General features: G+C 38.5%; 2 protein-coding genes across 3 annotated transcripts; one reads left to right on the top strand and one right to left on the bottom strand.

Moving 5' to 3' along the window:
- Positions 1-571: 571 nt before the first annotated feature.
- Positions 572-32,929, bottom strand: MOV10L1 (Mov10 like RNA helicase 1). Its single transcript, XM_062634188.1, has 27 exons — positions 32,842-32,929; positions 31,195-31,379; positions 27,900-28,050; positions 27,384-27,496; positions 25,754-25,944; positions 23,136-23,276; positions 22,051-22,289; positions 21,726-21,921; positions 19,669-19,863; positions 18,876-18,990; positions 17,260-17,437; positions 16,580-16,650; positions 16,122-16,213; positions 15,293-15,351; positions 14,664-14,779; positions 13,679-13,775; positions 12,403-12,581; positions 11,760-11,906; positions 10,978-11,099; positions 10,026-10,125; positions 9,437-9,601; positions 7,449-7,622; positions 6,514-6,663; positions 4,820-4,927; positions 2,376-2,513; positions 1,968-2,059; positions 572-1,470 (listed from the first exon to the last, which is right to left on the bottom strand). The coding sequence occupies exons 1-27, from the start codon at positions 32,927-32,929 to the stop codon at positions 1,461-1,463; spliced, it is 3,612 nt and encodes a 1,203-aa protein (XP_062490172.1). The 3' UTR covers positions 572-1,460.
- A 4,563-nt stretch (positions 32,930-37,492) lies between these two features.
- MLC1 (modulator of VRAC current 1) lies at positions 37,493-56,274 on the top strand. Of its 2 annotated transcripts, none has more exons than XM_062634219.1 (12): positions 37,493-37,631; positions 38,323-38,506; positions 40,622-40,711; positions 42,967-43,020; positions 43,109-43,210; positions 48,740-48,841; positions 49,772-49,843; positions 50,303-50,419; positions 51,336-51,392; positions 52,476-52,598; positions 54,036-54,203; positions 55,707-56,274. In XM_062634219.1, exons 2-12 carry the CDS (start codon positions 38,327-38,329, stop codon positions 55,779-55,781), a joined length of 1,140 nt encoding a protein of 379 aa, XP_062490203.1. In that variant the 5' UTR covers positions 37,493-37,631; positions 38,323-38,326; the 3' UTR covers positions 55,782-56,274. The 2 variants fall into 2 exon arrangements, with proteins under 2 accessions (XP_062490203.1, XP_062490204.1); XM_062634220.1 differs by lacking the exon at positions 37,493-37,631 and adding an exon at positions 37,726-37,806.
- The last annotated feature ends 4,674 nt before the right edge of the window (positions 56,275-60,948 follow it).

Raw genomic sequence — 60,948 nt, 5'->3', positions numbered from 1 at the left:
GTCTTTCTTCAAACAAGGTTTCCAGCTGGGTAGAGGCAGAAAGAGTTGAGAAACATTGCAAGAAAAGGAGGAAGACAAAGTTGTTGTATATCACACACTGCAGCTCCTCAGTCATTAATAAGCAGGGTGAGGCAAATGGGTTAGGAAAAAAAAACAACAGTAGTTTTAAATATGCAACAATAAAAGCAGAAACAGAAATCCCCCTTCTTCCATCCTTCAACATAAAGAGAATGCAAGCTCGGCTTGCTTTGTGCAGCCCTCTCAATGAGGCATAAGCACTGCTCTGGAAGCACTTTTAAAGACTGTCAGAGGCTAGCCTTAGTAACTCCGGGAAAAGGTTTCCACATTTTAGTTGTGGACAATATGAATTACAGTAAGAACAGTTAAATGCTCTTTTCACTGATAAATTTCTCCACTGGCAAAAGGTAGTTGCTGGATGAAAGATTTTTTTTTTCTTCCCTCAAAAATGTGCACTTGCCCTTTAAACTAAGAACTCTTCTAGAAAAATAAGCCCAATGTATGATAAAAGGCATTTATGATGTGACATCTGCTGAATAATGAAAGCACAACCTTCAAAAATAAGCAGGTTTTAATCTTTGTAGAAACTGGTATCAGCATACAAACTATAACAATTCAAAGATTATTAACTTGTAACTACACATATTAAGTATCACAATATAATCACTCCTCTGCTACTTGCTGTGGAAATGATAATCAGAAGTTCTGTGTATGTCTTGCAATAAAGTAAGCATCATCAGTCTCCATTATGATCTCTTCACTGTTCTCTCAGGAGAGAGAAGCATTGTTCTGACACACCACAGCGGATAGCCGGAATGCAGAGAAAACCAAGAAAATCCTGTGTGATCTCAGCTGTATGTATAAGGGCCTTAAAAACTGGAAGCACGTTTTTTTTTTTTAAAGCATACTTGGCTTAAGACACTCAATATTAGTCAAATGGAGATATTTATGTATTATTCCAGCTCATGTTGTGCATTTATTACTGTAACACTCCCATAACGAAATTACAAGACACAAGTACATTCTTGGGATTGTCCAGTTTTAGGAGGCACGACAGAATTCTGAGAAAATCAAGAAGCTGAGAAGATTACAGAACAGGAAAAAGCTAACTTAAGTGTTTTATCAACATTTTTGTCCTGAAGCTTGGAGGATTCAGGCATACTGTTATAGGTTCAGGCATACTCTTCTACGCAGAGGCATAAAGTCACATACATTCTAAACAGAAAAGCAAGTAAGCTGCCACTACTATTTTATATTGCTAAATCTCAACTTTTTCACTTCTTAAAGTACTAAGATCTTGTTTGGAAAAACATCCAACTGTTTCAGAACACGTGCCCTTCCCTGAGGGCAAAGGATGCTGGTTTTCCTCAGGATCAAACTGCTGTTAAATATTCTTAGTTTCAAAACACATGAGGGCTGAATGCATCTTGAACACTGGAAAACTAATCACACCTGTCAAAAGGAAGAAGATATACAATTTTTGCTATCTTTCCATGAACAACATTGGAACAAAAATAAACAGGCCTTTCAGCTAGTAGATCACACCCATTTAACAATATATCACGTATTACTAGAAGAGACATGTTTAAAATCAGTCTTCGAGTGGATTTCTTTAATTACAGTAAAGTCACCTTAAACATTCCCCCCCACCTCCCTCTAACCCAAATCCTTATGGTCATCAAATACGTAATGTGTCATTAGGGGAATATGTAAAATGCCAAAGTCGTCAACAGCTCTTACGCAATATTTAATGCGCAGACTCCTATGGGGCAGGGGAAAATATGGTTACATTACATGTTATTATGTTTAAAGTACTTAAGAATGCAAAATCAAATCCCACTCTTGATACCACAGGCTGCTGTATTCATCAATCTTTCAGATGATATTAGCTTTACAAATAGTAAACTGATCTGTGCCTAGCAAGGTTGAAGTGAAGAACAGACACTCACTTCTGCAGGCATTCCAGCTCTGGAGGCAGGTCACAACCAACATAAACTCCATTCATTAAACTGTATTCTAACAGTGCACAAAAACAGGGATCCTAGAAGAGAAAAGGACGTTTAATTTAAATCACACTGCTCTGTGAAGTGAGTTTTCAAACAAATTAGCACATGAATGCAGGAGATTTAACAGGACCTTTTTCAGCAACAGGACTGCTGCAAGCATGGCCTAACACTGGAGGAAGGCTTACAGCTGCTGTAAGTATTTGTTGCACATAGGTGTGGGGAGACAGAGCCTACTATTCCAACCTGCTTTCCTTTTTATCTGGAAAGTCAGACATAACATCAAGAAAAATCTAACCCCCCAAATCATTCATTTACTGCAGCAAATACCAAAGGTATAAAAACTAAACTTACTTTTGCAAGAAGATGAGGATTTCCAATGACGATGAGCAAAGCTTTTGCTCTAGTAACTGCTACATTAAATCTCTTTGGGTTAAAGAGAAAGCCCAAACAGTATTTATCATCACCAAACAAGCCTTCACAAGATCGCACCTGAAATTAATTATGGATAATTTTAGTAATAGAATAATGAGAAAGCAACTTAACCTCGCAATAGCCATAGCATAACTTTAACATAGTTTTTGCTTCCTGGAGCAATCCACATCTGCAGCTCAACATCAGCAATGCACAAGTTAGCTTCTAAAGTGCAGCTACCTAACTATTTCCCACCACTGGCTTTCCCACAGGAAGTCTATTTCCCAACAGGTTGCTAAGGCAACTTCAGCAATTACAAGAGAACGGTGCACTGGTTTTATTTTAGCGTCAGGACTATCCCACTGTAATTTGAAACACAAGATACCAAAACTGCTTCAAAAACCCCAGTGATTTTTATCTTGTCAGTGGAAGAAATGCTAGAACTGCTGGTATTCTAAGTCCTACAGCTGAATGACAACTCGCAGTGCATCTTTTCTGCAAGACTTCTTCAGCAGTCTCAGTGTGCTTTGACTTAGCTTAGAAAAAACAGCCAAAGCAACTAGTGTGCTGTAGTGTGCTCATTAAATTTACACCTCTATTTTATCTCTATTTGAACCCATCTTTGATAAAAGATGGTTTTCATGACCAAAATAATGAGTTCTTATAAATAGGAGCATGGTGCATGCCTAGAAGTAGTTTAAGAGAAAAATAGTGCTGTATTGAAAAGCTATGGTATGATGCAGAACAAAGAAAGCAGTTGTAGTACCACTGCCCTCAGGAAAAAAACCCAAACATCCCACAAACTCTTCCTCCAAGCCACAGAACAATCCCAAAAACCAACTGTTCCTCCACCTCAGCATCGACCCTGCTTCCCAGTGCTTTGGTTGTCTACACGGCCATTTTATCCTGCTCTCTCCTGGAAATCTTATGTACTCCTGTTACAAGTAGGCCAGTACTGGTCAGATCTTCAGCTACCCATTCCTGGTCTATGCTTCCTCCTTTGACCAGTTTGCCATGTATACCATTACTCAGACATACAGGCTCTGCCTGTTCTGTATGTTCTTGAACACCCCTGAGGGACCTAGGTCGCAAAAACCTCAAGAGCTCCATGTTCCAAACACTTCCATCTTCTAAGTTTAGATACTTACTGCACCAAAATCATGTCACCATTTGGAAAAAAAGCAAGTATATGCAGACTTCTTTTGTATTCTGAACTGAATTCCACACTGTAGAAACACAGCTATGTAGGGCCCACAATGCCCACTAAAGAAAATGAATCCTCAAGCATCACCCTACACTGACCTCATATCACTTGCTGATGTTCACAATATTAAGTTAAGCTTTCTCTAAGATTTCCCAACTGTCTTTTTCCACTGATCCAGCAGAGATTTTTACTTCTGTCCAGGAGTTCAGCATGCCTACAGCAGCACATATTTGATAGCTGTTGACTCAGATTGGTACCATGTATTCTGGTAGCAAGAAGCTGTCTGCAAAAAGCCTCAGCAGCTATCAGCTGACTTGTCAGCTGCTGCTTATGCTTCTTAACCCCCCACTGATTTCTCCTTAGAAGCACAAAGAAAAGCCTCCTGACAAGAGCCTCAGGCAACAATCTTACATGCCTGAGAAGACAAAGAACATATAAGTAGGATATAAAGAAGCTGCTGTAGCTTTTCCCTTTATGGGGTTTTCACATGAGTTCAAATACCAGGGATAGGTACGTTTGCTGGAATAGTATCTAGGATTTAGAGAGGGAATGGGCATATGCTTACATTTAACTTCAGCTCAACTTTGGGAGTCTTCTGAAGCCTGATGTCTCAGCTGCTACAAACAGTATGTCCATACTCTAGCCAACTGCCTGAAAACTACGACCTCATCTTTGCCACCAGCAAACAACATGCACTGAGATCTTTCAGAACACACAAACATCTGCTGGAGCATATTGGTCATCAGCTTCGCAAAAGAAGATGAGAGACAAAGGCTGCCAGCTTCCAAATAACAGCAAGCCCTCCCAGTACTCTGACACAATCCTCTCTCCCCCGTTGTCAAATGCAAGGAATGGCCTCAACACAATTCTACATGCATCATCTTCCCAAACGTGTATCTTTCCATTCTCCCCAAGTGAAAGGTACATTATCTGCATGAAACTCCAAAATAAATTCAGCATGAGTATCTACAAAGGTTTAAAGTTTACCTCAAAAATCACAGATGCTCTACTGTTCCCATGCACCTAAAAATAAGCTGTTTTCAAATCCTGTGACAGACTGACAAAAATGCATCTTTTAATTTTTTATTCTTTTACCCTGTAAAGCCCTATATCAAAAAGGAAACACAGAGAATCAGACACATACAAAAACTCTCTAGATGACCACAATGAATATACATACTGTTGATAAGATGACAGCCGGGTACTCCTGCCCTTGAAACTCTTCTACTGAGCCAACTTTAATGCCTTCCAAATCGATACTTCTCAGAAGTAATCTAATTTTTTCCACCTACCAAGAAAAAACAAAACCAACAACAAACCAGTGTTTGAAGGAATTTATTTTTACATTTGAGAGGTTTATGTTTGATTACTTCTGAACTGAAACATGCTCTGTATACAACTATGTGATTTAACACAGAGAAGTCTCAGGAAATGCCTATACCTTGCTCAGCCATCATTCACCAGTAAGGTTTTAAAATCAAACAGTAACTTTTCCTGATGAGTATCACACTTCCTACACAACTGAGAAGGTGCAGCACTCGCTACCATCATTGAAACAGAAATCAATCTGGATTTTAATGAGAACAACTTGGATCCATAAACCCTCTTCTTACAATTTTCATTATATCCAAAACCATGCTTACCACAGATGTGGCAGGGCAAGTAGCTTTCCCTAGCTCCTCAAGATGACTGTGCAGATTCCACCTTTGTCAGCTGCATCAGGCAGTTAAAGACAGAGGTGAGATGTGACCTTAAGTACACCCCAAAAAGAGAAAAAGGAGTCCTGTGGACCAAAATGCTGCTATGTGTGGGATCAGCATATTACCATCTGCTAAAAGCTGCTTAGAGATCATACACTAAGAGCTCCAAGAAATTTACCAAGAAACCTTGCCTGGCTAAGATGGGGAATAGTCAATGACTATTTAATCAGCGTTCCTGCAATACAAGGTGACTTTCTTGAAGCAGACATTCTTCTATGTCTTGTATCACACGCAGAGGAAGGACGTAATCACATTAAATGATGTGAAACGTTTTAGGGAGTATAAGAGGTTGTGCCACACCAATATATAAATATTTGAAAAACAAACAGTAACTGCAAACACAGGTAGGCACATACACCTGACCAGGAGGATCAGTGCATTTGCAAGTGTGATTTACTCAGAGGCTGGTCTTTTCCACACAGGCCATGTTGTGTGGGTTTTTTCCCCCCAACCCACACATGCAATGCCATGAAATCCGAGATGTGAATAGCAAGGAAAATGAGATGCACTGTCCAGAGCATCCTCTGGAAATGAAAGGAGATGTAGCCTTAAGTACATGCTGTCTGCTTTCATTTTAAACAGATGTGAATATAAATAGCTTTAAAAATAAAGCACAGCATTTGAAGTTGACATTCAACATTCTCTACAGGTTTAAATAGCAGCACAAACTTCAAGTCTGACTACAGGACAACTAAGTCATCCCAACTCCTCTAGTTTCCTCAAAGCCATAGCAAGGTGACATGCCACCTACTTCACTACATTTCCTTTTTGTTCCAGTCCTCAGTGCAGAAAGTAAGTGACAAAATCAGCTGTTGGATAATAAATTCCTGACTCGCACCCTTTACTCCCAACAACTGAAAACTCTGCTTCCAAAATAGCTTGCCTTAATCGCTTTCCAATTTTTAAAAGTAAAAAGTAGAATGCCATTACTGCTGTCTTCCTCTATGTTTAGATTTCAATGGAAACATCACTAATTATTGATAATACACTGTGTAGGATGATGCACAACAGCAAAGTTTTGAGATATGCCTCTCTGCTTTAACAAACCACAGCCACAGTGTAAATCCACAAGATAAAATACAGCGACTCTGAAGTTGTTAGACATCAGTTCTACCTGTTTACGATACAGTGTAATCACTCCAATGTCAGTCACTGGCACTGCAGTGTTCTCACTTCTAGCAAGGTCAGAACAGTACTGCATTACTTGAACTGCTTCAGCCGGATTAAACCATGAAGGACTGCGACTTTCACGTGTTTCACTGCCCTGTAGTAAGGGAAAGGAAACAAGATGAAGACAAGGTGCGGAAGTGAAAGTGATTATTTATTAATTAATTATTCTTATACATACTAAATGCAAAAAAAAGGTATGTAATGTTATATACAATTTGTCTTCTTCCCTACACACCCCTTCCAATGAACAGTATCAACTAACTCTTTGTTAAGAATTTTGTGGAGAATTTATATGACAACAGTACTTTAGGTGTGCAACAAAGGAGTTAAATCTCAACTCTCTAACAAACACATCAGCACATTGGTATCTTGCACTTGTGCAAGGTAGAAGAGCTCAAAACCAATCCTCTTACCAGTTTTTACTAACTTCTAGGAAGACTAACTTCTTTTTAATAACTTCTAGGAAGAAAAAAATCTTGTTCTAAATCACTATTTTTTCCCCTGCCTACTTAAGCCTTAATACTCATCTAGTTTTAGAGCCTTGTATTCATTTGCATGTAGCAAACTCTCAACAAAAGCAATCTAAAGGCATCTGACTGTAGCTGCATCTTGGTTAATCTGCTATGAATTTAAATTTGTGTCAAAATGTCTCCACAATACACTGCAATGGGCAGCCGCTCAAGTTCTTAGCAAACATTTGACTTCAGCAGCTGTTTCTAAAACCAGATGCACAGAAAGTTGTATTACTGGGAAAAGAAAAATTTCTTCATTTTTCACATTCTTTCTAGAATTTATTCTAATGAAAATTCACCTACAACATCAGTAAACTTGTATCAGGCGTCCTCATTTGTATTTTCACTACAGAAACATTTTACATACCCTTATTCCATGAAAAATTAGCGGAAATCCCTTCTTGGGCAGTTTCCTCCAATGCAACAAAGAATTTACTACTGAAGTGTCTGCACAAACTTCTAGCTCCTTATGATAAAACAATTTAGATGGCAAGGCAAGCAATGCAGGATGTGACCTGTAGTTCTTTGTAAGTTTTGTGATCTGCAAAACCAAAACCCCAAATCCATAACTGAAACAGATAATTATTCATCAGACTTCACACTACACAGCTCCCAAGCAGATACATATGAAGACAGGCTGAGAAAGTTGGGGCTGTTCAGCCTGGAGAAGAGAAGGCTGTGTGGAGACCTCATAGCAGCCTTCCAGTATCTGAAGGGGGCCTACAAGGATGCTGGGGATGGACTCTTCATTAGGGACTGTAGTGATAAGACAAGGGGTAATGGGTTAAAACTTAAACAGGGGAAGTTCAGGTTTAGCTATAAGGAAAAAATTCTTTACTGTGAGGGTGGTGAGGCAGTGGAATGGGTTGCCCAAAGAAGTGGTAAATACTCCATCCCTGACAGTGCTCAAGGCCAGACTGGACAGAGTCTTGGGCATAGTCTAGTGTGAGGCGTCCCTGCCAACAGCAGGAGGTTGGAACTGGATGATCTTAAATTCCTTTCCAACCCTAACTATTCTATGGTTCTGTGATTACCTCACCATCCTCTAGCATTCGGCTTTTCTAAAGCTGCTGAAGACCTGTATTGAATGCAGAAACTGCAGGTGTGATCTATTCTAAATAAATAAAAAAGCAGTTTTTGAAAGACCATCTCTTCCCCTCCAAGGGGGAAAAGAAGAAGAAAGGTAAATCCAGCTGAATGTACTTGATAGATGAATTGGTTTGAATGGGGTTTCCATGGATGTAGCCCGATTTTTTTTTTCAGGAAGTCCTGACAGGCAGAAAGGGAGCATTAAAACAGCTGATAAATACATTTCTGGCTTCTGTCTTTAAATAAAAGAATGGCCTTAAGGAATAATTCCAGTCCATAATAAACAGCTCAAAACCCAGTATGTCCCATAGAAAAGAATAACATATGATACTCGAAGTCAAATAGTATCTTTAAAAGCCCTGATACTTCCTGCTCTCTCATTATGCCAATTCTGCTTAAGCACCGTATAAGGCACACAGCAATGAAAGTTTGCTGCAACAAGTTTTAGGAGGTAGTATGACAGGTTTTTCAGCAGGCTGAACCCAATCTAAAGCCCAGGGCCAAACCACTCACTTTTCCCAACAGGTCTGCCATCAGAATTTGTCCCTCCTCTGTTTACATGGTCATCTAGTTATCTGTGCTCTCAGTTTAATTCTTCAAAGCATATTACCATGAGAAGAGGAAGGCATCTTAGTAAGTTTAACTTCAGCCCTGTACTTCAGATTCAGACAGTAAGTTAAAGCAGCTGAAAGATCTGTGCTTGTTTATGTACTATGCTACCTCTGCCACTTAACACAGACTTTAGGTACGTCACCATACCAGGTTTCAGGAAGCTGTACTTCAGGAAGAGGTGATTAAAGAAATCCCTCAAACGAATAACCAGAAACTGCTTTCTTTTCCTTTCTGAAACACAGTGTTTAAAAAGTAATCTTTATGTTTAAACAAGAGTGTTTTTTTTTTAAAATCTTTCTATGTTAAAAGTAGAATCTGCACTCATGTAAGTCATGAAGTTACAGTAAACATGGACCATGGAAATGGAAGGGAATTTTAAGTCATTATTTAGAATACTGCTTTGTATACAATATTTGACCTATTCTGCTTAAGAATAGAGAATCCCTTCAAAGGAGGGTTCTAACATGCTGGAGGACTCAGCATCCTTGCTATTCGGAGTATATATTCAAAATAATCAAGGTTTCCTAGATAACTAACGCTCAAGCTAACCTAATCATTAAGCATCAGGGAGCAAAAAGGTGGTTAAGAAAACAGCAGGAACCACAGTTTCTCCCTTTTTGATATAGGTAGAATGAAAATTGTAGTTTTACTCACCAACAATGGATTATATGCTCCACAGGCAGCAAAAGCATCCTTATCCCTCAGGTATATCTCTCTTGATGTCAGCCTTTCCAGAAAGGACACGTTTAATCCAAATGTCAGTGCAATTTTAGATTTTATTACTGGCCCTAACTGCTTTGGATCTCCAACAAGAACTATCTGTATATGGAATTAAAAATAAAAATACATCCATCTTGTATTAAGAAAGTTATTAAAATGTAATTTCAGTAACAACATACGCAGTTCAGAATTAAAAGGACAACTGATATGAAGTATTCTGCTTTCCTGCAAACATCTGATCTGTCTGCACAGGCCCAGGACAGAAGTACATTGCTGTCTTGAATTAAGAAAGCATATTTTTATTTTGACATCTTCCACACCCTGAATCCTGTCCTACCAATTAGACTTGTCTTAATGTAAAAAAACTCATGCAAGTGTGGGAAACAGTTATTGTGCAGGAATAAGATTCATTACAAGTACTCAGAATTCCATACTCATAACCAGGAAGTTGCTGCTTGCATTCACAGAAATAACAGTGGACCAAAACTTTCTTCCTTTCAGCAAGTGACGCCAAGAGAACTACCTGTCCATTAGCTTCTGATATCAACCCAATAGGAATCAAGCTCTCTGGTTCAGTTGCTTGTCCGGCCTCATCCAGAATCACATGAGTGAAGTGTCCAAGCCTAGAATTAAATAACATGAACCCAAAATAGGGCTGTTTTCAGATTAGCTCATTCTGCCACCCTGTGGCTGATCTCAGCAATTCTGTTAACTTCCTTGTCAAGTGTGCCAGGCAACTCCATTCACTGAGCAAAGGCGGGTATTTTCAACATGCAACATAGAAAAAAACCCCAGTAAGTTCAATTTGTCATCTGTACTTTTACTTACATACTCCAGTATACACAGCCACTGGTTATCTTAATTAAAGCATTGCTCATACCAAGGTTAAGACACTCAGAAAAGCCTTCCTTGTTCTGAGTTTCCTTCAAGCTACTTAATTAGAACAGTGCACTCGGTGGAGCCAAGACAATCCCCAGGCTTTATTTCTAACAACTCAAGCCAATTAGGCTTCAGAGTGTCCTTTCACAAAGTTAAAATCAAAATCAGAGGAAGCTTTAGTTACCAGTAGTTGACATGGTAGGGTTTGTTTCTTTTTTTACAATTAAAGGTAACTTGCTTTAAAAGCCAAGCATAACAATTTTTAGTGTGACAATCATTTTGAGCCAAAATGATTTTCAAGAGCTGTATCATTTCCAAGGCTCCCACTCATTTTGGAGGGCTCCCACTTAGTGAAACAAAGGTTATTGTGTCAAAAATCTTTTAACATTATTCAAGGTAATTCTTACAGTTACCACAGAGAAAGTCTCTGCTGCAGTATTCCTAAAACCAAGTTGCTTGGTAGACAATTTCAAAAGAGAGACACATGCAATAAGCTGTACTAAAGAAGCTTAAGTTACAGTACAGAGGGTATATAAAAACTCTGGGTTTTGTAGCACCCAGCTACCTCAGCGATATGCCTATCTATAGTACTCTACCGTATTTCTGCTTGATAAAACATTCCTGCACTGCTGCATGTGGTAATTATTATCCTGAACCATAATGCCTTCTGAATGTCATCACCATCCTTGCAGTAAGGTTTCACCAGGTCATTAATTTGCTGCAAAAACAAAAAAGTATTCTGCAAAACAAAATGCCACTCTAAACCAAACTGTTTTAGTCTGAATTAAAAAGCCCACTGAAAACTACTTTAAAAGCTGAGCAAAACACTTTTAGACCCATTCATACACCAAAATGAATTCTTCATTAATTTGCCTAAACAAAGTAGCACATATGCAAGACATCTGTGCTTTTTTTTATTGTCAAGATCAAAATTGAACATATGGATGTTTCATATACTTATGTATGTATATAAGCATATACATAAAATACACACACAATGTGTACTGTATAAAAATGCCAGTCCTACTTGTCTACATTTCTGTGTAAGTAATCTGAAAACAAGGCTTGACTTCTTACACACTTTAAGACTGCTTTGTATGTCAAAGCATCTTACATTAAAAATCTCACTGATATGCATGTGCTGCTTGCGGAGTTAGGCACTACAAGGAAGAGGTGAAGATTCTGTGGTCATACAATCAGATTATAATCAGCATTTTCCAGTTAATCTTCTGGAAAAGCTCAAGCAGTATTTTTATAATTTGGATCCTAAAGAAGCCTAACCAGTCTAATTACCATGACAGTTACATCACTAAATCAGTCACTTAAGACCAAAATATTAAAATGGAAATACGAACTGGCAGATATCTATCATATTTACCTCTTCTAACCTGAAGCTAGCATTAACTCGGACCATAGTTCCTGGTTTTAACAGATTGCTTTGATGCAGCCGCAAGCAAATCAGATCTGTTGCAGCATTTGATGGTGCACAAACCAAAATTCGACTGTCTGGGAGAGTATAATGTATCTACATTAAAGAAAACAGACATTAAAAGGAATAAAATAAGGTTAATTAGAAAAACAGCAATAGCTCAAACACACCCAACTTCACTGAACACAGAATCCTGAAGCTTTGTGTACATGTTATATTCATCCATCCTTTTGCAGTTCAAGAACACCAGTCTTCACAGTCACAAATACTCTCAAACCGAGTGTACTGACAGGAGAATTAATTCATGGCTATCACAGTAATGTATAACCATGCTTCACAAATATTTTGGGCCCTACTGGAATCACAAGTTAGATACCGTTCATTAAAGTTTTAAAGACAAAGACAAACAGGTTTGAAAATAAGCCATTCAGGAATTCTATTAATTCCATTTCAAGATCTTTCCTTTTTCACTGAGCTTTTGAAAATGATCTTGGGAAAACTTGGGAAAAAGTAAGACAGCACTTACAGAATTACTGTTAAGTGTTCCAATACTGAAAAAATTATAGGTGACTGATTTCTCATTCACCATTACCTGTAAAATAGCTTCAATTACTGTTACTGTTTTTCCAGTTCCTGGTGGTCCAAAAAGAACATAGGGTGTTGGACGGCATTCACCACTCAGTATCCTTTTCACTGCCAGTTTCTGTTGCTCATTCAGCACAGGATTGAAAAATTCACCAGCTCCCTGTTTAAGTGTCCCAGTTTCAGCAACTATAATCAAGATAAACATGCATTAAAATGCCACATAAATCTTTTTACTGCAGGTTCAAACAATTCCAGTTCACATTATGCTTCAAAAACCTGTCACTTTCTTTATGTGGTAACAACTAATGAAATTCTCAAAAATTCCAATTTCATAGAATAGCATGTAGAAAATAAGCCATTAACCTCTCAGGAGTGTACTGATTCTTTAATAAAATTGAAGGCCAGAGAAGGACTACGATTATGTAACTCAACAATCTTGCAAAAAACCCTCTTGCTGTAATTTCAGCAAGCTCGTTTTTTTGGTCCTGAACCAGTAAAATCTCAGTAATTTTTAGTATCTGGTGCTGCAAGAACAGTACCAGTACTAGATGACCAATAGTAAGCCACAACTACAGTTTTTTTTTTTCCTTAATCCTGTCTGAATTAGTCTAGCTTTAGCTTTCCACAGCAGAATCTTATTAACTGTTGGACAGAAGCACATTCTAGGTTATCCGTTCTGTATTTCTTCAGGCATCCTATTGTTAGAAAGTGATAAAATCTCCCTCTTTGGAAATTAAATACACTGATATTTAAATTCACACTTTCCGGAAAAGCTCAGGAATGATCTGGGCTTTCTGAAAAGTCTTTTAAAGATATGGCATCTTTGCAAAGGAACCATCCCAAGGATGAGACACAGCATCTCAGCAGCGAACTAGAAACTTTGAACATGACCAAAAATTTTCCAGGAAATGACTGGGAGATGATAATTTATTGAGTACAAATACATCACTAGACGCTTGTTGTCCCCACCCTGGCAGTGTTCAAGGCCAGGCTGGACAGGGCTTTGATCAACCTGGCCTAGTGGAAGGTGCCCCTGCTCATGGCAGGGTGGTTGGAACTAGATGACCTTTAAGGTCTCTTCCAACCCTAACCATTCTATGAATGGAGATGTTTAAGTAATCCACAGAAAGACTCCAATGACACTTGCTGCTAGTAACGTTCTAGAATTTGTCTCTTAAAAGACAGAACACAAGGATATCTCAAAAGTATCTTACTCAGTACTGGCTTACTGAAGTGATTGCAATCCTGAACTAATACTTTATATTCAAGAATAGAAAGTATACCAAGTTGGCTTGTTTGCGCAGCTACTCTCATCACATCTGTTGTGTTCATGTCCCTTGATGCCACGCATTTTGTCTGTTTGTTCTGCAGTTTTTTGACCTGAAAACAGCAAGTGAAGGTAAATGCATTTATAACTGTGTGAACCAAAACAGTCTGAGAACACAATGGCTGAGCAGTAATTCTCAGCCCTTTTCAGGATCCTTGCTTACTGTGAATGCTATGTTCTTGTTATGAACTGGAAAGGCTGAGAGCTCAGATTTCAGTTTGGCTATGAGGAAGTGAAGCAGCAGTCTAATAGCCACGATGGCTTAAATCGGTTACAAAAAACTGACAGACAAGCTCTTCTTTGTAGTGACATAAGGGATCACATCCACCTCTTGCAGGTGGAAGATTCATACTGGGAATTCAACAAAAATCTTGAGTGGAAAGGTGGTGAAGCATAGGTTGTATAGAGGCTGTGGAATCTCTAGACAAAAATAAAATGCTTCCCACCCTCCCCCAGGCTGACTTGATTTAGTGATGGTGACAGTGCTGCTTCAAATAGAAAGGAGGACTAGAAAGGACTTCAGAGGGTTACCTAAGAAAGATTTCTACAAGTTTTCATGTAATTTAGCAGTTAAGAAGCCTGAGTAAATCTACTCAGGATAGGATGACTACCTCCCATCATAAAATTAGGTCCTGCCACAGCAGACAGGACTTAAGTATCTAGTCAACAGTAGCTATGAAAACTAGTCTAAGGCAAATCTGACAATTCCAAATATAATCATACAGTTTTTTTTATTAGCACTTGCCTTAGCTTAATAGTATTAGTTATAAAATCCCCTGCCCCAGGCAGCAAAGACTTCTGTCATCAGAAAGCAGCAGAATACAACTTTGATTCTTTGATACACCATTATGCAATTCCTTTCTAACAAAGCTGTACAGTAGGTATCTGTTACCAGTCTGTATGGCAGTCAGCATTTTAAGGAACATTTACAGAACAGATACCTTACTTTCCTGCTGGGAGCACTGTTCAAGGCCATCATCAATAACACAATACTTAGCAGTATTCTGGGTCTTGACAGCTTGTGGTGATTGCAAGACAAGTCTTCCTGGAAATAACACTTCATATTTAGAGGAAAAAGAGAAAAAAAAGTAGAGAAATTTAAAAGCACATTTCACTGATTAACATTACTGCTGCTACGTCAGCTTCCTCTGAGCTGCTGAAACTGGTTTACCAGAACTAACAAAGGTGGTAAAGACCTGTATGAAGTTCATATGTATTGCTCTACTCAACCATAAAGCCAGAAACCAGTGCTTTGTAATAAATTCTGAGGTAGCAAACCACTGTCGTTTCACTTGCTATTATTCTATCAGCGTGATTTCTACATTTGTTATTGGCTCAAACAGTTCAAAGTTTGTTTCTGCTCCTCTCCCCTGTGAGGGTCAACAGATGAAATTATCCTGATGATACCTACTCTAGATTCAGAGAGTTGTTAAGAAAAATAACATTACAGAAAAATCCTGTAGAGTACAACCTACAATGCATTCTTCTCAGAATGCCCTGAAAAGAATGTAAACCACAATAAACCCCACAAAGTCACTCCTCCAGACAGCTTAAGTCAACTGAAGCATACCTTTTTCACTCAGGTAGATAGCTTGCTCAACTGCCAACTGGCATCGCCTGCTAGTAATCCTGTTATCAGAATACAAATTTGTAGATTAAAGAGCTTATATATCAATAAGCTACTGCAGCATACAAGGTATCCTGTGCTTTTTACTACACACCAGCCCATACAGATATAGGTGGTTTTTTTTTTTATATAAAATATTTTATTTTTTAAAAGCAGCACCTATTGAGGAATACACTACAGAGGTGTCATTCAACAGCTCTGCCATGAAAAATATTAATACATATATCCTCTAGCTCTTCAGCGAGACAAAGATGGCTTGGTGTTCCAGGCTCAGATAGCCTTTGAAGGAAGTTCTCTGCAAAACTGATTTTACAGAGAGGATAATGCAACTCTGTACAGATAATAACATCCCACAGATGAGACAAAACCATAAAAGGTTTTGCCCTGCCTCCATTCCCCCCCCATATTTTTGCAGCCATATTGGTGTATCTTTCTTCATTAAAAAACCCTAAGTAACCAAACCCAAAATACCCTACCTTATTCCCCCCAACTCTCCCACCTTCTTTCCCGCACTGCCTGGCATTGAAGCAATCATTTAGAGAAGCTTAAGACCAGAATTATTTGTACATCATGACTACAGATTCAGCCTCCTACTGATGAAGGTTGTGGCAAAGGTGTGTTGAGGAGAAGAGGTGAAAGAGTTGGCAAGACCTTAATTATGTCCTTCTCCTACCTGTACCCATCAAAACAACCAATTGACAATCATGTACATTTTCAAAGTCAATTTACTAAAGGAATCATTACATGCTGCTTCTTGGAAATATAAAAATACCTGCAATGCACGAATTCCACATCCATAGGTTCCGAGTTGTAAGACTGTTCAAAATCTGCATTAAATTTAAGAGTAACATCTTCATTACATATCTGTTGCAAAGATTAAAAGAAGTCAGTTTACTGATGAAAGTTTAGTACTTTAAACACAAAGAAGCATCTCTGAAAGCACTGAACACCCCCCCCGTCACCTCCAAAAAGAACACCTAGCTGTCAATATACTGGGTATTTACATTATGTTATGAGTGTTTTCAGAGCAGGTAAAAATTATAATCTAAAAAGCATAGGGAAGCCAAAGACTTAAAGAATGCAATAAAAATGCAGAATCATCTCTGAGAACATAGATAAATTTAGTTTCCCAAAATTAGGTTAAAATAGTCTATAACTCCATGAATTGCCAACTTCCCTTCTGAAACTCATGGACCACAGTATTTTCAACAGGAGATGGACCTTGCTTACCTCAGTAATATAGGCAACGTACTCTATTATATGTTCAGAGTAGACCTGACTTTTCAGTATCACCTTATTACCTAATTGTGAAAAAAGTCAAAAGGCAACATATTGTTAAAGGAATAGTAAAATGCTCACCACAGCACTACATTTTTTGCTCTTTTGCATAGTTAAACTAAGAATTTGCAGGATACTAGATGTTAACTAACTTCAGCAAAGTTGCTGTATCTGTGAGCCCCTGTTCTGAAATACCATATGCAGTTGTATATTAAAGGGATTTAAATATTGATGCCATCAGACAGCACCTCCTGAAAACAGTACCTTATTGTTTGAGATTCTGAATTTAAACTACTTTTCTGGATTTTGCTTTTGACACTCCTGTTGTCTTTTAAGTTATTACTACATTGCAGTTTATTTTTGGAAAAAGCCCCTGCTTTTGCACATGAAAAATCCTAAGTATCTGAATAGGCAGAAGAACAGCCACACAGCACAGCTTCAGACAGCACCCACTTTAAGACTTGCACTGAAACACTATCAGTGCAGCTCACCTGTCTAGTAGCCTAGATCAGTAACTTTGTGTTCAAATACATGCAAGACTTCTTTAAACAAGTGAGTAAGCAATGGAGTTTGAATTACACTGAAAATATTGATCAACATGCTGTTTGGCTTTATCGCACATTAACTACTACCTGCAGTGAGGTGAGGTCTGCCCTCTTCCACTCCTGGCACTTCCAACACTAAAAAGTCCCCGCTCCTCTTCAAAGTAACCCCACTCATGTTAAAGTCTTTTATCTCCATTTCTTCATAGATCTCTTCAAGCCACAAGAGAGTAGAAAACTTTGCTTTATAATTATCTAGATTAAGATGCTGAAAAATAAACCAGTATACATTACTGCTGTAATTTCCACACTTAAGATGTGGAACCCACTATTCTTAACATTACATAAAAAAAATCTTAACACAGACTGCACAGGAACTGGGTTGCCAATTAAGGCACCTAAATACATGCTTCTATATACTAGCTAATATTTTAAACTCCTTCAGTAGTCAAAAGAGAATTAGTATAATCCTTGGAGCTCAGATACAACGGCCAGTCAGCTGAAGAGTTAACCAAGTCTCTGCCTTCTCCAATAGCAGTTTCAACATCTAAATTCAGGGACAGTCTCCAAATGGATTTCTATGCTCAGCAATCCCAGAAAGCATAAAAATCTAAGTACACCGGCCAGAGATGATTGAGAGGGTGAGCCATATCTGTCTTGGCACTGGCTGATTATTATACAGTTTATGGCAAGCTGAAAGAACCTGAACTTTCTTCCTCAGAGCTCAATGCACCTCACTGAAGAGGTATTTTCCAACAGCAAAAAGTTCTATCTAAACAATAATTGACAGCACAGAATGCTTTCCATTTGGTATCTTCTCACAAACACAAGGCAGATGAGCAGTGCCTCCTGGAGCAGACTTAAAACAGTCACAGAACTTAAGGTGTGGTTAAAAGTTACCAAACTTCCCATATAAAATTCTTTCAAACATTAGAGAGCTTTATATTTCTGAGAGAATTACTAACCTGCTGTCTTAATGCTGTGACCTCAGGTTTTTGTGTGAGCTGTTTAGAAAGCGGACAACAGCCTTTTGCATTTTTGAAAAAATTAAGTATCAGACCAAGTTTACAAGTCCTTAAAGTCAGGGAAACAAAAGAGTGAGTAGCAGCAACATTCTACCAGAAACCAGGACAATGTTCCAGAGAAGGAATCACTGGAACATTCTTGTTAGACTTGCTTTTAATTTTTGGTGTGTATACTCTGAAACTGCTGTGTGTGAAGAATTTGAACAAGCTGCAGGGAATTAAATTTGAGGATTTAAAGGAAGCCAAAAGTTCTGAGCATCCAGAAAAGAATCCTCTGTTATTGCAGTATCTTAAGAAACTCTGCTTTCATTTACTAAGAGAAAACTGATGGACTACTGCTCTGACACCCAAAACACCCCTTTTAAATGATGCTCAAGAAGCGAAGGGGAATCTTTGTTCAGCTTCTGTAGTATTCCCTACACATTTCTCCCCCTCCCCGTATACTCCTACTCCCTTTTCAGTTTTTCACATTTACCCTTTTGTACTCTTATAGGCTTGGATTCTGTGACATACTGAAACTCAACAGAAGTTATGCAGCACAGACTAAAGTCTTAAGCCTACAGTAGGATTACATCATCTTCCATTACACCAAAGGGCTACACATTTCTGCTAAATTAAGGCCAGCTTGAACAAACACCATACATAAAATATATTTTCTTATATAAACCTACACTTGCGTACCTCTGCTAAGAGAGGCTGAAAAGCCAGTATGTCTAACTTCTGCTCCACGCATCTTCTTAAATCATCTGGTACAGGATAATGTGGTAGAAAGCTTGGCAAATGCTTTCTGTGACTTCTAAAACAAAAATGTATTGCAGATCATTTAGCTTTCTCAAATTATACATGTGAAAAGCAGCTAATTAACATGCCACATCATCAAGGCCAGAACATGCACACACATGACAGGCCAAATGGTTCCTTTGAAGTGACAATTAAGTTTGCTGTGCTGGAAAGACAGGTAAGCATTCCAGGTAAAGATTATTGGAAAACATCATGCGTCTACTTTTTCAGTTTAGGGATATTTTTTATAACTAAGCAAATACTCTAAGTATAATGGGAGCTTATTCACAAAAGGAAAGTTGTTTTGACAATGAAAGAATAGGCAATATTTATCATACATAGACCTCAAAGTTGCTTGAGCAGTTAAGAAGCTAACTCTCTCAGAAAACTATCTCAATTTTTCCATTTTGTTTCTTAATTACACAACTGTTACTTGTAGATTACTATGCAACAGCATTTATCTTCTTCATCACATTATATGGTAGAAAGAACTTGTGTTTGAGAAATCTAGAGAGAAATCAAGCAGTTCATTACTAAAAAAATCCCTTCCATCAGTAATGCCCACACCTACCTTGTTTGCAATGTACATATATACAGATTCTCCCAATTTTACATTTTGTCAGTCTTACAGAACAGATGTAGCAGTATCAAACACAACAGCATTAGGTGTTATTTTTGTTCCAATTCACAGTACCTTCTGTATTTAGGGACAACCACTGTTGTCATCCTTGGCTGAGGTTCTGGGTTAATTTTAGGCTTTCTTGGAGAAAATGGTTCCACGGGTGCTAGTAGTAATTCTTCTTCACTTGTTACAGTGGCTTCAATATAACGTCCCACAGTAAAATCAGAAAAACCAAGCAACAGGAGTTCTCTACTGTACCCAGGATTTCTTGAAATAAGCAGATGTTAAGTTCTTAAAACCATCATGTTCACAATTGATTTTCCCCAGCCATACGTATTTTTAAAAACAGCACTGCAGATTCTCATTTCAGGAACACATGAGAACTGATACCGTAGGGCAATCCCTCACATTCACTCCCCATCTGGAGTTCAATTCCGGTATAATAAATAAAAAGTAAAAATCTCAACCCCCCTATTTCATCAATAGCTTGAGAAAAGAGTAAAATCCCTCCCCTCAACATATTAGGTACAGAATTCATACATATGTCAGAAGGAACATCTTGGAACTACTGTTACTGAGAGATTGACCAGACATTTCCATCACAGGAACCTGAAGCTTATCCCTTCATTGTTTGCAGAAACAGTGGTTTGGTCCACCCTGCTTAAGGCTACTCAGAACTGAGCCGTAACTGTAAACACAGCAAGGGAAGAAAGCAGGAGAGATCCTTTACTCCTGAAAAATGCACTTTACACATGTAAATGGTGCTTGGGGAGTGACAGAGAGGGGAGGGGAAAAAAAGTAGAAATCAGATGGAACAGTTTCTTCATACTGGTTTCTAAGGAACTTAAGACAAAAGACCTAACACAGACCACCTGCTCTGAAATCCTTTAATGAACCCATCCCAGCACTACCTAGAGCCCAATTCTCTCCTCAGCACCAACTACACGGTCGAACACTGTTACTGTGTGCTTGAAACAAAGGCATCCCATAAGGATTCCAGCTTCCTCTTTGGCAGTACCACTTTTTCATGTCACCTAACACTACCTGCTCAGGTTAAAGCTGCAGCCTGGTTTTCTCCGATACACAAACTCAGTGCAGACACTCAACTGCCCAGATTTATGGCCTAACTTTACAGGCTCTATGGCCTCTTAAGTGGCCAGCTTGCACTTGCTACCTTCATGCTGCAGCCTCCCATGGAGTTTTGTGTGGGTTGTTCTGTATTAACAGAAGATTCTCAGACTTTGTGGCATTTACAGATCTACAGCAAAGTACACACATTGTTCTTTCTACATGCCTTTCTTCACAAATACAGACCATGCCTGCAGCTTATCTTTCAAATAGCAACTAAATCATCCTCCTAAGATTCCTACCCCTTGCCTCATTATTTAAAATGGTAACAGAAGTAGTGTGAAAGCTCATATGGTGTGGCTTTGATGAATGAAACTATCTGATCATGATTTACTCTCAACTTTCAAATTATCATCGTAAGAATCAATGGTTGTGGTACACAACATCTGTAGAGTTATAGCTGGAAGCAACTGAAAAGTACATGAAAGTAAGCTTTCCAATATGGAGGCTCCTATTGTGAAAGAGCTCACACAAAGCCGCTTTTTATTCTTAACTAAATCCATGAAATATTTTGTACAGTAAAGTATTTCTGCTTTTCAATAACTATGTCCTCTATAAATTACACCCTCAGGGAAGAAAACTTTTTTCCTTTTTTATTTCAGCATACATAATCTGCATTTAATATGACAGGACATCAGGGTACTGAAACCGGAAGAAAACTTACCAGGCACAACACAAACTTCCTGGAAATCTGTATTAGCGCAAATGCTCATTGAACAATGGGTTTCGCAAACCAGCTGCAGGCATTGTCTTCACCTTACTGTGTTTTTTAAGAGAAGCTATCTACTCCCATTATATTTCTCCATTTGCTACTACCATTTTCTTTTGACAAAAGTCAGCATCAAGCATTAAAATAACTCCTTTCATTACTGTATTTGCTATATATACTGGCTTATGTTATCCTGCACCAAAAAATGTGCCCAGAATAAGGGAACTATCAAGTCAATTTTCATGACTTGTTTCAATTGTACTGGTCAGAACCAATGGAAAAAAATACTTACGCAGCTGTGCATATGACCACTATGAATGTTTTTCCACCCGGTGGTATGACAATTTCTCCAGTACCATCGACATGTCTTACTGGCTGTTCCACATCTTCTCTTTGCTCCTTTTCTCCATTATGTAGATTTTCATCTTCCACCAGGGAAAAGGTTTTTTCTGTCCCTGACAGATTTGTATCCTGAGAATTAATTCCTTCTGCAGCAAACAGATTTTAAATAATTCTCTTACCCCAATTGCGACTGCTAGCAGAGACAAGGCATCTCAAACTTACAGGTATTCTGAGGAGTTAATACACAGCATTCAAACATTAACGTTTCACTGTACCTGGAATGACTCCATTTTTCATAATGGATGTATTATGTGATGACTCATATGTTGTTCCTCCACTGTTATATGAATTAACTGCAGCTTTTGAGAGGTTTTCTTGATTTATTGGAAAAGATGACAGATATGCTTCTGCACTGGTCTGGCATTTTTGAGGCATCTGAAAACTGAATTGCTTGTCTTTCATCCATCCAGCTAATCTGCAGCTGATTAAGGACTGTGGTGCACACCCTTTATTCCTAGAAGTAATTATGTAATTCATTACATAATTAAACGCATAGTTAATATTCTTGGGAAGCTTAATTCTACCTGAAGTCAAATACAACTGTCTGCAGCAGATTAGTTCACCATTATTTCACAACCACTATCAGAAAGAAATTGCATTGCTATTTCTAACTTATGAGGACTAAAACCTTTGTTACATGTTAGTATTTCTAGGTCTTATCAACTACTATGAAGCATACAGAAATATTCTGCATTTAAAAAAAAAAAGCAGCTTTGGTAACTTAAAAAATTTATCATTGGATAACTGACTCTTAGGAAAGAGCATACAGAAACTAACAGAAGGTATTCAGGTATGACTTCATTTGAACCTCTATGCCCAGATGCGGGGGGGGGAACCCTAAAAGCCCCCCCAAACAAAGAGAAAGCCACCAAAACAGAACCCCCTCAAAGATACACCAATATAGTTACTCAGCATCCAAGTTAAAAGTGTCTGCTTTTAATCTATTAGTAAGCAACAGCCTCATGAGCTAGGATTTTGAAGACAACCGCCTATCTGCAGTTTAATTTAAACACACGTACAAGTAAAGCATTTACTTTAATCCTCACTCCAGAAAAGGATTTTATTAGGAATGAAAGACACAGGATTGGAAAACCACAAAGTAGTACCTGCAAGACAGATGTAAAATAAAAAAAGACTATCCTAAAGACATTAAATTCAATATGGAATTCTCTTTAATTCCAAAGTATTTCGGGGGTTATTTGAAGACCATGAACCACAACGCCTGTATGAAAGACAGGTTTACAGACTATGGAGTGATAGAACGGAAGAAAGCAACCTTAGAACAATCAGAAAGGCTTACTCTATCCAAATGTTCATTCTTTTAGACTCCCCCTGCTTCAGAGTTCCAAAATTAGTCATTCTTGACACTTCCAACCCTCCTTTGTCTCTCATTAAGTCTTCATAAGGCTCATCCATACTGACTCCATTAGAGTGAAACTGTCTGTAAAAATAATTTTAGCTAGTAACTTGAAAACAGACTCAACAAATGTCTTTCAGCAGAAGTTTTAGAACCACTATACCAGAGCACAGGCACAACATTCAGGAAGAAGCAGGTGAGAGGCTACTTACAATTCCAAGACAACTTGGTTACCTTTACTAATTTAAGCAGCAAATTGAAAACAAGCCTGAAGCTGTTACAGATCTCCTTGGGAGCTGAACCAAGACACAACAAATAACAGTTCTGGGTTAGCACTGGAGCTTAAGAGATAAAATGACTAGACTGGAAGTGTTTTAATATGTACCCCAAGCACTTACGTCTTCTGCTCACTGCTACAATCTGAAAGCAGCAAATGGAAAAATAAGTTCTTAAAAAGCAAAAAAAAAAAATAAAAATCAAAAAGCACCCTTAAGAACTATCGCACATACTACTGATGAAAAATCATGAAGCCAAAGTCATACGCTCTTCCCTGAGACAGTGACCAGAGCTCTCTCAGTGCCAGCTACCTGCAGAAACAATTCAAAGAATTGCCTCTATTCTACCATTCAGAAACTACTCTGTTAGATAAAGTGGCATGAAAATGACTTGGAAGCATTTTAAGTGTCGCTAATATCTGCACATCATAAGTTTTCCTTAGTCAAAGAATTGCAGAATCATAGTTGTCCTGGGTTCCGCATAACTGGTACACTTCCAGTTTGAGAACAAAGTTTTCCTCTGTGAGTCAAGGGAGGAGGGGAGGCTGTGAGGAAGCAGAATTGCAGAATCATAGTTTTCTCTTCCTCCCCGTTCCTCCGGGAGCGGGGAAGGGAGAGCCCCGGTAGTTTGGGTTGGAAGGGACCACGACAATAGTATAGTTTGGGTTGGAAGGGACCTTAAAGCTCATCTACTTCCACCCCTCCTGCCACAGGCAGGGCCACCTGCCACTAGACCAGGTTGCTCAAGCCTCTGTCCAGCCTGGCCTTGAACACTGCCAAGGATGGAGCATTTACGTCTTTGGGCAGCCTGTGCCAGTGCCTGACCACCCTCTCAATAAAGAACTTCTTCCTTATAGCTCACCTAAACTTCCCTGTTTAAGTTTGAACTCATTACCCCTTGTCCTGTTGCTACAGTCCCTAATGAAGGGTCCCTCCCCAACATCTTTGTAGGCCCCCTTCAGATACTGGAAGGCTTCTATGAGGTCATCTAATATAATAAAGTAAAAAAAAAAAAACAACAGCTGTGGTCATTTTCTATTAGCTACATCAATTTACTAGCAAAGCCCACTAGATGTCTCCCACTGCAGCTTAAGCAACCTCAAGTTTTTGATATGGTAGGAAATAAAGTAAACCTGAGAAATCAACCTGAAAGTGTACTTTTGTAACTTGGCTTTCGTAAGAATTTTCTGTATAAAATCCATCATTAAAAGTTGGTCCAACTAGAAAACAAGTGAACAAATTGTACTATTGTGCAAAGTGATGTAAAAACTTCAAGCTTTATTTAAGTATAATTTAAGTCTATTGCATCCATTTTCTCCAGTGAAAACTGCTTATTCCATTCTTCACAGGTCCTGGCAAGATCTCCAAAAGACATTGTTGGAGAGGTATCTGGATGCCCTTTTTGCTCTCCTTAGGACTTTCAACTTCGTCAACAGCTTATTTTTGCCCTGCACAATCACACTCAGTAACCCTACCAAAGTCTTGTTAGCACTGAGTGACACATTTTACAGGTAACAGCCCTATCTATACACATTTGGCCAGTGCTTGTGCTTTTCACAGAACAGACACCCAAACGCGCAAGCCAAACTCCAGATCTTTGCTGCAGAACTGCTATTGACTAGTCGTTCCTTTCTACATTTACGTAGTTGTTTATTCCACAAAATTTTGCTGCTTCTCCTTAGTGATCATCTACTTTTTTCAACCTTTTCTGCCATCTGTCCAGATCCACTTCACATCCCATATAGTCTCTATAGTACCTGCACAACCTCTCAGTTTGGTATGTGCAAGCCCAAGAATCTCTACTCCTCAGATCACTGAACTACTCTTCTTTAGGACAGATACCTGAAGACTACTACAACTTAAGCAAAATGGATTAAAGATACAACCATTTTACATCAGTTTTGCTGAGAATGGTTTTCAAGAAGCAAAATCCTCACTAGAAGAACACAGAGGAAACACAAGGTAAGAGCATGAGCATGGCATTTTTCTAACAAAACCATCAAAATTCCATCCGTGCCTAGCATTATCCATGAGCTGCTACTGGTTTTGTTTCTCTAGTAAGCACAGGCATCTTCACCTTCTGGAAAGGAAGAAAAAAAAAAAATATCAAGGGCTAAATTGTATCATACTCTGATCTTCCCATCAACTAGTCAACTAGCCTTCTAGTCAACTCGTGAAAACTCATAGTATTCCTTGCTTTACAGATGCAGAAGAATTTAAGCTGCATAACTGCAATTAATCTCTAGTTGTTATTAAGTGGAAAGAGAACAGAAGAATGAACATTACCCATCTTGGCTGACCGGCACCAAGCAGAGAGCTCTCCAAACGTAACATGACTGAGTGCTCTCCACCACAACTGCGTTCACTAGATCATCTTCACATGGTGAATAACCATCAGGAAGTCTCAATGAGTCCAAAGTAAAAAATATGCTTTCATTTACTGCACCACTTCTTCCACAGATGCTGGAAATGCGAGCCTGAAACAGTTTGTTATTCACTGTTACTGAGTATTATCTGCTTAAGCTAGCTAACATTACCAACCATTGCAGTTTTTTCCTGCAACAATCATTCCAGCATTAACAGAGCCGCATTCTGAAGTTTCAGTTGCTCAGAGGAGGTAAACATACAGATCTAACCTAGAATCACTGTGCTCATCTTTAGATTTAGAAATGTAAAGAAACACAACCACTTCAGATAAGCATAAGGTTTCACCGAAATGATACTACAATATGTATATTTGACTTAATCATACCTATCTTGTGACTTACCAACTTATTTAGTTTATACTTCAACATTACCAGTCATAAAAGAAATATTTTCCTATGCTTGACATACAAATATTATTCATTATCTACAGATAAGGCAATTACAATAAACCATAAACCTACTACATGTATTACTAGAGGTGTCCTGGGTTCAGCAGTAGCAGTCATGTTTTTTCCTTTGTGGTAGCTGGTGCAGTGCTGTGTTTTGACTTCCAGCCTGAGAATAGTGTTGGTGAAGCCGATGTTTTCGGTTGTTGCTAAGTGATGTTTACCCTGACCAAGGACTTTGTGAGGCTCATGCTCTGCCAGGGAGGAGGGCAAGCTGTGAGGAAGCAGAGATGGGGCGCCTGACCCGGGCTAGCCAGGGAGCTATTCCATACCACAGCACGTCATGGCCGGGGTGGGGGGTGACTGGGAGTTACCCGGAGGGAGACGGGCTTCCAGGTGGAACTCGTTTTCTTGGCTGGTGGTATCGTATTCTCTTCCCTTGTTATTTTCCCTTATCATTGTTGTAGTTGATAGTAGCGGTGGTGATTTGTGTTGTACATTGGTTGCTGGACTGTTCTTGTCTCAACCCGTGGGAGTTGCACTCTTTCGATCCTCCTCCTCGTTCCTCTGGGAGCGGGGAAGGGGAGAGCCCCGGTGCGGGGGGGGGGGGGACGGGACACACGACACGACAACGGGGTCAGCTCGACACCACTCACTGGGAGTGAGTGAACAAGTTACCTGACTGGGTTTAAACCACGACAAGAGGTAACAAGTATTTTCATTAAAATGAAAAAGGAGACAGCAGTTGTTTTCAAGCCAAAACGCTTGGATAAATTAAACAAGATAAATTTCAAAGTCATTACTTCTCAAAGTTTGAAAAATACACTGGTTGTAATGAGGATGCGTGTAAGTAAAACAGTAAGCATCCAACAATTGATAGCCCGCAAATAAGTAACTCTTCCTGTTCTAACAAAGTGCGCGTGCTTTTTCAAAAGGCTTTGTTATTTTAGACATAATCCTGTAAATGGATGAGGTGATATGCTTTACCTTTTAATTAAAGATGTCTTACAGAAGATCTACCCATATTAGCAACTTAAAACCACTTGCAAAACCCCACTTCAGACAAGATTCCTCTTGCCAAAAATAATATACAGAACATTTACCTTGTTTACTTGCTTATATCTCAAAGGCTTTACAGCAACTGCTTCACTGTTCCAAGTTGCTGGGTTAATAAAATATTTTGCTTGCACACAGTCACCTTCATAAGGTTCGAAGCCTATGTAAGACAGAACATTTCTCAAGTTTAATTGCAACTGATGTCTTCTGCATTACTCTCATGCAGAACTAATTTAAGTTAAATAAAATAACCAGCCAGAACAACACATCATTCAGATCCAGCGAGTTCAAACTTCTCTTAGCATTTCCCCAACAGGTTATGACAAACTACACAAGAGATGCTAGTGGAAAAAAACACTTGCATGCCCGTAACTTATGCTTATATGACTGCATGCCAGTTATGAAGAGGCAGCTTTCTTCAATCAAACCCCATGTTTGTTTCACTGCATACATGCTATTAGAACTTATTTGGGATGTTGAATGCAAGTTTATCAGAAGATATTTCTATTGTACATATAAAAAATTAAGGAAGAGCAAATAAGGAAAAGAAATCCCCTACACACCTTCACAGACATCTTCCATTGCAAAAAACGTATTGCAATTAATATAGCCACCATTCTTAGAGACAGAGGTAATATTTCCAATTAATGTTTTCATATTTTGTTCAGGAGCATCATCACTGGAGTCTCCCCAGGTATTTTGGGCAGCTTCTACCTATTAATATGAAAAATCCCAACATTCAAACAGCTGATACTTAGGCTTATATGTTAAACATATATTAGTACAATAAATACCATAATTTAAACAGCTTATGGAAGTCAAGCTCCTCATTAGACGTTTCTACGCTCACTGTCGCTGTTCATTTTTGTACACAAAACCCATAAATAGTAGCCACTAACTTCTTTGTTAAGAAGTCTGCTGGATACCGCAACACTGACAACTACTACAGTTTCATGTTGATTGTCCAATCTCTCATGCCTCTCTTGCTTTAGTTCTACTTAAGAATTTTCTTCATATTGCAAAGAGGACCACTGCCCTCCCAGCAGTCTGACTGCACACAAGTGGAACCAGAATGTCACTATTTCAGAAAGAAAAAAGTATGTTTTCAAGATGTTATTTATAAACACTAGGTATTTCAGACTGCCCATAGCCATTAATAATCTGAAAAAAAGAAACCCAAACCAAAAACCCCAAAACTTCAAGAACTGCTTCATATAGACTCCCTATATCACCACCACAAATGTAAGTTCACTTGCTTAAACAGTCCTCTGCAGAACACCAGCTATAAAGCATCAGTGTATGCGATTTCCCTCCACCCCCACCTATGTTGGGGCAAGTATATAGCATCTCTGCTTTTAATTACTAGAATTCTTAGAACTGCGAGTTCTCTTTATTGCTCCCAAAGAGCCACCACCATCATGGGTTCAGGCTTCAGAGGCTGCGCAGTCTCTCTCCATCTGTGGAGTTTTCATGACCTGGCTGGATAAAGCCCTGAGTCACCTGGATCCAACTACAAGCTGACCCTCCTTTGAGCAGAAGGTTAGACTAGAAACTTCCTGAAGTCTGGTCCAATTTCGACTGTACTATGATCATAACTTCTATATAATCTGTTTTGTTGAACATAAAATATATTACCATTTAAGATAGTAATAAATAGCTTAGGTCTACCTCTACTCCAGAGTTTGCAAACATTACTGTTAAACTATATGTAACCATTTATTGTTTAGTCAACATTGTTATATCGCATTAACCATTTCTACATGATATTTTTTTCAATGACCTTAAAACTCACTTAAAAAATACAGAAAAAATTATGTTTTGCTGCAGTCTGACAGATACTATCTTCACATTCACCAAGAACATCCAAGAATATCAAACTTTCTCCTAAGCAATTTGTATGGCTTCATATGGACAGAATCCAAATAAGCACTTACACTGCTCCACAGAAGACTAGTAAATTTACATTTAAAATTAGATATGGAATTATACTTGCAAGTACACTTAAGGAAATGCTTTCAACAGGGAAAACACTGAGCAGAGGGCCACCCAAGGCTGATCATGCTCTTCCTTAACGTAGGTAATACAGAAAACACAACTGACACCAAAGAAGTTTTAATTGTGCCTTCCAGATTCTCCGCAAACCTACATGCTGGCAGTATTCAGGCTGTAGGGCTTGCACTCACTTCTGAAATCGGAGCCATATCTTTAAGGTTACTTCAACACCAAAAGTTAAGAGGCAATATTCAGTTTTCTTGGAAGAAGACAGTATTGGTGCCCAAGCACAACTCTGTATACTATTTAATGATTATGCTCATCAGGAAGCTATTTTATTTTCTTCTAAGGGATTAAAGAGAGACTTCCCTCTGCCCCCCCAAAAGACTATGACTGGAATGCTGTCGGCTGTTTTGAGCAAACTCTCAAGGGCATCTCAAGTTTGTGCTACTACATGGAAAGTAATTCAAGAATTATCAGAACACAGAATTAGTTCAATTTTTTAACCAAGTACCTAGAACAGACCCTTTTAGAGAAGGGAGACTAGGGCTGTTCTTCTGTAATTAAGGGGTTTACAGCAACACAGACAAAATCTTGGGACCAAAAGTGGCAGCCTTAGACTCCTTATGCAGGAAGTCCATTACAGTCATGGTTGCTCTTGCCCAGGAGTAACTTTGATGCCTTTTTCCCACCTTCCCCTCCCTCTCACATTCTTGAAAAGAGCACTTACACCATTTTCCTTTTCATTTGCAGAAGCTCATACACTACTGTGTACTTTGAAGAAATCTTTGTCTCCCAGCTTATTAACTCAAGAATGCCTTTGGATCCCGACTTTCTACGGAGTCCAGTCAACTTTAGGCACAAGCTTGGCTTTAAGCTGCTCATCCAGCCAAAAACTACATTGCCAGAAAGATCTTCTGAGATGCCCACAGGACTTACAACTGTCCTGGTTTTGGCTGGGATGAAGTTAACTTTCTTCCTAGTAGTTAGCAGTGCTGTGTTTTGGCTTTATCCAATGTTGATAAAGCACCTGCTGGCTGTGTTTAAAGCATGACAATGACTCATCGCAAACAGGAACCAGATAAATCATTACGTTTATCCCCAGTATTTGGAAAAGGGCATTATCTAGCACATACAACAAAGCATCCCACAACTGCTAAAATATCCTAGTTGTTGTGGAGCAACCAGCTGTATTTACGTAGTATCTAAATGCAGAAGGGTCAGACTCAGCTCCTCAGCTGGATTATCACAGGCACCTCAGAGCTGAGCCTGTATGATCAAAAAAATCATGGTAAAGATGTGACAATGTGTAATCAAGCTTGAAGTAGGTTTACAAATGAAATAGTAAGCAAAAAGGTATCAAAATCTCAATTTTATAACTCCACATGACAGTAAATTGCCTTTTTTTTTTTTTACAATGGAAGTTTTCAAATTTATGTTTTTATTCACTTCTATGCAAAAAGAGTAAACTTGCAGCCCATTTTTATTTTTTTTATACATTCATGTAACAATAAAATTGACTTTGAAACTCAAAAAATGTTAATACACAGAGGTTTGACCTACATTTGATTAAGCAAATTCTGATGCAATTTTCTCAACCAATAGTTTCATAATGGTTGAGCATACAGGTCTAGATGCTCAACCAATCTAGACGTATATTCAGAGAACAAATATTAAAGGCACATTTTAAAGGAGATGGAATAAAGTAATAATAAAATACCAAACCAATTTATCACCATTAGATGAGGAGCTGGAAATGTCTTCTATTTTGTAGAATTCATGAAGCTATAACTATACTAACTTTCAAAGAAAAGTCTCAAGGGATTTACAGAGCAAGTGAGACTACTATTTATCTTCACCTCTTACCCTGATAGCCTTCAAGCCACCTGATGTTTTATCCTCTTCAACAGTGGCAGTAACTTCCTGTCCAACGGTCAGTGGCACAACTGTTTTAACAGCATCCTTTGTGAATATTATCATGTCATCTATCATCCCATAATCATAGCAAAATCTTGTCACAACTCCTCGGACAGTTTTTAATTCTTTATCACCTGCAGCCAGAGGAAAAGCACTGACATGAAACCATATTGTTTCAGTTTACGGAACTATGCAACAAGTAATGAATGCTACTGAAAGTCCTACCCTTCCTATAAAAAGGTCATTCTCTTTTCAACTGAAAATACCAACAGTTGCCAACTAATCAGTTTCACATTTAAGTCTTGAATTCTCATGGCAACTTATGGTTTCAAACAATTAAGAGAGCTAGTTAAATACAAACTACATTGTAAAAACAACATTCTTCAAGCCACATGAAAAAAAAAAAAATCCTAGAATATCTCAAGTTGGAAGGGGCCCACAAGGATTGAGTCCAACTCCCTACTCCTTGCAGGACTACTCAGAACTGAACTATATGACTAAGAGCATAATCCAGACGCTTCCTGAACTCTGACAGGCTTGGTGCTGTGACCGCTTCCCTGGAGACCCTGTTCCAGTGACTGACCATCCTTCCAGTCAAGCACCTTCTCCTCATGTCCAATCTGAACTCCCCTGATGCAGCTTCACCTTGCGTCCTATCACTGGTCCCTGGAGAGGTCAGCACCTCCCACTCTGCCACCACCCTCCTTGAAGACTCAGCTGCTCCTCATAAGACTTGTGCTCCAGACCCTTTTTACCAGGTTAGTTGTTCTGCTCTGGAATTGCTCCAGCATCTCAATGTCTCTCCTGTAGCCAGGGCCCCAAAAGTGAACAAATGATGTAAGATGCAGCCTCACAAGTGCTGAGTACAGGGGGGCACTTATTTCCCTAATCCTGCTGGCCTCGAATAAAGGATGCAGATTTTCCTTAGCCCTCCTTTTTGTTAACATATTTATAGAAAACACTGTTTGTTGTCTTTAACAGCAGTAGCCAGATTAAGGTTTAGCAGGGCTTTGGCCCTTCTAATGTATTTCCTGCATAGCCTCACAACATCCTTGTAGTCCTCCTCAGTTGCCTGATCTTTCTTCTAAAGGTCACCCCCCCCAGTTCCAGCCAAAGCTCTCTGTTCAGTCAAGCCAGGACTGACCCATTTCAGGTGTAGAATCCAACACTTAAATATATATATATTCAAATACATTGAAAAGCCCAAGGTAAAATAATACCCACAAGCTAAAAAGCTTCTCCCAAAAGCTCTGGATCAACAGCTATTTTCAAGATTTTCCATAACAAGAGAAAGTGTCACGGTTTAAGCTCAGATGAACCTCAGACAGAAAGTTCTCAGCATTACTCACATGGGGAATCCAACATATTTAAAACACCTATACTGAAAAAAGCAAAGTGCTGCTAGGAGCACTCCTGAACGCTCTGCAGTCAAAAGGCTGCCTTCTTATCTTGAATCCCTTCCTTAAGTAAGCAGGCCTTCACTCAGCCCGCTCGTGTAAGGGGCCAGACCACCAGCACCCTCAAAGATCTGAAGCTGCACTCACGGCCCGCATGGCTTCAGCGACGCGAAGCCACGAGGCGCCCAGGAACCCCTACCTGACGCCGCACATGTCTCCTCTCCTCCTTCCTCGCCATCCGCGCGCCTCCAGAGGTAGGCCAGCACCTTGCCGAGGAGGGCGAACATGGCCAACCGCGCCCCGCAACAAACACCCCCCAGCTCCCCCTTGCTACAGCTGCGCTTCGAGTCCCCACGGCGGTGCAGACCAATCACGCTGCTCGCTCCCGGTCACGTGAAAGAGTAGTGTGCCGGGACGGGCTCCATGCAGCAGCTGGTTGGCGGGGGAGGGGTTTCCTTGGGCCAGGGTCATGTGACACCGAGCGGGGCTGCTCCGCCTACCGCGGACGGCGTGTGGGGACTTGGCGCGTGGCGGGTACCGGCGCCTTACGAGAGGCGGCACTGTGGCTTCGGCAGGTAGGGCCGAGCGGTGGGACCGCTGACAGAGCGGATGCTGGGAGGAGTCCTTCATAGGATTATGGAATACCAGGTTGGAAGGGACCTCGGGGATCGTGCAGCCCAACTTTTCTTTGCATTATAGAATCTAGAATCATAGAATCGTTAGGGTTGGAAAGGACCTTAAGATCATCTAGTTCCAACCCCCCTGCCATGGGCAGGGACACCTCACACTAAATCATATCACCCGAGGCATCGTCCAACCTGGCCTTGAACACTGCCAGGGATGGAGCATTCAGAACCTCCTTGGGCAACCCATTCCAGTGCCTCACCACCCTAACAGGAAAGAATTTCCTTCTTATATCCAACCTAAACTTCCCCTGTTTAAGTTTGAACCCATTACCCCTTGTCCTATCACTACAGTCCCTAATGAAGAGTCCCTCTCCAGCATCCCTATAGGCCCCCTTCAGATACTGGAAGGCTGCTATGAGGTCTCCACTCATTCATGACCTAGACAGGATAGCCCAGTACTGTGCCCAGTGGGATCTTAAAGGTATCCAGTGCTGGGGAATTCACCTCTTCCCTGGGGAGAAGGTTATAATAATCAGCCATTATTCCAATGGCTATTGTTCTCATAGTGAAAAGTTTTCTTCCTGTGTCCAGTTGGAATATCACCAGAGGTAACTTGTGCCCATTACCCCTTGTCTTTTCCATTTTACTCCTTGTGAGAAGGGAGTTTCCATCTTCTTTGTAGCCTCCTTTTAAATACTGGAACATGGTGTTAAAAGTTTTGCCTGAGGCTGAGCAACACCAGCTCTCTCAGCCGCTCTTCACAGGAGAGGTGCTCCAGCCTTTGTGGCCCTCCTCTGGGCCTATTCCAATAGCTCCATGTCCCTGTTGTGCTGGGGGTCCCAGAGCTGAACGCAGTACTGCAGGTGGGGTCGCACCACAGCAGAATAGAAGGGCAGGATCACCTCCTTCGGCCTGCTGGTCACACTCCTTTTGATGCAGCCCATGATGTGGTTGGCTTTCTGGGCTGCGAGCGCACAGTGAAGCCGGCTTATGCTGAGCTTCTTGTCAACCAACACCTCCAAGTCTTTCTCCTTGGGGCTGCTCTCAATCCGTTCTCTCTTGCTGTGCTTGGGATCTCCCTGACCCAGGTTCAGGACCTTGCACTTCACATTGTTGAGCTTCATAAGGTTGGCATCAGCCCACCTCACAAGCATGTCAAGGGCCCTCTGGATGGCATTCCTTCCCTCCAGCATATCAACCGAACCGCACAGCTTGGTGTCATTGGCAAACTTGCTGAGGGCGCACTCAGTCCCACTGGCCATGTCACTGGCAAACGTTGAACAACGGTCCCAGCGCTGATCCCTGAGGAACACAAGTCATCAGTAGTCTCCACTGGTCTCTAATCTCAGTAGCAGCCAGTTTCAGAATCATAGAAGAAGTTGTAGATTATTGTAGACTTGGTTAAAAGAAAAGAAAGAAAAAGTACTTTTGGCTTTATATCATTAATGCTGTGGCTCTAGAGGAAATCAAATTTTGTTGACAGTTGCTTACTATTTCCATAGTTGGCATTTTTACCAGTTCTCTTCACACCCTTTAGGTGTCTTGTGTAAGCCCTCTTTAGATTCTGTTGAACAAAAAGTGTTTCACAAAACATAGTTCTTGAGTTGATGAGCTTAACATCCCAGTAATGTAAGTGGAAAGTGCCTCATATGACTGTTACAGGAGGTGCTTTAGGAAGTTGGGCAGCAGTGTATACTTTTATAGGAAACTGCTTCACACCTGTTGTAGAAAGGCAACATGGTCTGTGATTAGAATCAGACTAGAGTAGCAGTTGTCTTTAGCAACCTTTTATTTTCTACTTGTATGGTTAGCTCAGCATTATTTAGGTAAGGAATGGCTAGGAGTGCATTGCAGATTGTTAACTCTTTTAGAGTTCTGTACAGTTGCTAGACTGGAAGAAATTCTGGTTGCCAGTAATTACACACAGGTTCCAGTGTCTTGCTCTGGAGTAACTGAGATGAAACTGATGGGAGGAGAAATGTATATGAATGTCTGTAGTCAGTGAGCTTTTTAGAAAAGTGCTGAAGGAGCTACACCCTCCACTTCTAGATATATTCATTTAAAGCATTTTAACTGCTGGTTTCTCTGAGATTCAGTGCTCTGTGTTTTTGCGTTTAGGTTTGGGAACATGGGTGTGAGCCTGGGTTCAGTGCTAGGGAAACTGGTCCAGGACAGAATCATTTTTTATTAATTACTGATACAAAAGCAGGACTATGACAAGTTTATGTACTTTATTATCACATTGTCTCTTGACAAGTTATAATTGTAAATCTGTTTTTATCTTTGTGGTTACTGTGGGGATGCTCACATGGCACAGCCCTGACAAATGACCTATTGTCTGCTATAGCTGCTTCAGGCAGTCTGACCTTGTTCAGTGGTCATTTCAGTGGTGGAAGTAAGTAGTTCTTTGTAGCATCTCATGATTTGATTTGATTTTCATGCCGTGGTATCTTTTGGCGTAACGTACAATAGAAACTGTTAATTTGTAAATCCTTTTCATAAGCCTGTAATATTTGTCAGCATTGTTCTATTTCCAGCAGTATTTGTGTAGGTTTCCTATGCACTTTTAAAATTAGAAGGAATTTCTTTGTACAGTACCTTTGTACCTTACCTACCATTAGAAGATCTTGGCCTGTGACTTGTGCTTTGGCTACCCAATCTTTCTGTGTGCTTGTATATACACAAAAATGACCCAAGACTTTTTATGCAATCAAGAACATAAAATGAAGAGAACCTAAAATAAGGGACCCAGAAGATTTTTAGAGTAGTAACTAAAGTTTAAGTGGGTTTTGTCGACACTGATGCAGAATGCAGAGGGTACAGTAGTTGTGTGGTGAAGCTCTGTGCAAAAAGGAAAATGGCAAATACTGAGAATACAGTGAAGGGAGGAGAAGAAATTTCACCATAACCAGCAGAAGTACTGCAGTGCCATGCCTGCGACAGGAGCCTTTCAGATACAGTACTGGCTGAAACACTTGGAACTGTGATCAAAAGGTTCTAGGTTTTGAGCCCTGTTCTCTTCAGTGGCACAGGACTTTATAAATTCTTTTTTATTCAAAGAGATCAGATCAGTTAAATACCCGACTAGCTCACCAATTTTGTGTAAAAAAAAAAGACAAAAGGAAAAGTTGATACCTCTAAGTTGGTCGAAAAGGATAAACTATGATCCTGTTTTAGATCTGTGGTAGTTTGTGTTAGAGCAAACCAGTACCTAGCATTCATTGAAAACAGAGGGCTTAATTACTTATTTGCTTGGCTACAGTCTTTTTGCCCCCTTTCCTAATACAGTTTACAGCTGTGTCTGGTGCTGTCGCTGATTTCCATATTTCAGTCTATTAAAACAACTGTAACATTTTAATATTCTTTCAGTATTGGCTGACAGAACAAGAAGAACAAAATCTGCAGTCCTTACAAAGTGAGAAGTTGTGCTGTTCTGAAGTTTCTCTAGCATACTTTAAAGGTGATGCCCTTCAGAGTACTGAAGATTTGATTGTGTCTTGGATACAAGAGTTTTTAAAGTTTGGACAAAAGACCCTGTCATCGCTGTAGCTGTCAAGGTGCCAACATCTTCAAGATAAAAGCATTCTTTTCTTTTTTTTTTTTTTTTTCCCATTGCCTAATAAGCAGCAGGACTGGATCCAACGTGCACTGGCCATTGCATGTCACTGCTGCCAGCTAGAGCTAAAATACATTGTTTAGTCATCATGGTGTTCTGTAAGTATGAATGTCAGCACAAGTGGAGCATGCAGGGATTATCTGGACACTCTAGAAAACTAGTGTTAGTTGAAAAAGGTAGAGTTCTACAGTGAAGGTAATATTCTTGATAGATTTCTAACTCTTAACTTTCTAACCTCCAAACTGTTTGTGATACTTGAATACTTGAATTTTTATCTGCAGTGTATTTTAGGGGAAACTGCATTGTAAGTAGTGTTTGCTCTTTTGAAACAAGAACTGATTGTTAAATATGATCATGGGCTGGTAGAATAACTAAAAATGGTAGAATGTGAGGGAGGTTTTTCCTGAAGATGCCAAGTAAGGGATAGTACTCAAATAAAAAAGAGACTTGAAACTTTTTGAATTTGTTGGTCTGATTTGGAAGCAGCCCTATGAGAATGTAGTACCGTCATTTTCTAGTGTGTTCTGTTAATTAAAATTCAGGAGGCATTTCCCTGTTCCCTGGCTTAACTGAAGTTCTTGCTGTGCTTTTGTTCCGTATCTGAATAGATGTTGTTGAAAGCCAAAGTGTAAGGGAGAACTTTTCAAAGACGGCATGACTCACTGAACGGTGAGAATATCACAAAGTGTACAGGCAGCTGTGTTCACAGGACTGTTCTAAACTTGACAGTTAACTTTTCAGTTGAAGGTAAGCATGAAAGTTTTTAACTGTTGAAAAATCTGCAGTAACCTAATTCTAATATAAGGTACTCCTCAAGATATTTGAACAGATTGGCAATGAGATGAACAAAAAAGGGCTAAGTGAACGAGAGAAATGGTTGATACTGGGTAAATTAGAAACAGTTTGCTGTAGCTAAGTTACTGTAAGTATATGAGTTCATCGGATTCACAGTGAAGTCTGACATTTTATATACCCGATAAGAAGTGTTAAAGTAAAATGGAAGTTAATATCTCATCCTGTTTAACTTTGCTTTCTGTCCTAGAGTTGTTTGTGGGGTTTTGTTTTGTTTTTTTTTTTTAAGAAAAAAGAAGATAAAAAATCTGTGGTTAGTTACCCTTAAACTAAGCACCTCCAAAATTGTTCTTAGATCTTGAAACAAAAGTCTATTATGGTATCACAGATACATAAACATTCATAATGGTGCATTGTTATGAATCATTGCTACAGGATGTAATTTATTTATAATATGCAAATAAGTTTTTAGCATGGTTACATATTTGGAAATGTAAATACAGCTTGTTACTAAATATTGCTTTTATTTATTTTATTTTAAGTAAACAACCTGGAGTTGAGTGCTGATCTGACTGTGTGAATTATATTTTTGGTCTTTCTTCATCATTTACGTTTCCATTATTATTATTTAACTGCCTTTGTGAAGTGTTATGACCAGGGAAGAAGGTTACAGAGAAGAATTTAGCTATGACAGGATGCCAACTTTGGAGCGGGGAAAACAAGAGAATGGAAATTATATACCAGATATCAAATCCAGTGACCTCCAGCTATCAAAAAGGCTGCATCCGTGCTTTAGTTACAAAACATGGATCTTTTCTTTGCTGATGGGAGTAAGTACTTTAAATGATACAAGATTTAAGAATGTAGGTGAGGTCTTACTGCCCAGTAATCTGTTTTGTTCCATGTTGTTTGGGGACTCAAAGTTCCATCACTGGTAGCATTGAATATAAATGTTTGTACAGAAAGGAACATATTTAGCAAATTTAGAATGTAACGCTTAATTGATGAATGGTATTCTTCAGATAATTGCACTAATCAAAGATGCTATATGAAGGCTGATTTTTATTTTTATATTAATCATATAACATAAACAGAGATTAAGTGTGGTAGTGGTAAATATCAACCCATCTGTATGTATAAGCAGTGCCTGTTGGTAAAGGATGTAAAGTATCCTGATCATATGCATTCTTTTAACATATTTTTAACTGTTACAAGTACTTTACGTGCCATGATAGTATTGTCATTAAATTAATATGGCATTAAGTATACATATGGTACTTATCTGCCGCATTAATCTTTCAGGGTTCCATAGTCATGTAGTTATTTGGTAGACTCTTCATGTAGTGAAGTATATACTTGTGTTTCTTACATGAACATCATGATGATGTGAAGATTTGTGTCACTGCTAGAATTGTAGGGCTTGCCTGTACATCATGTGCTCCTTCATGTTCTGAGCCAAGTTAAACTTCATTATAGTAATTAGAATTTGGTCTTTTTGTGTCAGCTCATGTGTTTTGAAGAGCAATTTTTATTAAGAGCTGAAATATTTCGCTGTTAATATAGTAATTACTTGTTTTTGCACAGTTGAATAAAAGAATCGCCTTATTTTCATGGGCTCAGCTGAACATTTTTTCCTTTCTGTCAATCTGCAAAATGTGGATTTCCTTTCAGATGTAGTTACATTAAAAAAAAGAGCAAAAGAGCTGCTTTCTTTGCATTAAATTTTCTCAATTGTCAAAGACAACAACTGATTGTAATTAACTTTCTCCTTTTTACTGAGTTGTTGTGAAAGATTGAGAACACTGATGTTTAATGATAATTTGCTAAAAGTCATATTATCAAGAAACATGGATTTTATGGATAAATGAAAATACGATGTTATTAATAAACTAGTCCAATCCATTCCAATTTAAGTTTTCTCCCAAGTAGTTAATCTCCCTCAGCTCTTATGAAAGACAGTGTCCAAAAAGTCTGTATGCTGAGCAACAGAAGTCATAGCGAACAGAACTCTACTTCAGGGAACAGTTTCAAACTGTAGAGTGACATCAACGTGGCTGCTAGTATGGGTTGTTCTTGTGCCAGAACAATTCACTGTGCTTCAATTTCAAGTTGTGTTCTATAAATACTGTTCTTCCAGTCTGCCAGAATTCCCTGTGTGTGTGCTTATACACACACATACACTCTTTATTTTCTGTAATTTTTTTGACAATGATTTTTTAAAGACCCCCCCATAATTTTGTAACATGAAAAAATGCCTAAATAAAAGCTATTCTGTCTCTTATCTTCCCCAGCCACTTCAAAGAAATGCCTTCTTAGAAATGACAAGCAAAAAGAAAAATGTTAGTAGAATACACTGATCATTTGTTGTTGAGATTGTAACTCTGATAGTTAGGAAATAAACAGAAAGAGTTAGCAAGGGAACAGGAGTTGGAACATTAATGGGTGAGCAACTGGAGCAAAGCAGGAAGAGAGCTTGGGGACAGGCAGGCATGTAGATTGAAAAATTATCATTAAGTATCCTAATATTATTTTTGTTACTGTGTTCTAGTTGGTAACTGCTCAGCTGCCCATATGCTTAATGAATGTTGGTGGAACCAAGCAGGGAATGCAAAGTAGAGGTTTAGCTGAGGCTTCTGAAACATTTTTACGCCTGAACACTGCTATTACCTTTTGAGCCTTTTATTAGGAATATGCCAAATCGGGGCACAGTGCTTGACTCAGACATGATTATATTGTTCAGTATTAAGTCCTGGTAACCAGCAAAATGTCATATCCAGAACTCAGCATGTTTTGATATTTTCCTTCAAAATTATTCACACAAAGACTGCATTATTAAATGTTCATCAGTAGCTTAATTTGAAAGGAGTTACTGATTTCTATCTGACCAGTTGCTTTTTTAGAAAATATTTTATTCATATTGATTTATCTTATTTGTTACTTTGCAGACTTGCCTCCTTATCACTTCTGGATTTTCACTATATCTGGGAAATATTTTTCCATCTGAAATGGATTACTTACGTTGTGCAGCAGGTTCAGTAAGCATTCTTAATTATTTGCTGTGGCCATTTGTCAGCAAAATCAATAGTAAATAATTTTTGTAGGTTTATTATCTTTTATTCTGTCTTTTTACTACTAACCTCATGGACGATTTAATTCTATTCATTAAAAGAGTTTTCATCTCATGGTTAAAGGAATAAAGGTTGTCATAAAGACAACTGGTTTGTGCTCCCATTTTTGTTAACCAGCTCACCATTGGCATGGAGTAGTTAACTACATGAACGTTTTTTTTGTGCCTGATTCTAAAAAAGTTTTACAAATTTTTGCATTGTTATCTATCTGGGGAATTTCCTGGCTAACTGTAATCAGAATGTATTTCAGATTGTATTTTGAAGTATTACTTATTCAGTTTATTTTGCTGTAATATCCAAGTACTGAAGCAGACTAAAGTTCTCTTGAATATTATTATTTTATTAGTAAAATATGCTTTAAAAATGTCTGACATTTTCCAAAGTCCAGTATTTTTTACTATATTTTTAGGGACTCCTTTTTTTTCTTACTATACGTATATATGCTTGATCTACAGATCTGTGTGCATCAGATGAGTCTGATGTACATATTTTGTTCATGGCAGGATTCTGTTCTGTCATTGTTATTTTCACAACTTGATTTGCAGATTTGTTTTAAGTTAGGTGCAATACTAATGTTTTACTTAAACATGTCCCAGCAGTGAGTAAGTTGCTGCTTATGTTTCTGCTAGAGATGTTAGAATAAAGTTGAAGTAATTTTTGATGTTAGTATCTTCACTGATGTGTTATTCTCTGCAATGTTAGTTGCTGAGATGTCTTTTTTTCTGCCCCAAATCTTGTATCTTTGAACTTTGTATTTATTGAGAATTTCCAAAGATCTGGCAGATGCAGAAGGTTATCATGTTGGGTTTGAAAGCCTTGCTATGGATGAAGATGTGCACATTTGGATGTCTGTGAGCAAGATGGTACAGCTCTTACTGTTGGATTTTGGAGTCAATATAGTTGTAAGAGCCTAGAAAGCTGTATAGCCAGCTGGCCACTAAGTATCTAGTTCAGCATGAGCTGAATTGCTCTCTAGACTTACTTAAACATCTTGATTAGTAGTAAGATTTGGTTGCCTAAACATAGTCACATAGTGTTCCTGAGACCCTAGGGTGTCCAGGACATTAAAAGATGTTTTAATTATGTTAAGTACAGGTCATTTAGGCATTAGGGAAGTGTTGCCAAGGACTTTAAATGTTGATATTAATCAAGTTATAGTGGTTCCATTGTTGGCCAGTCTCAACACAGTTCTGAAGAACTTTGTAAAAACTGATCTATTGAGTCAAAATACACTCTAAGAATTGTACCTGGGATCTCCACTGTGTTCAGTAGGAACCGTGTTTCTAAACTTAAGGGCAGAGCTAAATGGAAAAACTATGCCTAAGTGAAAAGTTTTACAAAGCAATTTCTATACCCCTTAGCTATTGCCCACCACAATAGATACAGTACCATTACAGGTCCAACTCTATCTTACACAAATTCATAAAGTTACAACAATTCTAATAAGAAAAATAAAAATATATTCAACTAAAAATATCATATTTCATGTTAAATAATGAATTATATAAAAAATGCTGTATTTCTTTACAGATGTCTTTGCAGACATCTTTACACACATCTGAACACTAATGCCCTTAAGTTCTGATGTCCTTAAGCACTGATGCCCTTAAGCACTAATGCTCTTAAGCTCTGCCCTTAAGTTTAGAAACGCAGTTCCTAGTGAACATAGTGGAGATCCCAGGCACAATTCTTAGAGTGTATTTTGACTCAATAGATCAGTTTTTACAAAGTTCTTCAGAGCTGTGTTGAGACTGGCCAAATTTTAACTTACACAACTATGACTTTGTCTGTTTAAAATAGTCTGGAGGCCCAGTTTGGGAGTAGCAGGTATTTTTCTTTTGCTCGCAGATCTCTAGGCCTTCTAGAGTTAATTTAAACCAACAAAGGCATGAGAAGCCTCATGAAAGACTTTCTTTCTTTTACTCATCACATTGTTCTGGGTAGCTAGTCAAAACTGAGGGGTGTGGAGGGATATGGATGGATACGGAATCCACTGGTTATAATTAATGAGCTCAGACAAGAGTGAAACTTCCCTCAGAGTTTGTGATCTTCTCTTTCTCCAAGTGAAATATGAATTCAGACCAAATAAATGTATGTATAGAAATATGTATAAAAACCTTTGTGCAGAATATCCTACTAGTCTTCTGTTTTCATTTTTCCAGTGTATTCCTTCAGCAGTTGTGAGCTTTGCTATAGCAAGGAATAAAATTAATGTGGTAAGTATATTTTACTATCAGTTATCTCCCCCCACTCGCCCCTGGTGGTTAAAATGAGAAAGAAACCCATTCTGAAACTTTTTTTCAGATACCCAATTTTCAAATTTTGTTTGTCTCTACATTTGCTGTTACAACAACATGTTTAATTTGGTTTGGATGCAAACTTGTCCTCAATCCATCAGCTATAAATGTAAGTTACTGAAACAATTCCTAATTATGCTACGTTGATTTTTGTTAAAAAAAGGGTGGTGGGAGGTGGGTGGATATTACACATAATTACGTTGTCAGCACCCTGATATTCCTGCTTTAGTCTATGAGGAGTTCATCTAGGAGTAACTTTACTTTTCTGAGTAAGGCAAGATTGGAAACTTGACATTGGAGATGAAAACTTACATGTCTAAAAGACACATGATGCAGATAATTTAGAGGAGATAAATATGGAAACAACTTTCCTGTCTTGTATTCAAAGTTCAAACCCATGAATTAAATCTTCAAACGTGATCCAGTTTTATTCACTGACTTTATTTTTCTACTGGCTATAGCAAGTTTTGGTGTGTTTTTTTGTTTGTTTGGGTTTTTTTTTGAAAGAGTGGATTCAGAAGAGAAAATGGAAAATGAATTAGTAGCTCATTTGTAGATTAGCCAGCTTTTAGGGATGAATTGTACTGAAATGAGAATATGTCCAAACAGTGCTGCTTCCAGGACATTTAATCATCAGATTAAGTACAATCCTTTCCTGGATTTTCTTTAGTGGATAGTTTTGTTTATGAGGCCACCAGCAAAGGAACTTTTGATGAACATTTTTCTTATACATCATCAACAAAGAGAATGAAGCAGTTTTGTCATTTGAAGCACACATATTTCATGCTGGGAAGAGTTAACTGTGTTTGAGTCACAAGCATTGGTAGTCTGAGCAGAACAGTAGAGCTATAGGGTGGTTTTGTTACTTCTTTTCTTTCTTTTGCTATGGTAAAATGTCCTGAGACCTCTGTACTACGTAAGGCTATTACATGTATGAGTATATAACATAGTGATAGGTATTATCATTATTATTGATGAATATTCATAATAAGACTATCGCAGAAGAGCAGTCCTCAGCACACTGGCATACATTTCATATAAAGGTTAATGACTACTCTCATGTGCTGTTGTTCAGTTCTCCCATCATATCAGCTGTTGTTGAAACCAAGAGCTCAGCAGTAATAAAGGATCCCTATAATAATACAGCAAATTTGAATTAGTGTTAGTAATGAAAGACTTTTCTCATTGCAAACCAGTGCAGAGATAGAGTCTGCTTTGGAGTTATTTGTGCTATTTTAATACCATCACAGAAGCTGAACTTTTAAATTAACTGTGTTTACTTTCCTTTAGGAAGTGCAGTATATTAGGCCAATACTTACAAACCTGCATTTTAAATTAGATAACTAAGTTTAGCTTCACATGTCTATCTGTGCAGCTAGCCTAATTTTCAGAGAGGTGGAATTCTGCAGTCAAGGAGAGCTGTGAAGATTTAGCACTCTGGACAGTCAGATCACTTGAATTCAAGTAGTACTGGCTTTACAGGTGGCAGTTTTGCCCTGTGTTTGATGGGACAATGTCATGGTCCCCTGCGTTCTGTGTGTATCTCAGGACAGCTTACACCAGTCAATTCTTTGCACAGCCTTTCCTAGCTTATTGCTAGTGTAGCAGTTCATGCATTTGCCGCCTCAAGTGTCTTAGGCTGTTGGAACTGAAGTAATCAGAAGACAGACTTGGGGGTATTGCCTTTTCCCTTTTCCTTCTCTTTCTTGGTAGAGAGTTCAAATATTAGAAACCAGTCCAAGCACTCTGGGAGAAACCAGAAGAGAAGTACGACTAGAGACTACTAGACCCTTTGCATTCCTTTCCCCTGGTAGACAGGATCACAGTGCTGTTGGGACAGTGGAGGGCTATGTCTGCTCAGGAAAGGTGGGCCCAAAGGATGCATTTTGCCACCACAGCAGTTTCTTATATCAAAGAAATAGTCCCAGTGTGATAAAATCAGTTTTGCATATGCTTTTGAGAAGCTTTGAGCTGGCGCTGGGTGTAAGGGCTAAACTTCAGCTGCATACTTTTGAAGTGAGTAGTTTTTAGATTGCATAAAAATTTGCATTTTCTATTTTTAAATATTAAAAGCTTTTGTATTTTCAAGGCAGACGAAACCATTTGAAAAAAGGTTATGTTAGACTGGAAAAGTGACAATTTATAACAAGGCAAATTCTCTCTGTGGCAAATGTTAAAATGTTAGTTGTCTGCAATAGCATACACAAGATATCTTTGGTTTTGTGGTTTTAATTTTTTTCACTCCTGATTGCGTGCCCATGCCATGTCATTGATCACTGAACAAAGATATGTCAAGATAACTGTGCAAAGCTGGCTCTGAAGACTTTTTGAAACTTTCTGAGTTAAGAGTTACTCATGGTGCTGACCCTCTTCTTTGAAGGATCCTGTTTCAGTGGGACAGTCTCACTGCTTGGCAGCTCACTGCCAGCTGTTTTCCATTACCCATGTGGTACAAAGAAAATGTAGGATACCATCTCTAAATGTTCTTTCATCATCGCATTTATTTTCCCTCCCCATGGGAAACTGCACAAGAAAATAATACTTGGTCTGATGTGAAATCACTGCCTGTAGTTTAAAAGCAGTAAGACTCATAAAAAGGTTAAGTCTATCCAATCAAGGCAATTCACATTTAACACCCATCCCACCCTCCTTATAAACAACCTGGGTAATTCTTCATTAGTGTTACTTATCTTGATGGATAACTCTACAAAATTACTTTAGATAAATGGAATGCAAGGTACAAGACACGTCCTAGGCTGTGACTCTATGACACCATTCCAGTAGGGTGCAGTTCTGTAGTTAGTGTGCGATAGATGTGAAGGATGGATAGAATGGGTAGATATAAACTGTCACTGCTGCCATTCGGTTACTTCCCAGCTCTCAGCAGGAAGCCTGATAGCTGAAAATGAGTGGAACCTTGTGCATGCTGGCCACTGCAACTGAAAGTGTCCAGATCTTGAACAGAATTCAAATTAACTCCAAATTGAGTACATACATTTATTGTCCCCTGGCGAGTTAAGTGTCTGTACCTCCATTGTAGTCGAGATGATACAGTCATTGGGGCTCTGCAATACAGTCTTGTTTGCCTTGGCATAGATGGCTAAGGCAGGATTCTGTGACCTGAACCTAGATATCTCTCATTTTAAAAATGCTGTGACATATTCTGCCTGAGTGCTTCTTCTAGTCTGGGTAGGTGGGATTGTCCCATCAATTTTGTGTCATACATCCCATTTATGCAGGCATGTCCAATATGCTCGAGTATTTCAAATGGCATTAGCAGCCAGTATAATTGAACCTCACCTCTAGCAACTGGTTTGTCCAGTAGCTTTTGTGGTTTCCCCTCTTGTGTGTGTAGACTGGGTCTCCACTGGCAGTAGTGGAAGTGTAGGCAATGTGGGTGCACACAGATACTGGAGCACAGGTGCTTGATTTGGTTACCTGACCATAAGCATTTGTCTCCATTAGGTATGTGCTCACTTGTCCTGCCTTGCTCCAGCCACTGGTCCAAGAAGGCTTCAGTCTCCTTTAGGTCACTTGTCATTATTTGCCAGACCTGTGCAGTTGTCTTCAAACATCTGTAGGATATCTTAAATCATATCAAAAGTATATATGTAAGCAACTACATTGAACTTTAAATGATTTAAATTTGAAATTTAATTCAACCTTTTCATACAGTTTCAGAGAGCCATGTTTTTAATACCTGGTGCAGATTCAGAGTAAGTTGGATTAGTTTTGCTAATCTACTACTTTCTACCCAGTTGCACTTGCATTTTCCTTAGTCATGGAAGAGGATTAGGGACACAGTTTACTTGGTTCTCTGTATCCAGTGGTAGATTTTATGTACAATGGTAGTTGTAGAGAGAATTTTCTTCAGTGCTTAAAAATCTAACGTTGAATTTCCCATTGTTACAGATGGTATAAAGAAGTACTTCTAGCTTTAGTTGTATTTGTGTTAAAAAAAATAACAAACAAACAACAAGCAACAAACCAGAACAAGTAAACCACCTAAACTCCAAAACTGGAGATATTTTCATTTTTGTCTAGAGGCATTGAACTAATTTTACAAGTGGAAGGCTGTTTCTGACTCTAGACATGTCGTATCAGAAGAAAACATGTTGGAAAGATAAAAGTTAAATTAAAATTTTTGATTTATTTACTGTTACTTTGCCAGTTTCTGTTATTTACTTCCTATACATAGCACTAAAGGAGCTAGTCAATCCATGTAGTTACAGTGCTGGACTCAAACTTGTATGTTCCCTTGGCACTGCACTGTACAGCGTGGCCTTGCTGGCCCACATCAGTACCAGCACTATGTGTCAAAACACATCCAAATCACAGGAATTTACATGCTGGATTAAATTGTTCTGCAGGCCACATGTTTGGCACCTTTTGCCAAATAATATCTTCATTCTTTATGCCAGCACTTTCCCTAGAAGCTTACTGCTATGACATTTATTGCTGTTAATGCCTCTAGTACAACTGTACATTGTGTTGTGTAATGCAAGGCACATAGTTCTAGTTATGATTTCCTGAGAAGGATGGTTTTCAATGCCCCCAAAAGCCTCTCAAATCTGCCACTTACGTTCTTTTTCAAAATACATGTGCTACAAGATACATGCCAGAGAAAAACTGAAATTCAGTCATCTATAAAGCAGGTCTGACATGAAGGAGCAATCTAATTTTGTTCTAAGTCATTCAACAATGGTTTGCTGTAATTGTATAGGTTCTGGATGGAGCCAGTTGTCCCTAAATTTGTGGTACTTTGCCCAATGGCCTGAACTAACCACCAAATGTTTTCTTGGGCTGCCAGTGGAAAAACATGGTGGTTTTGAAGACAAGAGGGAGATTCTACTGCTTAACTTGTGTGTCTCTAGAAAATGATTCAGCCCATGTGTCTGCCTCTTTCATGAGATAATAAGGAACCAAAGAGAAATATTAGGTGTTACATTCACTAGTTGTCTCCTGAAGATGAGAAAGATGCCAGGAGGAATGGCAGCATCCATGTTTCAATATTGTAGTGTGTTAGACCTGCAAGAGTTTTGGTGGCACTAAGAGTATTCATCAGTGTTCTGCTAGGACTAGGTAGAGCACAGACCTAGGATTCTTGGCCCAGTTCCTTGTATTGTGCAGTCATTCAGCATTAGACAGTGTATTGCACCACTTGGATTACAGCATACGGGTTAGGATCCTGTGACGCTCTTTCCCCGTTGCAATGGATTGCCTTAGCACCTGGGCTACTCAGGCTTGCTTTTGTTTGTCCTCTTTCTGTTCCTGTGAATCTTCCAAGATCTCCTGCAGTGTTCCGGTTTCACATGGAAGGTCTTGCAAAATGCAGATGTACCCAGCAATCACCCCATTGTCATTAAGTGCTCTACTGGAAGACAGTGATACAATTTTCAGGCAGAATATTCAAATAAATGTTAATTTATTAGGAGGTGCATTCTGGGCATTATGTAGACAGATAAGTGTTGTCTTAGAAATTCATCAAGAACAAAGAAAACAGCAAGATATTTAATTAATAGATATGTCTGAATGTCACAGAAAATTGACAGCCTCCTGAATCCTGCTAGACCCTGCCCCCTCCTTTATTTTTAATATAAAATATGTAACTCATTTATGTCTGGGATTTTACTGACAGATAAATTTCAACTTGATTCTACTTATTCTGCTGGAAATTTTCATGGCAACTACTGTGATCATTTCAGCTAGGTCTACCGAAGACTGCTGTACGAGAAAGAAAGTAGGTATCTTTAAGGATTAAAAATGTCTTTAAAAATGTCTTTCTGGGTTTATTTTTTTGTGTGTTAACAAGTACTGGATTTTCCTGTATCACATACTTAGACAAGTTACTGGCAACTCCAGTATATACTTCATATTATGTGGTTAAACTAGATTTGAAGAATAAATAAAAGTACTGTACTAAACAGTAATAGTATATTCTATCTTTAGCTGTGTAATGGGTCCTGTGCAAAATGTCTTGTTGAAATTATACAGGACTGGGTTCTTTGAATATCTTGTGGCCTGGCAGATGTTTTATTTCTGTTTTGTAGAACAAAACTTAATGCTGTATGAAACATTAGAGTACTGTGACTTCTATTTATACAAGAGATGCCTTTTCGAAGCCTGAAGTGGAGATAGTATTTGTCATGTATACCACAATGAATATTGGCTCAGGATTTGGAGCAATAGGTGAAAGTTTCTTTAGTCACAAGTGCTCTCCCAGATTCCACCCTCATTTTTACACAGCAGTAGTTCTTTTAGGTAATAATGAAGCAAATGTGCCATGTCATTTTGTGTTCCAGTGGAAGCCTTGCTTGCTAGATATAACTCACCTAATGTCCTGACCTCCTTAAGTTGCTGCTTAACCACATCAGTAAAATCTGAAAGCTCAGGAAGAAAGTATGTGTGTTTAAGGTGGAAAGGGGAGACGAGATGACAATATTTGATTGTTGAATGGTGGTTGTGCAACAGCTAATCTGGGACTACCTTATTTGTTTTAATGTGATTGATGTGGTCTAGCACTGGTGAACATCATGTTATGTCACCGTAATCTCTCATGAGCCAGACACTGCATGCCACCATTAGGGTCTGTAACAGGTTGTACAGGATATTAGAAAGAAATGTATTGCTTTGTATATTTTTTGATCATGATTTTTTTATTCCCCTCTAGAATACTGCATATGACAGTACAATCGTTTTGAGCAATGTCAGCTTTCCTACTCGAATTCTGAAGTCATACTCGGTAAGAACAGTGTTGTTTTCTTTCATTAAATCAATTTGTTCTTTCATCTTCCTAAGTGCTAAGGTGCTTTAAAGCTAGAAAAAAATCAGCATAAGTTTTTTAAAGTAAGAACAAGGACAAGAAAATATTCCTTTTTAGAATATTACAAGATAAATATAACAACAGCCATGGGTAATAGGAATGAAACAATGTAATGACTTAAGGATGAATAGTATAAATGGAGCTCTTGTTCAGTGGAGCTAATAAATGAGAGCATAATTATGTATAATGAGGCTGATCTTATTTTCACTTAAGTCAGGTGGAGTTTTGCTATATTTTACATCTGAAGAACACTGACTTCATATATAGCTAATAGCACAAACACATTTTTTTCTCCCAGTGAGTTCCTTTCTATGTGCGAATAGGAAATTTGGTGTTCAAATGCACTTTTAATAATTTGTGTGCTCTTCTTTGGTTTAGGTGATTGAGGTGATTATAGGAATTTCATCAGTATTTGGTGGAATAATTGCTTTGAATATGGATGTTCTAGTCTCAGGTCCATATCTTTCAGTAACATTCTTTTGGATTTTAGTTGCTGTAAGTAGTGCAAAATGAAGGTACTCTTTTAAAACAATGTCTTTGACCTCTTTTTTTCTTTTTCCCCTTTCCCTACTGGAATATTTATTTGGCCTTAATAGTAATTGGCACTTGCTGCTAACCAAATGAATTAGTGCTTCAATATACTTAATGTACTCATGCAATACACTTGTTCTATTTTGATTTACAGTGATTTGTTTCTTATCAAATATTTTGATACATTTTCAGTCCTCAGTTCAGTAAAATGGAAATGAGCTGTATAACAAGGATATTAGAAGTGAAGTATATCCAAATCCTAGGTTTTAGGATATTTCAGGCTATAAAATAAAAGTTGAGTGTAGTTTCAGTGTGGTAGAATCCTTAGAACATTGTCTTTAGCCTGTCAGCCTTAACTGTCTTAAAAGCTTGAGACTGTGCTTGGTAACCATTGTCACTAATAACAGCCTGTAGCTAGGAGCAGTGGATTCTAACAGATGCTGTGCTGCCCTGCTTGCCACAGATTGAACCAGTTGAGAAAGAAGACAGTGACCGTTAGATTTATATATGGCTCCTATATCTGGAAAATCCCTCAGCATGAAGTAGAAAAGATAATAAACAGGTTTTTCAGCATTCAGAATTAACAAAGTTCAGTATGGTTCGTTAGATTTTTATGTAGAAGTGTCAGGTTTTGAGGATAATCATATTTCATATGTGTAGTTTTAATACATGGTGCTCATTAAATGCAAGTTAAGAAGTGAAGATTAGTTTTATCTTCATTTGATTAATTGATTTCTAATACTGTCATAATAAGTCTATATAGTTTTACCTTTTCAGGAAGTGTAGGATGTGGTTTGTGACTGGTGGGAATTACTGTAACTCAGTTGTAATTTTTGTGATTTTCAAGTATGTAAATATTTTTTTACACTTTTTTTATTAGTGCTTTCCAAGTGCTATTGCAAGTCATGTAGCTGCTGAGTATCCAAGTAAATGTCTGGTAAGTGTGTAAAATTCTTTGATTTTGTCATTAGAGTGGAATAATGCTAAGAAAGTTTGCCTGTGGTAAGTGAGCATTAATCATATTTGCTCACTTGTTTTTAGTTACTTACACAAAAAATGACAGAAATAGGTAGCATGAGTGTAAGCTGATATTCCTGAAAAGAAATCCAGTATGTCTTTTGGAGACTTGTTTCCACCAATTCTAGAAAATAATTCAAAGGTCTGTTGTTTTGTTTTTTTTTTTTAAACTGGCTCTTTGGGAATGGACACTATGATAGGAAAGCAACATACCTCATGGTATGGCCAGAACTGTGTTCATGCTCCAGAGCTGAGGTCCTTTCTGTTCTATTCTCCTTTCATTAAGAGCTGTGGTTTCTAAAAGAAAAAAATGAGGTGTGCAGGGTTCTCTGGACCTAGAACGCATTTTAAAGAAGTTCTTCATCTGCAGGACTAGCAACAAGGACTAACAATGTTCAGTAGAATGCATTTATTCCTTGACTGTCCCAGATGTGTAGTTAGGCCTCCTTAAAACATCTGTTCTAAGTAATAGTCATGTAACCATATTTAATTCAATAATTGTGCGTAACCACAACTGAAGTGAGAATTTGACCCTGTGGGGATGATATTTGAATGAGAACTCGGCTGCTATTGTACAGCAGTACAATATTTGCCTCAAAGCACTCAAACTTATTTACATAGTTATTTTAAGTTGTAAGTCTGCAATATCTGCTGTTAATTCTCATTACTGCATACAAGCTGAAGAATACATGATGCTTCTATGCTGGTGCTCTAAACTGGGTATTGCTTCTTCTATCTGCATATAAAAGAAACGTTTAAAAGCAAACAAAAACCCCATCATCCATATTAAATGAAAAATGAATTACAAAACAACAGTATTTTGCCTAGAAAACTTAATGTATTCAAAGCTTGCTTCTGTATCTCCATGCAGTGTGGATGACTTTTAATATTAGTCTCATATATTTACACAATTCTGTTATGCTTACTTCAAGGAGATGTAGCTTACAAACCAAAATGCTAACTTTGTTTTTATTCTTGTTTAACATTTATTACCCTTTTTTAGGTTGAGGTTCTGATTGCCATCAGCAGTGTTACCTCTCCATTGTTGTTTACTGCTTCTGCATACTTATCCTTCAGTATCATGCAAGTTGTTGACATCTTTAAAAATTATCCACCTGCTGTTAAAGTATGTATTTTTATGCAATTGAAAAAACTAACATCTGTCTATTACAGTAGCAACACAAGAATGAATTAGGAAGTATAAGAAGACGAGGTACTGCATTATAAAGATTGCTAAAATGTTACAGAAATTATTCAGAGCTCTTACTTAACTAATGATAAAATTTTATGTATGTTAAATATTGTAGACCCCCCCCCCCCCCCCAAATTACAGCTTTAAAGAAATGGGATATTATTCTAAAGAATCAGTAAAAATAAAATGTAATATGCTGGACTCCTTGAGGTTTTTATAAATTCATAGTATATAAATTACAGATTCTGGATTCACTTGAGGAATGTATTTTTCCTGTTTCTTAGGATGTCTACCAACAGTTGGGATTGTAAGCTTATACCTGAAATCATTCTAAAGCCTAGATTGAGGCAGAGAAAAAAAAAAAGTTTGCAAATCTTAAGGCATTTCATTATGAAGTGTTACCTGTGCATTGCTGAAGAGCTTTCTAGGGCTTTACCATCAAAGTGTTTAGCAAAGCTCTTTGAAGAAAGTGATGGCCAAGGGAGCATTTATGGGGGTTAAAATAGTGTCAGTAAGAGTCTTGACTCGTAGTACATGCTAGTCCTTAAGTAGTCTTGCAATTTTAGGAGAGAGAAAATGTTTATTAGACTGAGATCTTAGGGACTGGAAAACCAGCTTTGGAGTATGTGATCCTGTTCTGTTACTGGAGGAGCATAACATGTTGTTGGACCTCAGGAAGTGGCCACAGCTTACATGTTCTCTGTAAATAGCTTCTCCTGTTGCACATGTTGGAGACAGAACACTGGACAGTTGGTGTGACCCTGCAGAGCATTTCTTACATTCTTAGGCTACTTCTTGTCTGAATGCAGTGAGAGCTGCTCTGCAAAGGAGAGTGAACAATGGAGCAGAAGGTGGCAGCAAGGCAGACAAGGGCAGTGACCTCCTTGTGCAGTCCTGCAGTACCCCAAAAAAAAAAGAAAAACAAGGCAGGTGTGGACAAGCAGGTTCAGCCACTAGTTCAGTGATTGCCAGACAAGTCCATAGTAGTGTGGCAGATCCAAGGTCAGCCAGGAATTCAGGTCAGCAGGGAAGGGTCAGAGCCAGCAAGGCACAGGGCCAGCTGTGACACTGCTCAGGACAGAACCAGCAGCGAGGCTCTATATATTTGAGAATGGTTTTCTCAATTCTGTTCTATTTCTAGAGGAAAAGATCATCTGTCAAATTAACATTTTGCTAAAAATTACTGATCTGTTCTACTTTGAGCAAACTTGGGCATTCAAATTTTAATTAAAGCTTCACGTTGCAATAAACTGTAACATATAATTTGAGTTAAAAAATGAAATCTAGATACAAATCCCAAGAATATGGAGCTAGGAACAGCAGAAAATACTTTATTCGAGTAGTTAACAACATATTCTTATCTGTTTTCAGCAATCGTATGATGTACTTCTGTTGCTTCTGATGTTGATGCTGCTAATTCAGGCATGCCTTACTATTGGAACTGTAATACAGTGTGTAAATTACAAGACAAAAATGAAACTACACGATTCGTCATGGACAGCATCACAGGTTAAAAAACAGGAATTCAGAGCAACAGAGGTATGTATTTATACTCATTATAAAATCTAAAAACCTGTATTTTATTTTTTTTTAGTGCTTTGGGTTACTTAATTCAGATCAAACTGAAAAGCTGGTCTATAAGACTGTGAAAATGTTCAATGTTGAATTTACTAAGCTGAGTTAGTGCTCTTAATCTCCCCAGACTTCAAATGGGAAGAGTTAGGAATCTGGAGAGTAGGAACAGCAGTGGGCAAGCTGAGTGAGTGGCTGCCTGTGCTGGACAGTACGAAGTAGTGCGCAGAGAAGCGTACCTGGAATCCCAGGTCTCAAGATCAGATTTGATTTCCTTCCACTTCCCTTCTGCAACTACATGTTCAAGCTATCATTTCAGACACAGATATGGCGAATACTTTTTAGAGCATGGTGGTGCCAGTGTTACTGTTACCACTTTTCATGTAGTCGTTTGGGCCTGGAGTGCTATTTCAGGGATTGGGGGAACCCAGCTTTCTTCAGCATGCATAGGTTAACTGTACCCATCTCCTAGCACAGCACTGTAGCCCTTAGGCTTTCCTCACCTCTGCTGTATGGAGCAAAGCACCATATCCTTAAAGATTAGGGGAGAGTAACTCAAGTTAGCTGGATGCTTACTGCATGGCCCAGCACCAGAGAGTGTGCTGGATTCAGTCCCTGTGCTAGAAAGCGCATCTGCCTTGAAACAGCACTGGATAGAAAGCATTGAGAACAGAGACTGAAATTAAGTCATTATACAGCTGGTAATGGAAAGCGGAAGCTGTGGATTTATGTCCCTTCAGGTTGCTAGAGCATTCGGTGTAGCTTGCCTGTGTTCTCTATCTGTGTCCTGAGAGTTACGTTCTGCATGAAGGATGAAGCACTCCTGCAACTCATAGTTTGGAATGTAGGGCATGGCACAGCTAAATAGATTTATTTGGGGGATTGTTTCTGAAAGTACTGCTAGTTTGTGAATCACTGAGAAACTGTGTGTGAGTTAAATGCTAAAAGGAGCATTTTGTCTAGGATAGCAACACCTTTTTGCTTACCTTTTAGTATTTAAACACATGAATAATGTAACAGATGAAGTTGTTGTGAAGACCTTAGCTTGCTTGTATGTACGTAGGTAAATCTTACATCAGTTGCACTGTAGGGAGTACTTCTGACTTCAGGTACTTCTGACTTCAGGTCAGTCTTCAGAGATTTAGGTGCTAGTGCTTTCAGACACATTTTGGAAAAAAACTTGAAAAAATGGCTCAAATTATATGTTTAAAATAGATATTTGGCCAAGCTTGTTTGTCCCAAATGTCTCAAGTATAATGCAATGTATGCTATTAAGTTTTGCATCATAAATATGTGTTATGTAATTTACAAAATTATGCAGTTTACAATGCATAGAATAATCTGTCAGCTCTGTAACTATTCATGTTTACATTCCCCTAGCTTCTCTCAGATATGTATTTGCTTGAACTTTGCTTTTAAACCAAAGCACTGTTTCACATTTCCATTTGTCTGAAATTTGTTTACTTTCAGGTTTCCAGTAATACCTTAAAGGATTTTGATAAAGACAAAGCCTGGAAAGCAGTTGTGGTGCAGATGGCTCAGTAGTTTGGATTCTGCAAACACAGACTATACAGTACAACCCAGTACAGTAAATCAACTGTTTGAATTAAGGCTTATAAACTTTTCAGTATATTATCAGCAATATAGTTACAGCAGTAGGAACCAAGGAATAATACAGTAAATAATGTGTCTCTCTAATAATTTTTAAATATATTGATAATATTTTTAACACATCTATCTTCTGTTGGTATCTGTATTCTAGTGTTGCTTTACAAGATACCTTTACAAAAAAGATAATGAGTCATGGATTTATGCTGATGGCAAAGTAAAATATGGCAGTATGTAGTAGGCTTCACGTGTTTGCAGGAGATTGTTATAACTGCAGTTATGCAGTCAGGGTAACTGATAAATGCTTTTGTAAAGTTATGAGTACAAGTCATGATTGATATTTTTGCTTATACTTCACTTTTGTAGGAGTTGTAAAGTTGTTTTGCATGTCATTGCTTTTATATAAATAAAAGTCTTTATTATGTGGAAATTCAAGACTGTGGGTTGACATTTGAATTGGAGAGGTGAAAGCAGAATATTCTCTCCCATTAAGCTCCCATTTCTGGACTGTTAAAGAGGGAAGGGGCTTTTACTGTGAGGACAAGCCACAACATCTACTAGCCAAAAAACGCCCAGAAAAACAAATAGAAGCGATTGGCCAAATAGCAGGAGATAATACTGATATTGAAAGAGTATTTTCATATATAAAAATGTATTTTTTGGTATGTTACTTTTCATTTATTTATTTTCCTAACTATCCTTAAAACTGACATAACCTAACTGCCCTTAAACAGGGGATATCCCCCATACAAACTGCCTTTTCCTCCTAGTTGAATTATATGTGTGATCATGTAGAATTTGAGTGCTATAGAAATTTCCATGTTAATAGGCTTTTTGGTGTAACTAGGGAAATAGCTGCTGATAAGTTAGTGGGGTGTTTTCATTGCTTTTCTGGTTTTATCCTTTTATTGGTAGTTTGTGAGAGATTCTAGACATTGAATTTCGTTATTTTTTAAATAACCCAAATAATTTTTTCAGAGCATGCTGCAGAGCTTCCTTCTTTGCTTTTAGGAAGGGGAAATAGAAAGGTACATGCAGTGCAGAGCCCTTCAGGTACACTAACATGTTTCTTTTGGCTTTGGGAAAGCTGACAATTATTATTATATTTTAATACATAGAGTTTCAAGTTTAGAGCAGGGCTTATTTAGAGTATGTGTACTATTCCCCTCCAGCAGCTGAAAGTGGAAATTTTTACGAGGCTAATGAGCTGAGCTGACTCAGTGCTGAAAGGGGTTGTCTTCTCTGACCCCTTCCCTTGTGCTAGCCATGGCTGCTGTCTGATTAAACTTGCAGAAAATATATCAATTAAAAAAACAAAAATAGTTTCCTGCTGATTGAGCCAGTTTAGTACACTGCAAACTCATAGTGGCACTCTTTAAGATCTTGGATGTGACTTCATACCCCCTGGAGGTAGAATTAGACTTCTGCCTCACTGGAGGTAGACTGACAGTGTATTTGTCTTTTGTTAGTACTTCCTTTCTACCTTCTCATCATATCCCTTGACTATGTTTTGCCTTGGTCATATGCCCCTTCTCTTCTTCATTCCCTGTTTGAAAAAGTAGACTTTCACATGATCTTACCAGGACTTACAACTTTAGACTGACCATATAATCAGTTGGTTTGTGTGCAGATCACTGTCAATTATAGTTGGAGTTAGGAGTTTCTCAAAAAAAAAATTCCATGTTTTGTGATCTAGGTCTTGTGTTTCTAAAGAGAATCCATGAGATGAAATCTAAATCAGTTTCAGAAACTGGAGTGGTCAGGCTTCCCTGGCAACCCAGTGAGGTTATAATGATTTCCTGTTATTTTTCAAATGTTAAAAGTGCTTTTGTTTGTTACTGACTGGGAAGTTCTGCAGGGAGAAACTGATAGAAGAAAAAGCGTCATCCATTTTATAAATAGTAGTATCTTACATAAAGTATCTTCAAAAGATGAGGTTTCAATTATTTTTTCTCCCTTGCCTCATGTTACCTGTTTAACGTTAGTATGGGATATTGCACAATAAACTGTTTTTCTGTCCCTGTATTTATAGGGAAAACAGCCAAGGAATGAAATAACTGATAGAGCTGAATGTGTTGTAATGAATCAGATCCATGCAAAAAGAAAATCACGCTGGCGAGCTTTAAGCAGTTAAGAAGGAAGTGCTCATGAAAACAGTTTATATTGGCCAATTACTTTCTAATCAGTGTTTTGTTAATATCAAGTTAGGACCATCAAATATAAGCAAAGATTACTTTTATACTTCCTTTTTTTCAGGAAGGAGAGGTCTACAGGTCTAAAATATCCTTATGTAATGCTTAGTGGAGTTTTCCTGGGAGTAGTTTTTTAACATTTATTTTCTACTTAATCTTTCTGTTTCAGTTGTTCAAAAGTCATACCCTCTTTGGTTAGCAGTTTATAATGATTCTTTTCTGTCCTGTAAATATGACCTGTTTTGGGAAAAAAATCTTTTAAAATCTGATACAGCTCCTTGTTGTGTTTTAACCCCAGTCAGCAGCTTGCCCCATGCAGCCACTTGCTTACTCTCCCCTGGTGGGATAGAGGAGAGAATTGGAAGAGTAAAAGTGAGAAAACTCATGGGTTGAGATAAAGACAGTTTAATAGGTAAAGCAAAAGCTCCACACACAAGCAAAGCAAAACAAGGAATTAATTCACCATTTCCCGTCACAGGCAGGTGTTCAGCCATCTCCAGGACAGCAGGGCTCCATCACATGTGATGGTTACTTGGGAAAACAAATGGCATCACTCCCACCGTCCCCCCTTTCTTCTTCCCTCAGCTTCATATGCTGAGCATGACGCCATACGGTGTGGGATATCCTTTGGGTCAGTTGGGGTCAGCTTTTTCACCTGTGTCCCCTCCCAGCTCCTTGTGCACCCCCAGCCTGCTCGCTGGTGGGGTTGTGTGATGAGCACAAAAGGCTCTGTGTAAGCACTGCTCGGCAGCAACCGAAACATCCCTGTGATATCAGCACTGTTTCCAGCACAAATCCAAGACACAGCCCATAGCAGCTACTATGAAGAAAATTACCTCAGGCAAAACCAGAACACTTCTAATCCAGGAAACACCTTTTATATAGATGCTTTGTAGTGACCATTTCCTTAAACAAAGGGTGTGGAGTGTTTAGGCTTAACACTTTTCTCCTATGCTTATTGTGAACCATGGAGATTGAAATCCAGATACCAAGAGTTTGTAGAGTTCCTTAGAACTTGTATGTTCTGGAAGGAGAATATAAGAGTTTGAAAACACTCTGTGCATAGAATGATTTGTTGTTTTGTATTGCATGGTTCTGTTCTTTATGCCACCAGACTTTGGGCATCCAGAAGGAACTTGGAAATGTGTTCCTGTATTGCCAGCTGTGCTTTCCAGCATCTACAAGAGGCCAAGGGCATCTCCAGGAAGTGAGTTGCTAGAGGTTGCCACAACATTGCATCTTTTCAGAAGTGCCACCAAAGGGGAGATGCTGATGGAGTGACTCCTACCTCTGTACCTCTACATTGTCTGTATAGGGTGTAGCCCATCTTTTCCACTGGCCCCTGTTGACAGAGCAGGGATCATGACTGGTTCTTGGTTGTTTCCAGGCTCAGCATTTCACAAATAACCAGGATTAATATCAACTATACTGGAGCTTGTTTTTCTAGACAGAGGCCTTGACTCACCCAGGCTCAGTTCTGAGGATTATGTCCTTTTTGCCAGCAGCCCTGGTTTAAATTATTATGTTGTGCTGCTCATTTGCCCAATTTTTTTCTTTATTCTTCTCTTTTTTTTTTTTTCCTTTAATAATGCATGGAGTTTTTAGCAACCTAACTTGGAATTAGATGATCTTTAAAGGTCCCTTCTAACCTAAACCATTCTGCAATTGTATGATTCTAATTTTAGGAAAAGAAAATCTTTAGCAGCTGTGGGTTGTACCCAGTAATTCATAAACGTTTATGGAAAAATAGTGGAGAAAAGGCTTCCTTGTACAAGAGGCTGGAGGATGGAAAGGGTGCCCTGCATTGTAGTTGTGAAGATCTTGGGAAGAATGGTAGGGTTCCTCAACAACTTCTCTAATGTGGGTGAGAAAATCTTATAGCAGTGATTAACGCAAAATGTTTAAGTATAGTTTGCTTGTTTGGCATTTCTAACTAAAAGGACTTGATGATGTGGGGCTGTTGAGAAATTCCAATGGGTCCTGCTTAGAAAACAGAAGGTACAAGTGACAGAAGGAACAGAAGAGAGAGGAGGCAATCTAGCTCCTTGTCACCATCCTATGGTAGCTGCTGGGAAGCAATATTGATGGGCTGGACACAGCATGTGTGTTCACCTGTTGGGGAAGGAAGGTCAGTGATAATGAATAAGTATTGCTTTAAACACCTGCCTCTCTAAGAAGATTTTTCACTACTTGTTCTGTGCAAAGAAATTAATCTGTATACTGTTCTGCAGGACTGAGCACTGTGTATGTAGAGTATGTCAATCCCAGCTTGATCTCAAAGTAAAACCACACAACTTGAGCCTCAAAAGTTAAAAAGCTTAGTCTCTTCCTTCAGTATAACTTTTTGTATTTTGATTTGGAAAGAAAGAGTCTGAAGGAAAAGAAAATATGGAGTATCTTTCAGAGCAAAATATTGCGAGTTTTAACTGTAGGCAAATGCATATAGGGCAGCATACCTCTGAGCAGCAACTGAGCTCATAGCCTATGTGTTTCTTCAAGAGCTGCAGAATGTGATCTTTGCCCCCTCTAAATGATGTGATGTATTTGGGATGCTTGCTTGCAGGTGATGGTAGTTTCTTCCACGGTAGTGATCGTTTTCTCTGCCCTCAAGCAGCTGAGGAGTTACAAACCAGTCTGGCCAAGGCTTTAGCATCACCATTCCATCTCTATGGTGAGAGCAGCCTGGTTTCTCATATTCAGGGCAGCAAAATCAGTTTTGTCTGTGCTCAGAGATACTTTGAATTAACCTGGCACACAAAGCTGCTATTGCACAATGTCTTAGAAACTGTTAGTCTCTTGCCTATTTCTTAATTCTCTGGTTGGCCTTATTGTGTTCTCAAATTTCCCTGGTAGACTTTAAAATGGTAACACTGATACATGACTGTGGGATTTTTTTTTATTTTTTAAGGAAA

Source organism: Pezoporus occidentalis, unplaced genomic scaffold, assembly GCF_034315485.1.
Source record: "Pezoporus occidentalis ecotype Australia unplaced genomic scaffold, CSIRO_AGI_Poc_V1 ctg42, whole genome shotgun sequence".
NCBI lineage: Eukaryota > Metazoa > Chordata > Aves > Psittaciformes > Psittacidae > Pezoporus > Pezoporus occidentalis.
The sequence above is the reverse complement of the archived record's forward strand: the minus strand, read 5'-3'. Positions and strand labels throughout refer to the sequence as shown.

What these genes read in the sequence shown, in the direction of transcription:
- MLC1 (XM_062634219.1), top strand. Translation starts at nt 38,327, where the DNA reads ATGACCAGGGAAGAAGGTTACAGAGAAGAATTTAGCTATGACAGGATG. An exon ending in CAAGGAATAAAATTAATGTG is followed by an intron (nt 43,021 to 43,108) that starts GTAAGTATATTT and finishes ACTTTTTTTCAG; the next exon opens with ATACCCAATTTTCAAATTTT. An exon ending in TCAATCCATCAGCTATAAAT is followed by an intron (nt 43,211 to 48,739) that starts GTAAGTTACTGA and finishes TTTTACTGACAG; the next exon opens with ATAAATTTCAACTTGATTCT.
- MOV10L1 (XM_062634188.1), bottom strand. Translation starts at nt 32,929, where the DNA reads ATGTTCGCCCTCCTCGGCAAGGTGCTGGCCTACCTCTGGAGGCGCGCG. An exon ending in TGCGCAAACAAGCCAACTTG is followed by an intron (nt 12,582 to 13,678) that starts GTATACTTTCTA and finishes TCTTGATTATAG; the next exon opens with TTGCTGAAACTGGGACACTT. An exon ending in TAATTTTTCATGGAATAAGG is followed by an intron (nt 6,664 to 7,448) that starts GTATGTAAAATG and finishes CCCTTACTACAG; the next exon opens with GGCAGTGAAACACGTGAAAG.